The 72,089-nt window shown below is 36.2% G+C and overlaps 2 protein-coding genes and 2 pseudogenes across 4 annotated transcripts; all 4 read left to right on the top strand.

Annotated features, from left to right (window-relative positions):
• Positions 1 to 18,709: 18,709 nt before the first annotated feature.
• Positions 18,710 to 19,651, top strand: LOC308432618 (olfactory receptor 2A1/2A42-like; the record flags this gene model as incomplete). Its single annotated transcript, XM_080932389.1, has 1 exon — positions 18,710 to 19,651. The coding sequence occupies one exon, from the start codon at positions 18,710 to 18,712 to the stop codon at positions 19,649 to 19,651; it is 942 nt and encodes a 313-aa protein (XP_080788515.1).
• An 11,633-nt stretch (positions 19,652 to 31,284) lies between these two features.
• Positions 31,285 to 32,205, top strand: LOC308432551 (olfactory receptor 2A1/2A42-like; the record flags this gene model as incomplete). The annotated part of the gene is made up of 1 exon (XM_080932329.1): positions 31,285 to 32,205. The coding sequence occupies one exon, from the start codon at positions 31,285 to 31,287 to the stop codon at positions 32,203 to 32,205; it is 921 nt and encodes a 306-aa protein (XP_080788455.1).
• Positions 32,206 to 36,906: 4,701 nt separating this feature from the next.
• Positions 36,907 to 37,337, top strand: LOC308432111 (eukaryotic translation initiation factor 1A-like; annotated as a pseudogene). Its single transcript has one exon. The product of its transcript is annotated as a eukaryotic translation initiation factor 1A-like (transcript).
• Positions 37,338 to 67,661: 30,324 nt separating this feature from the next.
• Positions 67,662 to 68,591, top strand: LOC308432617 (olfactory receptor 2A1/2A42-like; annotated as a pseudogene). Its single transcript has one exon. The product of its transcript is annotated as an olfactory receptor 2A1/2A42-like (transcript).
• The last annotated feature ends 3,498 nt before the right edge of the window (positions 68,592 to 72,089 follow it).

Below are 72,089 nucleotides of genomic sequence, written 5' to 3'. Positions count from 1 at the left end.
TAACATACTTCCAGTCCCCGAGATCATTTTTCAGTCTAACCTGAGATATAATGTACTCTAATGTCTCCAGTCTTTCTCAATGTCATCATTAAGGCAAATATTAGAAGTATTTTTCATGTGTGATTTTCATTTGGATATTTAGTTCCTATCAAAGATTGAATTATTTTTCCATTCTTGTGCTCATGCTTTTTAACACTGATACTGAATATGCAAGGACTTTCTCTACAAACCAAATAATCTGCTCTCTAGTTATCATCAGTTGCATGTCCTCCAAATGAACTCTAACAGCGACCTGATACGTCATGGCTCATTATGTAATGGCTTTTTCTCACAAGCCTACCCCACTTCAGTTGGTAATAGCATGCTCCAGGTCTGACTTATACTTCTGATTGATTTGATACAACTCAGGGTTCTAATTTCATATCTACCATAGCCTTGGGAGTTGCTCAAAGTTATTCTTATCATATCTCTGTTGGGAAAACCCACACTAAATGTAAACTGGCAGGATGATACAGCTTCGTGTTGGTAGTTATGACCAGCCAAAGCTACATGATATGAAGAGGAACACTTGTCTTTGCCCTATGTCCCAATTAAAGTAACACTGGCAGTCAAGGAAAATAAACCTTAGCACAAACACTGTCCCCTGTTTTCCCAGGATCTATGCATTTCAAATAAACACCTGTCATTTGAAAGTGAAATTCCTCAGGACACACAGTTTAGAACTGCAGCTGTACTCTCTATCCAGAACGCTGCCCTGAAGTGTTACCCTGAAGATGCACCCTTCCACATCTTAGTTTCTCCTCCCATAACAGAAAAAGGTTCCTTTACAAATCTCTCTGATGATGTTTGATGTGGATCCCTGATTATAGCCTCCTGTTTTAGTTAGGTTTTCTGTGTACTACTCTAAAATTCTAGAAGTTCTTTAAGCATAAGAGCTTTGAATGCCCAATAAAAAGCAAATAATGCTAGCCCATCATCTAAATATTTTTATTCCAATTAATACGGACAACACTGTCTGTTTTGTTTGTTCCTATACTCATAAAGCATTCTTATTCTTTAAAACAGTAAATTCTAACCAGAAGTTGAGTAGCTACTTACTTCAAATTGAAATATTTTCTCCTGGAATGAGTGACCATACAACATAGAAAGAAAATTAAATTTATGAAGCTCAGGAAGAAAACAAAATGTACAAGTCTCAAAATGGTCCCGAAACTTAGAAAATACATACTGTCCCTCTTCAGAATTACACAAGCATTAAAGACAGCTATAGAAAGAGACTTACCATCCACCCATGCTGCCTGCAAGTCATATGGCAGCTTCAGAAATGCAGCTTTCATTGAGTTGGCTTTTCAGACATGAAGCTGCGTTTTAATCATCCATACTCCTCCAAAATTCACTGGCTCATTAAGCTAGACTTGGGCAGGTTTATCTTAATTTAATTTGGCTAAATAAATAATATCTATCTCAATTTAATTTGAACAGAATATTTGAGTGATAGTGATAGTTATTGGTATTATGTTTTTCCAATAATTTTAAAGTTTGAGGGATTTTGTTGTATTTTCAAATGTAAAACTTAATTACTATACTTTAATTTTGCAGGTTTCTGTCTTCAGATGTGTGTTGACCATAAAGAAATGCTTTCTATTAGATTCTGTTCATACAGATTTTCAGGCTACTTCTCCTAGAGGCACTTTTATTTCTGTGGTTAAAAATAACACAAGCATTTAAAACATATTTGCTTCAGTTAAACGTTTTTCCTGTGTTTACATTTTTCATGTGTTTATGTTTCACCATGACAGCTTGTTGAAATGGAGGCTACCCCATCTTGTTTATGCATTAAAAGTAATTTGGGTGATATGTTTTCTGAATTTCAGTTTGTTTGCGATCATGAAATTTTATGTTTGACTTGACCTGACTTAAACTTTCAGGCTCAATGACTAGAATGATACTTTATGACTCTTGTTTATATAGTGAAGATTTCTTATGGTTATAATGGGAGTGTTTCAGTACATATTAAAAAATAATTGGCTTATCTCGTTTTTAGCCCCCACAGACTCACTCCGAGGGTACCTCTTCTAGTATGGAACCTGCACAAGGACTCCATTGCTCAGTCAAAGCCGCCCCCATCTCATTCTGTCTGCACAACTGCCTCCATCCCGGGTGGACTTACCACCACCCAGCACACACATGACTCTAAGGCCCGATAGCTTTTCACACAGGTTTATGTATTCAATTATTAATCCACAAACCCTCTATACAACAAGATTACACCAAATGGACAAAGATACAAACTTCCCGTCTATATGAGATAAAAGATCTATAAAAATCTCTAAAATGTTTATAGCTACCTAATGCCAATTAAATCCATCTGGATGCAGTTCATCCTTCTTGATCACCATCTTAGTCCTCCACCTTTGATCCTCTCACTCTCCCTTCCCCTCACTTCTGATTCTCTCGCTCATCCACCCTTCCCATGCCCAATCACTGGCTCTTGCCTTTATTTTACTAATTAAAATGGGAAGGTTCTGATGAAGTCCTGAGTTATGTCACTAGGCAGCACTTCTTGGGGAAGTGAAGTTAACATCAAAATATGAACGATTGTAGGACCATCTACTTGGGAGCTTTATTTACATTAGTTGCTTCTCTCCTGAATAACAAAATGTTTATGGAGCAGTCTGTGTGCATAAAGTTTTTCATGTAAGAAAGGTTTGGTTTTCCTAAAAACAGTATTTTTTCCTCATTATGGATGAATACTAAAAATAGAGGTAGCCATGACTGGCAATGATGGGGAAAATGTGAGAATCTCCCTTCGGTTTATTCTTTGTCTCCAGAAGACTGGGATCGTAATGTAAAAAACTCACTACTTTATAAATCTCAGTGTGGCTTCAACTCCAATTGTCATTTGCCCAGAGTCCAACATCAGAAAGGAACAAAAATTAAAATAAAAGTACTTTTAGTATTGTGCATTTCCCTCATCCTGGGAGAGATGGTAACTCATAAGAGAATCACCTTGTAGATGCTCCTGTCTTCCCAGCAGGGGTCAGTCACTGAAACAAGGAACCCCTTCCCCACCTTCCAGAAAGAATTGAATGAGCAGTAACAAGTAATGATTTACATTTGAGCTTTCTGCCTTAGAAGGTGCTGCCTTAAAACAGGTCCTCCAAACTCTCTCTTAAAATGCTTTAGCTTCTCCTTGGACTCTTCATTCTTTCTTATTTGTTGGAATTTTTGTTTGCTTGCTTATGTCCAAAAAGCTGCCCTTCTCCAGGTGTGTCCCTTATGAAATAGCCTTCACATCACCTTTCCTTCTCCTAGGATATAGGCTGGGGCACCCCTGGGGACCCCCTTACCTTGACAAGTCAAGTTTCTGCAGGATTAGTGAGGCCAGACAAAGCAGCTCTGTTGGAGAGCTAATTCCACAGTCAGGCTGCAGCTTTAGGGACAGCCCTGACACTCTCCAGTTGTTGGGGGACCCACATGGAGACTGAGCTGCATGAACACTATATATGTGCCAGGGACCTTGGTTCATCCTGGGTATGCTCTTTGGTTGGTGGCTCAGTCTCTGAAAGCTCCCAGGGTCTACATTTGTTGACTCAGTTAGTCTTCCTGTGGAAGTCCTATTTCTCTCCTTCCCCAAACTCTTCCAAAACAGTCCCCAGCTACATTTACTGTTTGTCTGTGAGTATCTGCATTTGTTTCAGTCAGCAGCTAGGTAGAGCCTCTCAGAAGGAAGTTATGCTATGCTCCTGTCTGCAAGTATAGCAGAGTACCATTAATATTTGCAGGGATTGGTGCTTTCCCCTGGGATGAGTCAAATTGAGCCAGACATTGGTTGACCACTCCCTCTGTCTCTGCTCATCTTTGTCCCTACACGTCTTTCAGGCAAGACACATTTTAGGTCAAAGATTTCATAGCTGAGTCTTTATTCCTCCAGTACTGTTCCTCCCTGGATACAGATTCCATATCCCCACTGTTAGGCATCTCAACTAAGGTGATCCTCATTGATACTTAGAAATACCCTGCCAAAAAACAAATCCCTGATCTTTGGGACTTTCTAGAGGTTCCTCCCACCCCTTATCCCTGGCACTTGGAGCTTTTCATTCATTCTCCTGGCCCTCTCTCCTGTCTCCACACACTATTCTAATCCCCCCAATCTCCTTCCCATTCCCTTTCCACCCAGTTGCCTCCATCTACTTCCCTCCTATGACTGTTTTATTCCCCCTTCTAAGTAAGATTCAGACATCCTCACTTGGGTCTTTTATCTTGTTTAACTTTTTGGCTCTATGGGGTATATTGTGGGTATTCTGTACCTTATGGCTAACATCAACTTATCGGTGAGTGCATAACGTGCATGCATGTCCTATAAAAAAAAAATGGAGTACAGAGCTGAATGAAGAATTCTTAAGAGAGGGATCTTGAGTGGCTGAGAAACAGTTAAAAAATATTAAACACCCTTAGTCATCAAAGAAATGCAAATCCAAGAAAACCCTGAGAGTCCACCTTACTCCTGTCAGATGATTGAGATTAAAAAAAAAAAAAAAAAAAAAAAAAAACTCAAGTGACAGCACATGCTGGTAAGAATGTGATGAAAGAGGAACAAACAGTCCTCCATTGCTGGTGGGATCACAAACTTGTACAGCCACTCTGGACATCAACTTGACAGTTTCTCAGAAAACTGGAAATAGTTCTACCTGAAGACCCAGCTATACCTCCTGGGTATGTACCCAGAGATGCTTCACCATATCACAAGGATACATGCTCCACTATGTTCATAGCAGTTTTATCCAGTTTATTCCAGAAACTGGAAACAACTGAGATGCTTCTCAACCAAAGAATGGATACAGAAAATGTGATTCATTTACTCAACAAAATACTATTCTACTATCCAGCTATTAAAAACATCATTAATTCTGCATGCAATGAATGGAACTAGAAACTATCATTAACAATGTTTCTTTTTTTTCATTTTTATTGGTTCTTTTATTTATTGATATTTCAAAACCCTTCTGAGTTTGACCTCGACAAACCTACTATCCCCTTTCTTCTCCACCTACCTTTATAAGCTTCCCTACCAATCTACCTGCTCCTTCCTTAGTGCCCTACTGTTCCATTGCCCTGGGTCATTGAGCCTCCACAGAACCAAGGGGCTCCCCTCCGAGTCATGCCCAATGTATCTCTGCTACATATCCAACTGGAGCCATGGGTCCCTCCATATGTACTCTTTGGTTGGTGGATTATTCCCTTTGGTTACAGCTTTGGGAGGCCTGGTTGGTTAATACTGTTGTTCTTGCTATGGGGTTGCAAACCCCTTCAGCTCCTTCAGTTCTTGCCCTAACTCTACCATTGAGGTCCTGCTCTTAGTCCAATGTTTGGCTGTGTGCATCCTAATCTGGACTGCTCAGGTTCTGGCAAAGTCTCTCAGAGGACAGCTATATCAGCTCCTGTCAAGAAGCATATTTTGGCATCAACAATATTGTTTGGGTTTGGTGTCTACAGATGGGGTAAATCCTTAGATGGGGCAGTTTCTGGATTGCCTTTCCTTCAGTCTCTCCTCCACTCTTTGTCCCTACATTTTCCTTGGACAGGAGGAATTCTGAATTAATATTTTTGAGGTGTGTGGGTGGCATATCAATCAACCAGGGGCAATGCCTATCCACTAGATATGGTCTCTACAGGTTCTCTCTCCCCATTCTTGGGTATTTCAGGGAAGACTAATGTCTTCCCTGTTAGTTCTGGGAACCTCTTGGGTCCCTGGCATCTGGGACTTTCTAGTGGCTACCCACAGTTCCCCTTCCCCCACTACTACATGCCTCCTTTCAAATTCATGACTGGCTGGACTTATCCCCTGGCCCTTCTCACACCTGATTCTGACCCTATTTTCTTGTTTTCTCCCTCCCAGATACCTACCTTCATCTACCTTTTGTGATTATTTTCTTTCCTCTTCTGAGTAGGACTCTGGCATCCGCACTTTGGTGTAGTCCTCTTTTTTGGGGGGTGGGGGGAGTTCATATGGTCTATGAGTTATATTTTGGGTATTCCAAGCTTCATTTTGCACTAATATCTACCTATCAGCGAGTACATACCATGTGAGGGTTTTTTGTTTGGTTTTTGTTTTGTTTTGTTGTGTTGTGTTGTGTTGTGTTGTGCTGTGATTAAGCTATCTCTCTCAAGATGATATTTTCTAGTTCCATTCATTTGCCTGTGAACTTTGTGAAGTCATTGTTTTTAATACCTGAGTAATACTCCATAGTGTAAATGCATAGTTTTGCTTAGTCAATCACTGGCTCTCACCTTTATTTTACTAGTTAGAATGGGAAGGCTCTGATGAAGTCCTAAGTAAGTGACAAGGCAGCACTTTTTGAGGAAGTAGAATTTACATTAAAATACAAAAAGCTTCAGGACAATCTACAATCTCTAACCAATCCCATCTCTTTATTCAAAACCAAACAGAGTATGTGTCTTCATTATATTTCTGAGCACCTTTGAGTATATGCCCAGTAGTGGTAGAGATGGGTCTTCAGACAGAACTATTTCTAATTTGCTGAAGAATCACCAGACTGATTTCCAAAGTGTTTGAACCATCTTGCAATCCATCCGGCAAGAAAGGACTGTTCCTCTTTCTTGACATCCTCACTAGTATCTACTACTACCTAAGTTTTTGATCTTATACATTCTGATTGGAGTAAGGTGAAATCTCAGCTTAATTTTTATTTACATTTCTTTGAGGACTAAGGATGTTGACCTTTTCTTTAAGTGATTCTTAAATTCAAGATTCCTGAGTTGAGAATTCTCTGTTTAGCTATTGTAGCACATTTTAAAAATAGGATTACTTGTTTCTCTGGAGTCTAACTTCTTGAGATGTTCATATATTTTGGATGTTAGCTCTCTATCAAACCTAGACTGGGTAGAATCATTTCCCAATATGAAGGTTGACATTTTATCCTATTGGCAGTGTCCATCACCTTATCAAGCTTTTCAATTTTATGAGGTCCCATCAATCATTTTTTCCATTTTTATTGGATATTCTTTGTATTTACATTTCAAATGTTATCTCCTTTACCCCCACTTTCATATCCTCTACCCTTCCCCTTGCTTTCATGAAGGTGCTCTCTCCCAAAATCACTCTCTACAATCTCAGTGCCTTGGCATTCTTCTACACTGGAAAAGCAAGTTTTTACTGGACCAAAGAGCTCTCTTTCCATTGATGCCAGACAATGCTATCCTCTCCTACATACAAATGGGGCCATAGGGGTTTATTTTTTTTGTTTTGTTTTGTTTTTTTGGTTTTTTTGTTTGTTTGTTTGTTTTTTTATGTGTACTCATTTCTTGGTATTTTAGTCCCTGAAAGATCTGGAGTGTTTCCTTGGTTGATAATGTTGTTCTTCCCAAGGCATTTTAAAACCTTTAAGCTTCTTCAGTTTTTTCTCTAGCTCCTCATTGGGATTTCGATGTTCATTCCGATGGTTAGCTGCAAGTATTTTCATCTGTATGAGTATGGCTCTGGCAGAAGCTCTGAGAAGGCATTTATATCTGGCTCCTGCAAGTAAGCTTTTCTTGGTATCAACAATAGTGCTTGGGTTTGATGGCTGCTTATAGGGTAGAACCCCAAGTGAGGCAGTCTTTGAATAACATTTTTTTCAATCCCTGCTTCTCTATTTGTTCCTGTTTATCCACCTGTGAGTGTTTTTTTCTCCCTTCTAAGAAAAACTGAGGCATCCACATTATGGTCATTCTTTTTCTTCACATTCATAAGTTCTGCTAATTGTTTCTTGGGGTTTCAAGCTTTGGCTAGTATTCTCTTATCAGTCAGTGCACAGCATGTGTGTTCTTTTGTGACTGGGTTGCCTCACTCAAGATGATATTTTCTAGACCCATCCATTTGCCTAGGAATTTCATGAACTCATTGTTTGTAATAGCTGAGTAGTACTTGATTGTGTAAATGTACCACCATTTCTATACCCATTCCTCTGTTGAAGAAAATGTGGGTCCTTTCCAGCTTCTGATTATTATAAATAAAGCTGCTATTAACATGGTGGAGCATGTGTCCTTGTTAGATGTTGGAGCATTTTTAGGTATATGCCCAAGAGTGGTATAGCAGGGTCCTTAGGTAGTACTATGTCCAATTTTCTGAGAAACCACCAGATTTATTTCCAGAGTGGTTGTACCAGCTTTCAATTCTACCAACAATGGACTAGTGTTCCTCTTTTTTTACATCCTTACCAGCATCTGCTGTCACCTGAGTTTTTGATCTTAGTCATTTTGACTGGTATGATGTAAGATCTTAGGGTTGTCTTGATTTGTATTTCCCTGATGACTAGAAATATTGAGCATTTTTAGGTGCTTCTCAGCATTTAATATTCCTCAGTTCAGAATTCTTTGATGAGCTCTTTACCACATTTTTAAGAGTATTATTTAATTCTCTTTTTTTTTTTAGCTGAAAGCTAACAGCTACTTTTTTTTATTTTTTAAACGACTTTATTTTGCAAAACAAAGATAAATGTACAGATTTTAAACATTTTTGCTTAAAATTATATATTTTTGTCAGTACTGTTTTTTCAGACATTAAAATAAATTTTACATAAAACCATGTGAATATATTTTTTAGTCAGTACTTGATTTTTTTCAAGGGCTTGACAGTATGCATTGAAAACCTACTAGTTGCAATAAGCGTAAAGTACATGCAAAACAAAACGCAACATGGAAATAGTCAAAGTCTTCTTGTTTTGTGAATATATATATGTTTAATTCTCTTAAGTCTAGCTTCTTGAGTTCTTTGTATATACTGGATACCTGCTCTCTATCAGATCTAGGATTGGTACAGACCTTTTCCCAATCTGTTGGTTATCATTTTTGACCTTTGAACAGCACCTTTACAAAAGCATTGCAATTTCATTAGGCCCCATTTGTAGATTCTTGATCTTAGTGCATAAGCCATTGATGTTCAAGAAACATTCCCCTGTGCCTATGTGTTTTAAGCTCTTTCCCAATTTCTGTTCTATTAGTTTCAGTGTACCTGGTTTTATGTGGAGGTCTTTGATCCACATGGAATTGAGCTTTGTACAAAGAGATAAGAAAGTATCGATTTGCATTCTTATGCATGCTGACTGCCAGTTAAACCAGGACCAATTTTTGAAGATACTGTCCTTTTTCCATTGAATACTTTTAGCTCCTTTGTCACAGATCAAGTGACCATGGGTATGTGAGATTATTTCTGGGTCTTCAATTCTATCCCATTGATATACCTGCCTGTATCTCTACCTATACAATACAGTTTCTAACACAGCTGTTCTGAAGTACAGCTTGAGGTCAGGAATGGTGATTCCACTAGAAGTTCTTTTATTGTTGAAAATAGTTTTCATTATCCTGGGTTTTTATTATTCCAAATGGATTGGAAAATTACTTTTTATAACTCTATGAAGAATTGATTTGGTACAGATAACCATCAGACTGAGCATGGGGACCCCAGTGAGGGTGCTCTGGGTAGGGTGAAGGAGCTGAAGAGGTTGGCAGCATCACAGAAAGAACAACATTGTTAACCAACCAAATCCTCCACAGCTCCCATGGACCAGTATACCAACCACTGAGCATGCATTGAGAGGCCCATGCCTCCAGTTACATGTGTAGCCAAGAAAAGCAGTGTGAGAAGAGGCCTTTGGTCCAGTGAGGGCACAGTTTTCTGATGTAGAAAAATGCCAAGGCACTGGGGTGGAGAGAGTGATTGGGAGCTAGTGCACCTTTGTGAAGACAAGTAGAGGGAGAGGGGGGATGGGAGCTGAGTGGGAGAAGGAGACAAAATTTCAAATGTAAATACTTAGCATATCTAATAAAAAATTAAAAAACAATTGATATGTAATTTTGATGGGGACTGCATTGAATCTGTAGAAACATTTGGCATGATGGGCATTTTTATTATATTAATCCTGCCAATCCTTGAGCATGGGAGATGTTTTCATATTCTAAGATCTTCTTCAATTTCTTTCTTCAGGGCCTTGAAGTTCTTGTTATACAGATCTTTCACTTGCTTGGTTAAGGTTACACCGAAGTATTATATGGTATTTGGTATTTAGGACTATTGTAAAGGATGTTGTTTCCCTAATTTTGTTCTCAGTCTATTTATCCTTTGAGTAGAGAGAAATTACTAATTTGTTTGAGTTAATTTTATATCCAGTCAGTTTGCATGACGTAGTTTGTTGGCATTAGGTCTTTATTGAAGATCTGTTGGAATACTACACTAAAACCACATGGTTTGGGAGATTTTTAATGGTTGCTTCTCTTTGTGGGGTTATGAGTCTGTTTAGATGGTTTATCTGATCCGGATTTAGTTTTGGTACCTGGTATCTCTCTAGAAAATCATCCATTTCTGTAGATTCTCTTGAAGCTGTTTGTATTTTAATGTTAATTCCACTTCCCCAAGAAGGGATGGCAAGAGGTGGCTTCATCTGCACCTGCCCATTTTAATTAATAAAATAAAGTGAGTAACTGGGCAGGGTGGGGGAGAGAAGAGAGGTGTGAGGAGGAGGAGAGGTGATGGAAGATAGAATTTTACAAGGACCAGCTAGAGCCAAGTGGGATTGATTGGCGTTAAAAACTATGAACTTTAAAAATTTTATAGGTCTAATATCTTATATAGAAGGCAGTTTGTATCTTTGTCTGTTTGATGCAATCTTGTGTAGAGGGTTTGTGGATTGAGAGTTGAATATATATACCTGAGTGAAAAGCAATCAGATTGTAGAGTTTTGTTTGTGTTGAGTTTTGGGGTAAACGAACACCTGTGTCAGAGGGGAAAGGCAGGCAGAGGAAGAACCCCAAGCGAAGGGAGTACTGTGATCAGGGTTGGGCTGTGGGGCCCATTTGGTTCAGGTGGCTTGGGCTGAGAGACTAAGATGTGCACCACTCCTTATCAAGGCCAGGCCTGAAGAGCGAGACCTCAGGTCTGGTAAAGAGATATACCAATATTTATTGTTTAATATTAACTTTAGACAAATTTTAGAGAACCTGGGGCACAGGCCTGGTGAGGTTTCACTGTGAGTACCCACAGCACAGAGAGTGCTTGGCAGTGCTTGTGGAAAATGGTCTTTTCTGGCCCACAGTAAGGCCCAGGCCCCTATCAGTAGGAACCAGGATCTGCCCAGGAAAGACAATGCTCAAAGATCAGTTCCACAGGTGCTTTTAGACCTGGACCAGAGGTGAGCCTGACACATAGGCCAAGTGAGGGCACACAGGGAGTTGTCAGAGAGTACTGTGCTCTCTGGAAAGGGTCTTTTTGGGTCTAGAGAAAGAGCCAAGTCCAAAGACCCTACAAAGAAAGGGAACTTTAGACTAATTTCCATCATGAACATTGATGTAAAAATACTCAATAAAATTCTTGCAAACCAAATCCAAGAATATATCAAAATGATCATTCACCATGATCAAGTAGGCTTCATTCCTGGGATGCAGAGATGGTTTAATATAAGGAAATTCATCAGTGCAATCCACGATATATACAAACTCAAAGACAAAAACCTCATGGTCATCTCACTATATGCTGAGAAAACATTTGACAGAATTCAACATCCCTTCATGTTAAAAGTCTTGGAAAGAGCAGGAATCCAAGGCCCATACCTAAACATAATAAAAGCAATATACAGCAAACCAACAGCCAACATCAAACTAAATGGTGAGAAACTTGAATCAATCCCACCAAAATCAGGGACTAGACAAGGCTGCCCAGTCTCCCCCTACCTATTCAACATAGTACTGGAAGTCCTGGCCAGAGCAATTAGGCAGCAAAAGGAAATCAAAGGGATACAAATCGGAAATGAAGAAGTAAAAATAATCACTATTTGCAGATGAAATGATAGTATACTTAAGTGACCCCAAAAATTCCATCAGAAAACTTGTACAGCTGAAGAACAACTTCAGCAAAGTGACTGAATGGAAAAATTAACTCAAACAAATCAATAGCCTTCCTCTACTCAAAGGACAAACATGCTGAAAAAGAAATTAGGGAAAAGATAACATTCACAATAGTCACAAACAGTATGAAATAACTTGGTGTGACTCTAACTAAGAAAGTGAAGTGCTATTTGTTGTACAAGTATATGGTCAGTTTTGGAGAAGGTACCATGAGATGCTGAGAATAATGTATATTCTTTTATAATGAAATGTTTTGTAGATGTCTATTAAATCCATTTGGTTCATAATTTCTGTTAGTTTCATTATGTTTCCGTTTAGTTTCTGATTTCATGATCTGTACATGGTTGAGAATATAGTGTTAAAAGCTCCTATGTTAATTATTTGAGTTTCAATGTGCGTAATGAGCTTCAATAATGTTTCATTTACAAGTGTGGGTGCCCTGGCCTTGGGGGCATAGATTTATTCCTGGTGGATTTTTATTTTAATAAGTATGTTGTAGCCTTTTGTTGAAAGTTCATTGCATTATATACTAAAATTGCTACTGCATATTTTTTCTTGGAAATCATTTTCCTGAAAAAAATTTTTTCCAGTCTTTTGAGGTGATGTCTGTCTTTGTCACTAAGGTGTGTTTCCTGTATGCAGCAAAATGCTGGGTCTTGTTTACATATCTAGCCTATTAGACTATGTTTTTTAATTGGGGAATTGAGTCCATTAATTTTCAGAGATATTAAGAAGCAATAATTGCTGCTTTCAGTAATTTTTGTTGTTAGAGGTAGAATTATTCTTTTGTGTTTCTCTTCTTTTGGGATTGTTATAAGATTACTTTTTTTACTTTTCCTTTGGTGTAGTTTCCCACCCTTGTATCGGAGGTTTTTCTATCATATTCAGTGATGTTGAATTGGTATAATGATGTTGTTTAAATTTGGTTTTGCCATGAAATAGCTTGGTTTTTCCCTGCATAGTAATTCAGAATTTTCCTTGGTACAATAAACTTGGCTGGCATTTTTGTTCTCTTAGGGTCTGTATAACATCTGCCCAAGATTTTCTTGTTTTAAGATTCTCTCTTGAGAAGTCTGGTGTAATTCTTATGGTTTTCCTTTATATGTTACTTGACCTTTTTCCCTTACTGCTTTCAATATTATTTCTTTGTTCTGTGCATTTAGTGTTTTAATTATTATGTGATGGGAGAAAATCCTTTTCTGATCCCATCCGTTTGGTGTTCTGTAGTCTTCTTATACTTTTATGGACATCCATATTTTTTAAGTTACAAAAGGTTTCTTCTATAATTTTTTTTTGAAAATGCTGCTGTCCCTTTGTTGTGATTCTTCACTCTATTCTAAATCTACTTCTCTTTGGGTAAGTCTTCTTCTTGTGTCCAGGATATCTTGAATATTATGAGTTAGGAGCTTTGTGCATTTTTTATTTTCTTTGAGTGTTGTGTTAACGTCTTCTACAGTGTTTTCTGTCCCCGATATTCTCTCTGCTATCTCTTTTATTCTATTGGTAGTGGCTACATCTATGACTCCTGATCTCTTTTCTAGGGTTTGTATACCAAGGATTGTCTCTCTTTGTGATTTCTTTATTGATTCTATTTTCACCTTTAGATTCTGGATGGATTTGTTCAATTTGTTCACACTTTTGGTTGTGTTTCCCTGTAATTCTTTAAGGGAATTTTATGTTTCCTCTTAAAGGGCTTTTACTTATTTACTTATATTCTCCCATATTTCCCATATTTTTAAGTGATTTCTTTATGTCCTTCTTAATGTCATCTATCATCATCATGAGGTGAGGTGAGTTTTTAAGTCAGAATCTTACTTTTCCAGTGTCTCAGGGTATCCTGGGCCTACTGTGGCAGAAGAACTGGGTTCTGATGTTGCCCAGTAGCCCTGGTTTTTGTGCTTATGTTCTTGCACTTACCTCTCACCATTTGGTTATCTCTAGTGTTAACTGGTCTTGCTGTCTCTGACTGTAGCTTATCCCTCCTCTGAGTCAGTGAGCCCGTGATCTTATGTGTCTCAGCAATCCTGCCAGACCAGCTTTCTGGGTGGGATGTGGAGACCTGTGGCTCAGGGTCAGCTCTAGGGCACAGATGGAAACTGGAAAGCCCCCAATTTTTATGACTCGCTAAGCAGGTAAGCATTTTCACAGCACCTTCCCTCCTTGAAGTTCAACTTGCAATCAGTTTAGTTATAGAGTCTTTTATTCTCCATCTATGCTTCAGCCAAGGGCAACTAAATTCCTTTTAAAACAAGTTGACTTGCAAACTGGATTCCATAGGCTTTTCCAGAGATTCTGCTTCTTGGCAGGTTTACCAGAATTCTCTGGAGACTGGAGACAATGGTATTCTAAAAATTATGAGCTCATCTAATGAGAAGTACTTAAAAACTCTAGTGAGAGTTGCAGTCTCAAAGGTATGTTTGATAGTTATATATTCTAATTGTGTGCTGAGGATAAGAACAGAAATAGAAAAAACACAATTGCTGCCTTACTTTTTTTTTACTAAAGGTGAGCATGCATAATATTTCATGGCATAGCCCTTCCTATGATTCCCTCAAGACTGCCATCTGAGCTGAGCCCTGAGAGAATATTAACTTTTCCTGAGTATGCATCTGAATTTTAGGCAGGGAGGTTTCTGCAGTTCTATGACATTTGAGTATACAGGATCTGAACTAACCTCCAGCTGCTTCCTTCTTTGAAAGCATTGGGTTTAATGTTCAGGTAAGAAGGGTCCCTGACATTATTTTACTACCTAAGTCCTCCTAGAATTGCTAAAGTTCTAGGTTTTAGTCTACGCTCCCTCTGAGTAATATCCACTCTTTATTAATAAGGAAGAGAAATTAATAGTCTCTTTGGATGCTGAAAATACATGGTCAATATTCTACATAAATAGTAAGTAATTTCTACATTATGAGTTTGAATGAATTATGTAAAATAATTGTCCTACTCAACAACAATTATAATAGAAGAGTAGGTTATGTTACAGAATACTACTCCATTTCAGAACAATTACATTTAATTTTGTCACCACTGTCAAAATGCATTCTAACCTTATGAAAATATTTTTATTTCAATGAAATATGAAGCCAAATGAATGTCAAGTCTATGTCTTAAACACAACTCCCTTTAAAAATGTATTAAAAGAAGGAGGATGTGCTAAAAAAAAAAGTACATTTTAATCATCTGAAGCCTGGAGAATGCATATTTGGAGTATGTATGTAAATGGACAAAAGTGTCTAACTCAATTTCTGTTCTTTCTTATTACATACAAGTAACCAGGCTCCTATTTGAGCTACACAACTGGTAAACAGGAATTTGTATTACAAATTCTGCCTGCCCCATGTCTAGAACAACAGAGAAGAGACAGATGTCCATCAAACTTTGAGATTTGCTTTCCTCAATAAGGAGTGTTTAAGTGTTAAAGCTTTGCTATACAGAAAAAAATCATGCCTCTTACTTAAACATTTACTCTAGAAGTTTAAACCAACAGATGACATTGTAACTGGATTAAAATTTGTCAACTTATAAATATTTAAAACCATTCGTTACATGCATACACATATACATGTAATATACATTAATGTATACATGTTTCCTAAAGTTTACATTTGCAACTGAAACATGTATCAGTGGGAAGTCTTAGTAATTAGCTTCCATTGATTAATTCTAATTATTATTAGATATATTAAAATTTTATCTAATAAAAATATGAGAAATAAATTTTAAACTCAAGTCCTTAACACATTGTAAACTTGTTAGTTGATATTTTCAAATGTTAAGAATTTTATTTTAACACAGATCATAAGAAAGACATTTGGGGTGGGTAGAGTTTAGGACTTTCTTCCAAAAGAATGAACTGATATAGAAAAATTGTTAGAGACTGTGTTGTTAAATGAATTAGAGCTCATATGAAAATAAAAGTTAGTTATTTACTCCTTTATTTGTGCTTTTGTCACATGACAAATATCAGGAATACAAAAATAAGCAATTATTTTTCACTGGTGTAAAACATGTGTGTTTCAAGACTAAAACAATAGTGCTAACAAGGTGCTAATATATCTGACTTCTCCATCTTTCTGGGTCTGGGGCTATTAAAACACACACAGAAAGACAGAGGGAGGGATGGAGAAAGACTAAATCCAATATTTTCTATGCCTTATATATGTACTTATCACTTAAATTTACAGTGTCATTCTAAAAAATTTAACATTAAACTTACACTGATTTAGTTTGACATGCATAAAATTTTAGTATATATATAATTTAGATTATTTTCATTGGGTGTAAGTTGGTCATGTAGCAATAATGCATCTATGAAGTTAGATACAGCATCTACTGTCATTAGCGAAACCATTTTCTTTGCATGGTATGGTACTGAAGGGGTTTTATTGGTCTAGAGTCTGTTCCCTGCTTTGTAGTTCTAGCTTTGGAAATTTTCCCGAGTGGGGGGAAAATCATGTTCCATCAAAGCACATGTACATAGGGAGAAAGCTATAATATCTAAATACTTTTTATTCCAAATTCAAGATGTAACTGAAACACAGAGACATTTGTTAATCATGTTCCTTCTTTGTTAACTATGTAGGGTCATCTGTTCAAGAAAAGAGACCATCACTGAGGGCTGAAAATAACGTGAAATGACAGCTAGGAAAATGAGTCACCAACCCATCCAAGTGCAGTGCAGACATCATTTATTCTTGCTTCACCTGGTGCCCTTGTCCCATCTTCTAATGGTCGTTTTGCATAAACTTTCGAATGCTACTTTGTAGGCATAGGATCTACACACCACATCTGTCTTCTACATCTTTGTACCTATTCTTCGGACAGGTATGTTATGAAAGTAGGTACATCTGAACTCACTGGTTGGCCAAATCCTCCAGCTCTGCCTCTACGAGATGACTTTCAACAACTGGAATGAGCTTACCTTTTTTAGGTTATTATTGTCATCAGTTATATATGATTAGGTGATTTTACATTTAAAAAAAAAAAAACTCTCTCTCAGGCTGGAGAAATGGCTCAGTGATTAAGAGCACTGAATTAACTTCCAGAGGTCCTGGGTTCAAATCCCAACAACCACATGGTGGCTCACAACCATCTCTAATGAGATCTGATGCCCTCCTCTGGTGTGTCAGAAAACAGCTACAGTGTACAAATATGTAATAAATAGATAAATCTTTTTTTAAAAAAAAATAAAAGGCTTTAAAAAACAAGCTGTGTCTCTGATAAAAATTCTTCAGCAAAACTTAATATCCCTTGAGCTAGATGACAGCTAAACCAGGGACGAGCCTAACACAGTGCCATTCCTTGCACTATTATTTTGTCCAAGAGACGGCACTAGCAAAGCACTCTTTAGAAGCCATGTTATGTTTCACTAAACTTAGAGAAGAAATTGTGGTCCAAAATCAAAATCACAGTACCAATTTTGTAGACTATTTTATCCCTGCTTTATCCATTAAGCTTTCTATAAATTGACCCACTAATTATCAACTTGCCAATACTTTTGCAATTGCCTACTTACAGAGACTATGATAATCCTTGATACTGAGGTCTTCTTGTTCTTTTGTTGTTGTTGTGTCTCTAAATAGCAAAGTATTTTATTTTGGGTTTCACAATAGAATGGAGTGAACTAAAGTGAGTAGGAAAGCAAGACGATGGGGCAGGTAAAGGAGCTTGCTGCCAGGCCTGTCAGCCCAGGATCATTCCCTGGAACCCACAAGGTGAAAGGGTAGAGCCAGCTTCTAAAAGCTGTCCTTTGACCTATGCACACAGACATGATTCAGAATAAATGAACAAATAGGAACCACTTTTACAAGTTTTGAAAAGAAGAATAAGATAATAATCCCTCTTCTCTACTTTCATATAAGACTAATTTTATCCAGATAAAAACATGACAGGGAAATCAAAACAAGCTAGAAAATTCCAAATCATGATCACTTTTCAAATCCACAAGAGATTAGAGGAACATAATTTTTGCCTAATTTACATAACGCTAAACTTATAACACTGTACAACCCAACAAAAACTGCTCTACTTTGCCTGTGTAAAAATGTGAGTATAGAGAATCAATAACTGTTTTAGTGACCCAATTGTTAAATTATTAAACATTGATGCATGCTCAGTTATCAAAACAAGAATACACAATTTGATTCATCTATACATAGCTGTATAATCTTTGTTTTAAAATAAAAATACATTTCTACATAGAACTATAATTAAATATTATTTCTAACTATTTCTTCATAGCATCACAAGTCATGTGTATGTATTAAATATCGTCTGATATATGGCACCAGTGACTTTTGTCCATCAAGAACTAGCATTGTACTCCAGTGACAATTTAAATTTTTGTAAATAACTATATGAAAAATTTTAAGAACAACCTGATTTCTACCAAAACAATTTACATTCCCAGTTTTTTCCCTGACAATAGTCTACTGAAGCTCCAGTATAGTTGTGATAACATTGTAACTCTCTAAAAAAAGTATCAAACATGAAACTAAAAACCATTTTATGATACTTTTGTTCATATAGATTTGGTTGTCCTTAATTACATCAGTGCCGGTGGTTCCAGGTCAGTAACTGCTGATATATTTTCCCTCTGAAAACTGGAAACCAACATTAAAATGTGTGTAGATGGACAGGCAATTTTACTATTTGATAACTAGTATTTAATTCATTAATTAACTTGATTATGTTTCTAAGAGTATATTTTTAAAGTATTTTACACCAACACAAATCTGTCTTACTAAACAAAAGATGTTTTAAGATAATTGTGTCTCCTAGTACTTTCTATCTCTCCTTCATAGAAAAAAAAATGGAAGAAAATCAGACATTGATCACGGAGTTCATCCTGCTGGGATTCTGTCTTGGCCCGAAGGTTCACCTAGTTCTTTTTGTATTGTTCTCTCTCTGCTACATCTTTACATTGTTGGGAAATGGGTTTACCCTTGGATTAATCTGCCGAGAGCCAAGACTTCATTCTCCTATGTACTTCTTCCTCTCCAATCTGGCCACTGTTGATATGGCCTATGCCTGCAACACAGTGCCACAAACACTGGTAAACCTCTTGGATGAGACCAGGCCCATCTCCTTTGCTGGATGCATGATGCAGACTTATCTATTTTTGACATTTTCTAGCACAGAATGTGTTCTCCTTGTGGTGATGTCCTATGATAGATTTGTGGCCATCTGTCACCCCCTACACTACACTGTCATCATGAACTGGAGAGTGTGTACCATCCTGACTGCTGTTTCCTGGATATTTAGCTTCCTCTTGGCTCTGGTCCATTTAGTTCTCATCCTGAAGCTGCCTTTCTGTGGGCCTCATGAAATCAATCACTTCTTCTGTGAAATCCTGTCTGTCCTCAAGCTGGCCTGTGCTGACACAACACTCAATCAAGTTGTTATCTTTGCAGGCTGTGTATTTGCCTTAGTTGGACCCCTATTCTTTGTAACAGTCTCCTATACATGCATCCTGGTGACCATCCTGAGGATCCAGTCAGGGGAGGGCCGCAGAAAGGCCTTCTCCACCTGTTCCTCCCACCTCTGTGTGGTAGGGCTCTTCTTTGGCAGTGCCATTGTCATGTACATGGCCCCCAGATCCCAGCACCCAGAAGAGCTGCAGAAGATCCTTTTTCTCTTTTACAGTTTTTTCAACCCCATGCTGAACCCCCTGATCTATACCCTGAGGAATGCTGAAGTCAAGAGCACATTCAGGAGGGCACTGTGCAGTGAAAATCATTCTCAATTGTTATGATATTTGGACCACAAGTCTTGGTAACTTCCTCCAATTTTAATCCCTAATTATTTTCTAAATATGAAAAGTCACTATTTTATTCTTATCTTTGTTTAATAGCACAACAACACACCCTTTCTATTACTTTGAGGATAAATACTAAATATGAAGCATCCATTGGCTTTCTGTGAAATGACGTTTTATCAAATGTAATTATTTTGATTTTGTTGAAGTTATTAGCTATAAAATTAAATAATATTTTAATTTATTTTCTGGGTCCAAAAATTTAAACACATTTTATCACAATTCTAATTACATAACATCACAAAATACATGTATCATAAGAATAAGAAAATAAGCTACATACAAAGGCTGTGATTATCAGAGCTCTGATGTAGAACTCTCTCAGTGTCCTACAGTTGCACTTGTCCATTCTACAAATAATGCAGTCTTATTTTCAAATCCCACATTACTGAAAAAGCTTTAATATCATTTATAGATTTGGTAGTCCATGCTTCATTAGTCGCTAATAAAGGGGTAAGCATGAGCATTGTCTCTTTGAATAAGCTAAAAATGAAAAACAGATTAAACAATTTTGGGGAGTTTAAGGATTCTGCAGATGATGAACTATGATTCATTTAATGGTACACACTTTATTTGTATGCAGTTTTCTAGCATTGATCCATCAGCACCTCTACCTCTGTTTTTTCCAGATGCCGTGGACCACTGTCCTCCTAGAGCATCTCTTACCCAAACAGTAAGCTTTACAAGAAGATGCCAGGATCTAACTATCTCTCCAGCTGGGTAGTGGGTTGATTTTTTGGCTGATGTGACCTAGACAACTAATGCCTGAGGACTAGAAATCAGTCCCAGAAATTTCAAGTGTATTTTTAAAGAGTTTCATATGATTTTTTTCCTGATTTGAAATAAAAAGTAATTTCATGATCAGTCTTGCCCAATGTCATTAAAATGACAAATGTCTAACGTATTGAAAAGACTGTTCTTTATTTGATTGATAATTAATACTTCATCCACTTTTAATAAAGGTGTATAAGTGAAGGCACACAGGGTTTATCACTTACTGCGTGGGAAATATTACACATTGATAGAACTTTACCTGGTTCATTTTATTTACTCATCATATAAAAACAATGAGAAAGATAATATCATCATTTTTCTTGGATGAATGCATTTCACACAGTAGCACAGTTTGGGCTTTTTCTTAAAAAGTCTGACTTCCAGGACTTTTCTACTTAACCACACATGTCTATCAATATATCAGTCTTTTTAATATACAAGGCTAAATATCCAAAGATAGAACATTGTTAGTAAAGGCAGATTTTTCACAGCTGAATATGTTTCACTGTGAGCTTATCTGAGATCCCAAGTCTGCTAGACTCTGAGACATAAGAGTCTAGTTGTCCTGTATATACTGATCGTCATAGAATCATTATATTTTTAGAGAATCAGGAAACACAAAGAAGTTGAGAACACAGATGATTCTCATTGAGCATGCAGATTTAGTCCAATTATGTATGACCTGGAACCAGAATATCTTGATTCATAGTCAGCCTCATTCTATCTTCCATCCCCTTCTCCCTCTCCCTCTTCTCTACTTCCTCCTCTCTCTCCTTCCACTCTCTTCCTACTTTCTTTCCTGTTTCTTTTCCATTTTTGATTTAAATTGTTCATGAAAGCATTTTGACTCTACACTGAAATGTGAAAAGAAGCCAGCACATTAAGAATTACTCTAAAGCCAAGAACCAGAACTCAGAAGCATATCTCCAACTGATAAAGACTTGCAAATTAAAATTTAGGTTTCTCTAAGGAGTCTCACTGGGGATACAAAGGATTCCTATGGCAATTCCCAGCTGTAGATGCAAACACGAAACAGAATCCTGTGGACTAATTGGAGGTTCCTTGTCTCATAATATTATATTAGGACTTTCTTCGTTTTGACATGTTGTCTTTTTATTATTTACTTATTTGTTTGTTTTTGTTTCTGTTTTTGCTTTTGATTTTTCCTCTCTTTTAATCATTGAGGTTCTTACAGCTTCTAGTTTTGTATTTTAATGGGATTCCTGACTGTATAAATGAGTAGTTCTTTCTAACTATCTCTGTCACTTCTTCCTTTTCTTACCCTCTTTTTCTTTTGTTTGTTTGTTTTGTTCTATTTGATGCGTCAGTTTTTGTACTATGTTACTATATTTCAATATATTATATTATCATATTATATGATATTGTTATCACTTAGAAGCCTGTATGATTTCTAGTGAAAGAAAAAAGGGTGTGGATCCAGATGAGAGAGGAGATGGATAGAAATCTACGAGAAGGAGAGGGTTAAGAAAACATAATCCTTTTTTTTTTTTTTAAAGGATTGATACTCTGCATTAAGGTCTTACTAGTTACAATGAGCAAAAAGAACATGTAAAACAGGATGTAACCTGGAATTAGTCAACGTTTTCTTGGTGTGTAAGGATTGAGCATGACTTTTTTTTTTTTGTTTTGAGAAAACATAATCCTAATGTAGTATATAAAAATATAGTTTAAATAAAATAAAATAAAAATCCTCATTATTCTTATTTATGTATCTATCTATCTATCGATTTATCTATCTATCTATCTATCTATCTATCTGTCTATCTATCTATTTATCTATCTGTCAGAAGAGAGTTATTTTAACCGGAAAGACAAAAACATTTGAAGCAAAGCAAGGCAAACTAAAAATTTCATAATTCTAAGAGTTTCAAGAAATAGAAAACATTAACTACTTCTTTTCTAGTATACAAGTAAGTAGTTTCAAGACTCATGCTTACTGTAGCAACCATGCAACCCCTTTTTCCCAACTCTCCTGGAACTGTTGCTCCCCAGCCAGGTGCCATGTTGTTCTGTGACTTTTACTAAGAAGAAATGAACTATGTTGCTCTACCCTACACATGGCACCTAAGTCTACCTTAGAGAACCAAGGAATTATTGCAGTTGCTTACATGATTCAAAGGTTACTCACAGGCACTTGGGTTATTCAAACGTAATTGTATTTCTAAAAGGTCACAGCAACATGAGTAGAAACTCATGTTGTTTCCCTGAGTTCTCTGTACAATTTCCTGGAAGCTTTTGACTTTGGAATGTACACACAGAAATTGTCAATACCTAGAAAATTTTAACAAAGGTTCTGTGAATCTTCTTAAGTCTCAGAAATTTCCTGAGACTTGTGAGTTTTGTGTACTTCCTGAGTCTTTTTAGTTTCATTTACTTTCTGAGTCTTCCTCTAGAGGCAAACATTTGAATTCTGAGTATCCACATTCATCTTGATGATGTTGACTCTCTGGAGAGAGAAAAGGAAGCACATAAATATTTGAATATACAAAACCAAGAGTGCAGTCAGAATTAATTTAAGTAAAATTATTTATGTTATTTGACAACACTGATAATTTTATTACCATAAACATTTAAAATTTTCATGCATAAAGTACATTGAGACGTTAACCTACAATTTTATTGAAAGTAACAAGACTCATAAAACCTTAATATAAAATGTTAACCTATAATATAAAACATAAAATGAGAGGGTGTAACCACTGCTCAAAAAATTATTGTTGAAGCTTTTTGAAATATTTTGAGCATTTTATTCAATATATTTTGATAATATTCTTTTCTTTCCAGGACTAGACAAGGCTACCAACTCTCCAGCTACATATTCAACATAGTACTGGAAGTCCTGGCAGGAGCAATTAGACAGCAAATGGAAATCAAAGGGATACAAATCAGAAAAAAAGAAGTAAAAATATCACTATTTGCAGGTGACATGATAGTATACTTAATTGATCCCCAAAAATTCCACCAGAGAACTTTTATAGCCGATGAACAACTTCAGCAAAGCAGCTGGATATAAAATTAAACAAATCAGTAGCCTTCCTCTCCTCAAAGGACAAACATGCTGAGAAAGAAATTAGAGAAGAGATACCCTTCACAATAGTCATAAACAATATTAAATACCTTGGTGTGACCTTAACTAAGCAAGTGAAGAACCTATATGACAACAACTTCAAATCTCTGAAGAACAAAATTTCAGAAGATCTCATAAGATGGAAAATCTCCTATACACTTGGATTGGAAGGATCGACATTGTAAAAATGGCCATCTTACCAAAAGCAATCAACAGATTCAATGCAATTCCCATGACAACTCCAACTCAATTCTTCATAGAGTTGGAAAGAGCAATTTGCAGATTCATCTGGAATAACAAAAAGTCTAGAATAGTAAAATTTATCCTCAACAACAAGAAAACTTCTGTGGGAATCACCACCCCTGTTCTCAAGCTATATACTTACAAATTATTTGTGTTAAAAACAACATGGTAATGGTACAAAGATAGGCAGATAGATCAATAAAACAGAATAAAAGATGCAGAAATAAACTCACATATGGTCACTTGATTTTTTTACAAAGGATTTGAAAATATTCAATGGAAAAAGGACAGCCTCTTCAACAAGTGGTGTTGGCTCAACCTGCAGTCAGTCATTATACAGAAGAATGAAAATAGATTCTTACTTATCTCCTTGTACAAAGCTCAAGTGCAAGTGGATCAAAGATCTCTACATGAAACCAGGTACACTGAAACTATCCGAAGAGAAATTAGGGAAATCCGTAGAACACATAGGCACAGGGGAAATTTTCCTGAACAGAACACTAATGGCTTGTGCTCTAAAATCAAGGATCGAGAAATGGAACTTAATGAGATTGCAAAGTTTCTGTAAGACTAAGGACACTGTCAAGAAAACAAAATGGTAACCAACAGATTAGGAAAAGGTCTTTACCAACCCCACATCTGATAGATGTCTAATATCCAAGATATACAAAGAACTCAAGAAATTAGACTCCAGAGAATCAAACAATCCTATTAAAAAATGGGGTTCAGAGCTAAACAAAGAATTCTCAGTTGATGACTATCAAATGGCTGAGAAGCACCTAAGGAAATGCTGGACATCCCTAGTCATCAGTGAAATGTAAATCAAAACAACCCTGAGATTTCACCACACACCAGTCAGAATGGCTAAGACCAAAATCTCAGATGATAAAAGATGCTGGCGAGGATGCAGAGAAAGAGCAACACTCCTCTACTCTTGGTGAGGTTGGGAGCTGGTCGGACCACTCTGAAAATTAGTCTGGCGGTTTTTCAGAAAATTGGACATAGTATTTATTACCTGACAACCCAGATATTCTACTTCTGGGCATATACCCCATAGGTGCTCCAACATCCACTAAAGACACATGCTCTACCATGTTCATAGCAGCCTTATTTATAATAACCAGAAGGTTGGAAGAACCCAGATGTTCTTCAGTAGATGGATGGATAAAAAACTGTGGTACACTTACTACTCAGCTATTAGAAACAATGACTTAATGAAATTCCTAGGAAAATGGATGAATGTAGAGAATATCATGTTGAGTGAGATAACCTAGTCACAAAAGAACAGACATAATATGCAGTCACTGAAAAATGGGTAGTAGCCCCAGTAAAAAAATCTATCAATACTAACAATGTTCTACCAGAAACAACTCACAGACTGTATGAAGTCCAAGAAATAAAGAAAACAAAACAAAACAAAAAAAATATTTACAAAACAAGAAAACTTTAACTATTTCCATGTTACATTTTGTTTTACATGTACTTTAGCTCATTGTAACTATTAAGTTTTCAAGGCATACAATCAAACCTTGAAAAAAATCAAGTACTGACTAAAAAATATATTCATATAGTTTTTTGTAAAAATTGTTAAAATCTGAAAAAAGTACTGACAAAAAATGTATAATTTTAAGCAAAAAATGTTTAAAATCTGTACATTTATCTTTGTTTTGTAAAATAAAGTTGTTTAAAAAAACAATGTTCTATCTTTGGATATTTAGCCTTGTATATTAAAAAGACTGATATGTTGATAGACATGTGTGGTTAAGTAGAAAAGTCCTGGAAGTCAGACTTTTAAAGAAAAAGCCCAAACTGTGCTACTGTGTGAAATGCATCCATTCAAGAAAAATGATGATATTATCTTTCTCATGGTTTTTATATGATGAGTAAATAAAATGAACCAGGTAAAGTTCTATCAATGTGTAGTATTTCCCATGCAGTAAGTGATAAACCCTGTGTGCCTTCACTTATACACCTTTATTAAAAATGGATGAAGTATTAATTATCAATCCAATAAAGAATGTATAGTCTTTTCAATACACACAATGTGTTTCATAAAAGTAATAGTATATTTTGGACTTTCTTTTTAAAATGTGTTTATTTTCATCCAGGCTGTAATGGCACATGCTTTTACTTCTAGCATTTATGAGGCAGAAACTGGCAGATCTCTGAGTTCAAAGTTAGCCGGGTTTACGAAATGAGTCACAAGAGAACCAGGGCCACACAGGGAACTCCGTCTTAGAAAACAAACAAAAATTATTATTCTAAATCACGAATACATTCATAGCAGATGTGAATATGCTTTGCAAATATGGGAACCACAAATGTTCTCTCTTTTGTTTATGCTTTAACTCCAGACACCTAGGATTACAATGTAACAAATTTTTTGATTTATAAATTTTGGAGTGGCTTTAATGGAATTTCTCTCTCTCTCCCTCTACATCTCCCTCCTTCTCTCTCTCTCTCTCTCTCTCTCTCTCTCTCTCTCTCTCTCTCTCTCTCTCTCTCTCTCTCTCTCTCTCTCTCTCTCCTCTCATGTCTATCAAGTCTAATATTGAAAGAAATAGATATAAAAGTGGTAAATGTTGTTTTAGATAACAACTCATGAGGGAAGTCACATTGTAGAGACTGCAGTCTTCTCAGAAAGTGCTGAACCACTGTGTAACCCTGGCTGTCCTGGAACTCACTTTGTACAACAAACTGCCCTCAAACTCAGAGATCTTCCCGCCTCTGCTTCCCACACCCTGAGATTAAAGTTATGCAGCATCACCACCTGGCCGTTAGAGTACTTCTAGTCAATGACCTACATTCATACCCTAAAAGGCACTGCTTGGGCTGGAGAGATGCTCAATGATTAAGAGCACTGACTGCTCTTCCAGGGGTCCTGAGTTCAAATTGCAGCTACCACATAGTAGCTCACAACCATCTGTAGTGAAATCAGATTCCCCATGCTGGTGCATCTGGAGACAGCTACAGTGTACTTATATAAATTTTAATAAATCAATCAATCAATTAATAAAAGGCACTTCTTAATGTAGGTCTCAAAAGGACATTCTGGGATACCTTGGCCTATCTTTGAACTCCCCATTCCTCTTCTGCCTTCCTGTGCAGCTTCCACAGTATTACAATTTGGAGTGTGACTGTCAATCATAAGAGTTTTTAAGGCTTAACTTCTCATTTCTTCTACAGACCAGAGGATCCAGAGTCCATCAAGGAGAGACTGAGCTTCAGAACAGATTCCAAAAGTTCACTCACTGGTTCTACTTCTTATGAAGTTGCCTAGAAGCATTCTAAAATGAAGATAATGAAGTAGTGGTTATGACATAAAAAATATCAATCAGTATTCATAGATTCTGATGGGCATTGTTTCAGAGTTGTCTCTTAATCTGTGATTCTTTCTTCTTGTACTGTTTCCGTTGGTAACAGCAATAAAAATATAATTTCTTTTTTCTTTGCTTCCCACAGAGGTAGTCATGCATGATGTCTCATGGCCCTGCCCCTCCAAGGAGTCTCAAGAGCAGCTAACCAGGCTGAGCCCTCAGAGAATAAAATCTGCTTTCCTGAGGATTCTGCTGCATTTCAAGCCAGTTGCCTTTCAATCTGGAGCAGAGCTGAGTGTTCTATAGTTCCCCAGAAATTCTGCAGGATTGGGACCCTGTGTCAGCCTCCAGCTGTTTCCTCTTCTGATAATCTTGGGTGTTAATGTGTGAGTCAACAAGGTTGTATGAATTTAGTACACAACAAATTCCTCCCAGACAGCTTGAAGCATCTTGTCTTTGCTTTCCTCTTCCACTGTTATTGTCACTCCTTATTTCTATATCGTGATGAGAAATTGTCTCTACAAATGCTAAATATTGATGCTTACTCACATTCTGTGCAAATAGTAATTTCCATATCATGGGTTTAGATAAAATATATAGAATAACTTTCCTACTTAAAAAAATTATAGTAGAATATATTACAGGGTGATGTATTCTTTCATTGAAATTAACACATACTGATTGTCTTATGAAGGTTCTATTTAATTCCTGTCAGGACTGTAAAAATACATTGTTTTATTGTATTGGACTATAAAAGCCAAAGGCATATTAAGTTTATTTTTTATAATTATCTGTCATATGACTTTCAAGACATATCCTGGTACTTAGAATGTTGTCAATAAGTAAGCATATATGTTATATTTTCTGGAATCTAGAAGATGAATTTCAGCAAAAGGAGAGAACCAAGGTGTCAGTGGGTATAGAAAATGAAAAAAGAATGAGATTCTCAATAATTATTTAAGTCTTCTGTTTAGTAAACTTTCATATTTAATATTTACATTCTTGTTTCTTCTCTTGCCTCTGAAATACATTTACAACACCCTTATAACATTAAAACTCTCAGTCTGTTTTACCCTGTACCACTACAGTGCTGGGTACACACAGCGCATGAACCAGAAGATTATCTAGTACTCAAAGTTTAGTGAAGACATGATCCTGTAAGAGTTACCTTCAGCTCTTCCTGGACTATAAAAAAAATCATTTATTTCATCAATTCTCACTCCATACAGTAACTTAGCAAAGTGTCTCATCAATATGTAAGAAAGAAAAGTAACGGCTTCCTCCTTGAAGTTACAAATAAGCAGCCTTTAGTTGAAATGAGCAACTGTGCAACAATGGGAAGGCTGTATGAATGTTGCTTTGCTTATGCCTGCTACCCATAGGATAAAAATGAATAGTTTATCAAACTTGAGATTTACTTTTTGAAATATGATATATTCCAACTGATGATATTTTATTCAAGTAAAAATAAATGCCTTTCTTCTGAAATACTTCCTTTAGTGCCTTAGAGTAACTAGATAACTTATTAACCATACCAGTTGAACAACTTTTAATTTCTGAAGTCATATATACAAAGATGAATGTATATAATAATAATTCTTTAAATTTACACTTATAACTGGAACATACTTCAAGTTGAAATTCCTGTGGTCCCTGGGAATGTAATATTCAGTTTCTAATTGATTGTTTTAATTAACTTTAGATACATTGTATTGAAATCATATGAAAAGGATTATAAAGATTAACATATACTAAATTCAAGTGCTTACCATTTTGTGAATCCTTCAAGTGCTCTTATCTTAAAGATGTTACTTTTATATGGATCACAGCAATGATTTTTTTTCTATATTGAAAAACCATTTCCTCTGGCAGAAGTACTGAACTTAGAATAATTAGAGAAGATTTTATTGTAAAAAAAAATCAAAAGACTTCTTAAGACAATAATAGCTAGTAGTTTATTTGAGTTTGTTTGTTTACATTTATTCACTTATTTGTCATTTAACAAACATGTATCAATTGGCAGATATAGAAAGCAAACAAACCTGCTCCCCAGCTTTATAATAAACAATAAGCAACTGTACAAAAATGGTTTCTAATGTATCAAACATGTTATCTATATTTCTTTTTTGCTATGAAAAAATTTTGCAACCTACTGGCTTTTTTATTCATCATGTGTAAAATTTAACTTTGTGCCACATTCAAATAGGCTGGTCCTCATCTATTAGACCAAACTGTAGAAATTTCCTTCAACAACAGTATCATGATATTCCAAGTCAAAGAAAAACAAGGTATACACAATAATATTGAAATCTTATTTATTTGAAATGTTAAATATAACTGAAAGGTTTGCAAAATTTTGGTAATTGTATATTCCATCTCTCCAGATATATTTGCTCAAGAAATAGAATTATACCCTGAAAGTTGCTGAAGAACCTGAAATGAGAGTAAGAATAGCTGGTTAGAGATCATTGTCAGTTACGTTACTGATAAGCAGCCACTCAAACCATGCGCAATATAGAAATTCATTAGATGGCTAAGATTTTTCTTTCTACTGGTTCCCTTGTCTCTTCTCCAGATGTAATTTCTTAAGCACAACCAATACTGCTTTTCTTTTCAAAATATTACACACCAAACACATTTTCTACCTTGATTTTATCCCGTGTTTACACATAATATCTCAAGAAACTGACTCCATATGAACTTTTGAGTTGTTTAAATCTGTCTTCCACACAACTAGAAGAGTACATAACACACGCTCCAGTCCCATTTATGCTGATATAGTTTTATTTCCTTGTTATTCTTATCAGTTGCATGTGTATTTTATGAAAGTCTTTCCCAGGTAAAATTCTGTCCTTAATGCTAATTTCCTTTGGAAACACTCTTTAACATCTCCCTTGGTACGATGTTAATTAAACTAGAGATTGTTTCTAAGAAATGCCATTCCTCTTGCTATTTATGAAGCAGTAAAAACATGTATAATTATTTATGCCAAGATCAGCCAAGGTTTTTCTACTTTAAATTGCAAATCAACATGCTTTGGATTTCAAATATATTATTACAAACATAAGGAATTGGATGAACAACAGAACCAACCCAATTCTTCTTCCTTATTTTTTCTATACTAATATCTTCAGAGAAAAGATAGAAAGAGTAATCTACATAAATAGTATATGGGAAATTTGCATGTTAGTGTATTTATATAGGCACTTATCAAGCACCCTTCCAAATCTTTGAATGTTCATAGAAACTTCTATGCACTGAGTCTGGATGGTAATATGTTTGGTGAAACAAAACACTAATACATTTTCCTAGAACATATTAATAATTCTGTGAATGTTCCACTTGACTAGCCAGAAAATAACCAAAGAGTGGCTATTGTCTAACTTTCAAGGCAATGATACATATTCTGGACGGATATACACAAATAGGAAAGCACACAACATCATGCATTATGTCAATAAATATAATGTCCATCACCTCCTTCTTTATCACCAACAATGTTTCAAACTCTATGCATACATCTATGCATTGCCTTGTGTTCCACAAGGGCCCTGAATTTTCTTACCCATCAAATGTCTAGTTGCTGAGCATACAACCCAATAATACAAAAGAAAAGTTGTTTTAGGATTTTCTTTGAGTGAAGTTATGTAGGCATTCTCTAGATGTTAGCTATGACTTAGAAACTTAAAGTAACAAATGTAAATTATATCAAATTTTTTTCTATTCTGGTATTATTCCCATATTAAAAGTCTTTTCACTACTTGATGTTTGTTCATTCCATGTTGCTGTGATGTTTAAATCAAAGGCCTTAGTAATTCCTTTATATCCTCGTATGCATAAAACTCTGAGACAAATTGTTTCAAAATTGTTTTGTGTATAGGGTTTGCTACAGTTCATAATTGCTCCTGTGCTAATTATTCTAAGCACATAAGCATTGAAAATTTATTATTCTTCCAAAGTGGATGTCAGTTAAAACTATAGTTTGTGCACAACTTTTTAATAGTGCATCATTCATTTATTAGTGAATTGAATACATTCTATTGATGTTTACTAATAGTTTTCTCATGTTGCTAAAATCTGTGATAAATAATAAAACCATATTATGCAAGAATTGAGTCTCAGTTCTCTATATCCTCTTTCCTAGTAAAATGGAGGAAAATCAAACCATGGTCACAGAGTTCGTCCTTCTAGGATTCTGCCTTGGCCAAAGGATTCACCTAGTTCTTTTTCTACTTTTCTCTCTCTTCTATACTTTCACTATACTGGGGAATGGGACTATCCTTGCAATGACCTGCCTGGACTCCAGACTCCATACTCCTATGTACTTCTTCCTGTCTCACCTGGCCATTGTAGATATGGCCTATGCCTGCAACACAGTGCCACAGACACTGGTAAACCTCTTGGATGAGACCAGGCCCATCTCCTTTGCTGGATGTATGACACAGACCTTTCTCTTCTTGACTTTTGCACACACAGAATGTGTGCTACTTGTAGTGATGTCCTATGACCGTTATGTAGCTATCTGCCACCCACTACACTACACTGTCATCATGAGCTGGAGAGTGTGTACCATCCTGGCTGCTGTTTCCTGGGTATTTAGCTTCCTCTTGGCTATGGTCCATTTACTTCTTATCCTGAGGCTGCCATTCTGTGGGCCTCATGAAATCAATCACTTCTTCTGTGAAATCCTGTCTGTCCTCAAGCTGGCCTGTGCTGACACAACACTCAATCAAGTCGTCATTTTTGCAGCCTGTGTGTTCATATTAGTGGGGCCCTTGTGCTTTGTTCTAATCTCCTATACACGCATCCTGGTGGCCATCCTGAGGATCCAGTCAGGGGAGGGCCGCAGAAAGGCCTTCTCCACCTGTTCCTCCCACCTCTGTGTGGTAGGGCTCTTCTTTGGTAGTGCCATTGTCATGTACATGGCCCCCAAATCCCAGCACCCAGAGGAGCAGCAGAAGATTCTTTTCCTCTTTTACAGTTTTTTCAACCCCATGCTGAACCCCCTGATCTACAGCCTGAGGAATGCTGAAGTCAAGAGCGCTCTCAGGAGATCACTGTGCAAATAAAGTCACTCCTGGTTGGTATGTTGTTCAGACCACAAATCTCAATAATTTCTTATAATCTAATCTTTAATTATTTCTTAAATCCAGGGGAGTTCACTGTCTTTTATTATAATGTTGATTTACATAGGATCAAACTTCCTAAGCTGCAGGATTTATAAAGTCATATTCCTTAACTTCAGAAGAGATAAAGTTTTTTCAGATGTATTTTTTCCTTCTAGATACATTAATTAGCTAGCTGTGAAATTAAATAATATGTTAATCATGCTCTGGGTGTTTTCAGTTGAGTCTGTTCATCAGTTTCTTTAGTTACATAACCAGACCAAAAAAAAAAAACATAAGATGAAGAAAGCCAAACCATATCCAAACACATATGTCCTGCCTCCCATGATACACATGACAGTTCCTAAAACTACACTTGACCAATCTAGGAATTATTTAGAAGGTTCTAGCCATTATCTATGGCAAGTATTACTTCAAATGAACATCACTGACATGTTATGGAGTTAATTTGTTGGCAAAGTGAAGAAACAGAGTAGAACAAGAGGTTTAAGAATAAAAAGGGAGGAAAATATTAAAACCCCATAGACAGCTGAAACATGCCTTTCATTCTAGAACCCGGAAGGCATAGGCAGAAGAGTCTATGATCTTGAGGCCAACAAGATTTTCATTAAGAGTTCCAGGACAGCCAGAGTCTCTTAGAGGAACTCTGTCTCATAAGAAATCAACCAGCCAAACATGTAAACAGATGTAGACATGGAAGCCCCTATGGAATCATTCACACCTTAAGTGTGTCGCCTGATTATTTTTGTAACTAGTGTAGGAGTATAATAGAGCACTGGTCCCTTAAATGAACTGACAATAGGCATCAGATATTGGGCTGTTTGCAGAGCATTCAGAAAGATCTGGAATAATGAGTTATCATATATTTGTTAATTTGAGAACAGATAGAATAGATTATCATGTTTAAAACAATGCTCAATGCCACCACGCTGGTGAATGTCAAACTTGTTCAAAAGAATGTGTGTGTTCTTTATTTTGACATCAACAGATAAAAATTACAGTGTATAAGTGGAGAAAAAATAGGTGACCTTCTTATTTAATTACTTAGTAGCTGGTCTTTACTACATAGTGGTAGAACTGTATATAGATCATTTTGCTTAATCATCATAAAAAATGAAGACCATCCTATTATTGGTCTTTCTTGGAAAGGTATATTTTAGAAAGCAGTACATTCTTGACTTCCTCAAAAATTTTGTCTCCAAGCCCTTTTATCTTAACAATAATATAGTAGCATAATCTCATAGGGCTATATCGGTATCATTGATACCAAATAAACTGACTACATATCCTAAGTTAGGACATGCCAGTGAAAGACAGTATCTTCGTAGATTAGTGTGTATAAAAATGAGCAAAACTGGTTCTACAGACCTGATGGAAAAGGTCTCAATTCAGGAGATGGTCACCTTGAGTGATGACTCCTCTGCACAGTTTGCTTTAAAAGTACTGGGCTTTTAGAGGAATAGGGCCATCATAAAGTAAAAAATAAATTTGGTTCTCATTGAACATAGAAAATTATGTTCAACCAATATCTAAGAATTAAGATACCCCTAAGAAATCTCTCCTTCTAAAAAAGACTACAAAGACCTTAATTGACTAGTAAAAGTATTTTGTCTCTAGCCAAAATGTGAAAACAATGACTGTCTAATAATAAGAGCTCCAGTAATACAGGGAGCACTGGCAGAGCACAGGGGCAGTGAGCGGGAAATAGAAACAGAGACTGAGGAAAAGTTGAGTGGAGTCACCACTGAGTGGAGTGAGAAAGGCTATCTCACAGAATGTGCAAATGCTATCTACTACCAAGCCAAGGGCATTCATATTCTCTTTCATTTTCAAAAATGTCAATTGTAGAACAATGATGATAATTGTAGAAGAAACACCACCTGGAAGATTTGTGTCTTCCATTCGATTTAAAAACAGCAGCACCTGAACACTGCATTGAATATTTCTCATTTCTACCTCTAAATTGACATAGTTCTTGCAAATGGTTCCTCTGAAGTGAATAATGTGTATCTGATTTACAGTGACTGCAGAGCAACTTCACAACTATTGGGAAAAGAGTTCATAGTCCTTGCTAGATGTACAGCTGCAAGATGCTGTAATGGTGTTTCTGTACAAGGTGGCCATGTGGTGGTGTGGATTCTCTCATCTCCTGCAAGAGAGTGCAATATCAGAGGCTGTAACTACTGAAAATGACAGGCATGTCACTCTGGGGGTGAAGCTGGTTCTTGAGCCACATGACAGTGTCTCCACAGTATCTCTGGAATGTGAAATGGAGACCTCATTACTGATGTGTAGGATACTTGTTTACTCTTTCCTAGGGACTGTAGAGTCCAGTGTTTCTCACTGAATGATGTTTTATTCTTTCAGATAACCTGGAGAACCTGCAAATTATATGTTCTGATTTGGCAGATTTTAACAGGATGGCCAGGTATTCAAATACTTAATTATTTCTCACCTCTTGTTGACTGGATAGCCCAAAGATCATACTATAAGAAAAACTGTTAAATGTAGTATAGGAAATACTGTAGTTCACGGGGAAATAGAAGACCAATGAGAATTAGGAGGGGTTACCACAGGACCTGACAGACATGATATCATATCAGACAACAGGAAAGGCTTATTTGCTTTGCATTCATAATAAATTTTGGTACCAATGGCTCAGTTTGATTTATGATTCACTGAAGTTTGTTTGTAGCCATTACATTCATTCATTCATTCATGCAGCCATTTTTTATTTGGTTCTTCCTGTTATCTCAAATATGCTGCTCTTTTTACTATAGCAGATTATGCTATTATCATAATCTGCCTTGTTCTTTACAGAACTCTCTGACAGCTACTTGTTCAAATTTACTGTGGACTGGAGAAAACCAAGGTAGATTTTATGCTCCTATTTTTCTATTAATCGCTTAACCACTGATACTGAATAAGTGATGGTTTCTCTCATAAACCAAACAATATAATCTTCAGTGGACGCCAGCTGGATATCATTTGATCAATTCTAACAGCTTTCAGCAGAACATAGAATCAAACCTCATGAGTTCAAGCATCAGTTCACAAGCCTTTCCAACTTCAGTATGTGATGTCAAGCATGCCTTGTGATCTGGCATCTGAGTGATCACATACAATTCAAGATTCTAATCTAATACCAATGCCTCAGCCTGTATATGTTGCTCATGGTTCTTCACGTCATACCTCCTTGGTGAAAATGTGACTTCTGTTAAATTATATAGAACTAAAAATAGCTTCATGTTGGCCTCATTGTGTAACTGCAACTCAAGACCACATCTCCAGACACAGACAGACATTCATCCACACGTGGTGACTTTAATCATTTGGAAACATGCTAGTTTCAGTTAAGATGTATTTGCTTTCTGTTTTATCTCTTTTATACAATTACATTTTGTATAATTTTATGGCTCCTTCTGACAATGTTTATGAACTGACATTGTTTCATCTTGCTTATGAAATAGAAAACTCAAAATGTAGATGATACATTTCCTAAAACTTAATTTATTTATTGTGACATCTTATACTCATATCTTAATTTGATCCAAAAGTCTCTGTTTACCATACAAACTTTAATGTATGTATGGTGAAAATCTTTTGTTGCTCCCATATTACACCTTTCATATAATTTCACAAGATTTTTACTTCCATTGGTAGCAGAGCACCTGATCTTGGAAGATGAAGTATCTATTAACGACCTTGTATACACTATGCTTTGATAAGACTGTTTGGCTTCTTTAAAATAATGTGTTTCTTACTATGATTACAGAGATGAATATGTTCTTCAAACCTGATGTGAATTTCAGAGTTTCCCTCAGATTTACTTGATGACCCCAGAAGACTAGAATCACTGTGAAATAAACACAGTAGTATATAAATTTTACTCTGTCTAGAAATAGATTTTCGAACTCTCTCATGCCCAATATAAAAATAAATACAATTGAAAATTGACAATGTCTTCCGCAGCATATGTGTCCATCTTACGTGAGGAGGAAGTAACTGTAAGAGGAGTCACCTTGTAGACGCTCCCATTCTCCGAGAAAAGAATGGTTTGTAGGTTTAGCAACCATCACATTCCAGAGTGAAAACCAGAAAGACTACCTACATGGGTGCTTTTAGCCCTAGAAAACACTTTCCTAAGAAGATATTTCTTCAAAAATATCTAAAACACTCTGGCTCCTCCCTGTGCTCCCCAAATCTTTCCTATGCGTCCTTAGCTGAGCAGCTATAGTTTTGTTGCACCTTGAACTATAACGTGCTGTGTGTGTTTACTAACTGTGTGTCCTAGTGGGAGTGAAAACAAAAGTAAAAATAATCATTTTTTCTCTTCCCTACAAAAGTGGGCATGTATGTTGAAGGACTTCTGCTACATTTTGTCACCACTGGAGAGACTACACCTTCCTGAGAACCAGGCCAGAAACAGACGTATTATTTTGTAGCTGTCAGGAGCCAGGACTCTGGAACGCTGTTTGCTGCCGTGGATCTTCTGTACTGACAGGGCAGCCTCACAGTCGCTTCAGATCCACCGTTAGTTACTTCCTGCCGCCCACCCTAGTAGTGTAGTAGCTCCTGGAAAGGAGTCACAGCCACTGTCAGCAGGAATCCTCACCCCACTCCTGTGGTTGTCCCCTCTCCATGATGCCAAAGTATAAAGGCAAAGGAGGCAAAAACAGGCGCAGAGGTAAGAATGAGAACGAGTCTGAGAAGAGAGAGTCGGTGTTTAAAGAGGATGGGCAGGAATTTGCTCAGGTTCAAGATGCTGGGAAACGGTCGGTTGGAAACAATGTGTTTTGACGGCGTGAGGAGGCTGTGCCACATAAGAGGAAAGCTGAGAAAAAAGGTTTGGATAAATACCTCAGACATTATACTGATTGGTCTGCGAGACTATCAAGATAACAAAGCTGACGTAATCTTAAAGTATAAAGCAGATGAAGCAAGAACTCAAGGCATATGGAGAGCTTCCAGAACACGCTATAATCAATGAAATGGACACATTTGGTCCTGGGGATGATGATGAAATCTAGTTTGATGATACTGGAGATGATGATGAATACATTGACAATATCTAACCTGACCTAAGGATGATAAATTCCAAGTTCTCTGAAGATAACTCTACACATTTGGGATTTTACCTTCAGCTGTTAAGTAAAGCTTCATTTGGCATGTGTATGACTTATTAATGCAAATTGATGAATTTTATTTTTGAAGTATTACATTTCTTTGAAAACCAAAGATGTTGAGTTATCTTAAAGTGACATGTTGACACTTTGTGCTTATGGATATCACTGAACTTAGGGCACAGCAGTATGCACCGTTCAGAGACTGCCTTTCCATTTGTGATGCTTCATTTATGACCCAGGAGTGTTTTTGTCAGCAGGTGACCATTGGGGGCTGAAGTGAGTCCTAGTTCAGCACACACCTTTATAGTAATCATTTGGCTGCATTTGAGATTTCTCATCCGACTTACAGATATATAAGTCTGCATGTGGAGTCAAACAGAATATGGCTATTTTTGTATTTGTGGAGCCATGCAATTTTATACTTCCATGTTCTATACTTTCATTTTATCCTTCAAGTTGTTGCCACCCATAAAAAGGCATCTTACAGTGCAGTTTTCAAATTTCATGGATAGCAATTTTGAGTTTTAAAAATTAGTCATTGCAGAAATTACTTAGAGATAATCCATTATCTTGACTTTAGACAAAATAGTTGACAATGCTTATGTATAGTTTTACTGTTCTAAGGCATACCCAAAATATAGAAAATGAAAATAAAAAGAGAAGTAAGTCTGTTCTGATACTCGCATAGAGAAATTTTCAAAGAAGATAATTATTCACACAAAATATTCTTTACTTTGCAAAGTAGGTTGTTTGTGTTAAGTCATTTCCCAAAGGTTAGCTACTGTACTGAGGCTTTGGATAATTAATTACCACGTATTGATTAAAGTTAATTATATAATTGTACAAGCGAAGTTTTTATCAAAATAAGCTTAGGTTAAAAGATAAAGATCCATAGCTTAATGAAAAGATGGTTCCTGTTTTCTAAATGGAGGAGTCTAGAAACAATAAAAATATGTTGCTATAAAAGCATTTTTCTTTTTAATACATTCATTACATCTCTGGTATATAACCAATAAATGACTGGATGATTTCTAGTATACTATGAGAGGCTTTTTTTTTTTTTTGTAAATTAGACTCTGGGATTTAAGATAAAACTTAACTATATTTCCATTTAAGTGATGCTGGTATTAGGGTTCTGCAGTTTAATTAGCCCTTGCTGCTTAGGAAGAAAGTATAAACTTTGTCAGTCCTCAGATGTCTTTTTAAAGAATTCCTCAGGTTTTATTCTAGACACATTCAAATGGTGCCTGACCATGAAAACATGTGTTCACCTTCACTTTAATTTTGTTTTCCAGTTAGCCCATGATAATTAATGTAGCTTAAGACAATTCTCCAGTCAGGAAGAAAGAAGAGCAAATACAATTTTCCTAATCACTGATTGGTGGATCTCTTCTAGATGTTGATGTAGATCTTTGTAAAGGCTAATTTTATAAAATGAAACTAGACTTGGTGCCAGATTAGAGGCATATCCCATTGCCCAAGAAGGACAGTGTGTATTTAGAAAAAGAACACATCACTGGACCTTTTTATTGCTCTACACAGTGTACCTGAATATACTGTTACTTAAGATTTATCCCATTGCTGCTGTAAAATTTTAGTACAGAATGAAAGGTTGACCACAGGCCAGCTAGCTTGATGCATTCAGCAGCAAACAAGAGACTGTCCCAAGTTAGGAGGTGAGGACCAGTGCCTAAAGATGTCTTCTCGGTCCACACCATGTACTCAACATATACATGTCAGACATGTACAAAGTTGCACTTGGATATAGTATCATGTCTGTCACTGCAAACTATCAAAGGCAAACACTGAGGTATTTACAGTTCATGTTTCCTGCTTACCAATATCTATATTTTCTCTCACATTCTAGTTGAAGGAATGATTCTTATAACATGAGTGATTTACACTGTCTAAGTATAGGTTGACAGAAGTATTAGAATTGAAATGACTTGTAGTGAAAAATAAATAAATTAAAAATAAAGTGGGCATGCACAGTATCTCATAGTCTAGCCCTTTCGTTAAGTCCTCAGTAGCTGCCAACTATGCTGAGCTCTTAGAAAATACAGCCTCTTATTTTGAGGATCCTGTTGCATGTCAGTCAGGAGCAAATGGCACAATTTGGCAAAACCACAGAAGCTAAAAGGAGACTTTTTAGTTTTTGTTAATGCGCTTACATCACATGGGCTGCTATATGTGGGAAAGTTAATGATGACTTGATAAAAGATACGCTTCACAATCATCTAAGTGATTGATTCTTTTCTTACTTTTTAAATTTTGTTTATTTTTGTTCTGTTTGTTTTGCTTGAGACACGGTTTTTTTTTTTCTTTTTTAATTTTCCTGGCTGTCCTGGAACTTCCTATTTAGTTCAGGATGGCATAGATTTCAGGATTTACCTGCCTCTGCCTCTGCCTCCTAAGTGCTTTTATTGAAGGTGACTGACACCATCACCCACCTTCAAATGAAGTGTGAGCTTCATTTCTTCAAATCCATATTGTTTGATCCCAGAGTCCTCTTAATATACAAACTCTATGGATACTCTAGTACCCTATATAAAATGGTTGTTTACTTTTATGTAACCTCTGCACATCCTTCCATATTTTTAAAATAAGCACTAGATATTCATAATAGCTAATAGCTAATGTGTTGTAAATGATGTGTATAATCATTCAGGCTATATTTGTGTATGTGTGTGTGTGTGTGTGTGTGTGTGTATGTGTGTGTGTGTGTGTGTGGAGAGAGAGAGGGGGGGGGACCTGTGTTTAAAGAAAGAGATCCAAAGAAAAACAAATTACATCTAGATCAGCGGTTTTCAACCTGTGAGTTGAAGGCAAACCTGTGTCTCCAAAACTATTTACATTATGAGTCATGACAGTAACAAAATTATAGTTATGAAGTGCCCACAAAAATAATTTTATTGTTGGGACTCATCACACAAGAAACGTGTATTAACAGGTGACAGCATTAAGAAGCTTGGGAACCACTGCTCTAGTTAAAGAGAGAGATATGGGAGAGGAGGTGCGCAAGTGAAGCTGTAACAGTAAACTGCCTTTGAAAGAGACAGAGGGGCCCTTACGTAGTGTATAAGATATAACAAACATTTATTACTGTGAGGAAGTGAACCATTCCACACTTCAGCTGAACAAAAGATTTAAAAATAGATGTCACTCTATTAACAGTGAATGACTCACTCCCCACATGTTAAAACTGAGTAAGTACATCAGCCCATCACACTCAAGGTTTGCTTCTTAAAACAGGCTCCATCTAGTACTGATGAGTGTAATCAGGCATAAAAAGTCTGTTCCAGTCTCAGCTAATTCGTTAGGAACTGTGGAGGCCCCGCCTCACCTATCACTCCTCAGGCAACCAGGGTCTTAAACATCAGACTTGAGCATATATACATAACGCGTAGAATTTTGAGTATAATAGGTCTGCATGCTGTATTCTGGAACTACTCATGCATTTATTCTTTAGTTTCACCTTTCTATTTTTTATTTCTGTCCATTCCTCACCAAACTTGAGTCATTTGCAATCAGGTAAGATAGTTTGAGTATCATGTAAAATGAAATGAAATGGTGAAAAGCAATTGTCTTTCAAGTATTCAGTGGTTAAATACTTCCTTGGAGTTCTCTATCATTTCTTCTATAGAACTTCAGAAAGTCTATGCCTTGTTGTTTGAGAAGAATGGCTTTGATGCAAATATAGCAGGCAAGGTATAAGCAACACAGTGATTCCAGACTCAGTCCAAGCACAGCCTGGTGCAACTGTTATCTATTAAGGATGTACTTTTGACCATGTCAATGTTGTGAAATAATTCTTTACTTATGAATATCCTTTAGAGTGACTGTTGATTGTTTTGTTTCCTTGTTTTTATCATCATATTTTCAGCAATTTATTCATCCATCTCATCACAGCTCCTTTCCTAACAGAGGCTGGTCAGTCTTTGGCTGTCTTAGTCAATCTAATAAATCTTTTTTATAATATATGTATTATTATATTATATATTGTTATCATTACATAAGATATTATGTATGTATATTATAATTACCTTTTACATATATATTATATATAATCAGCTTTTACACATACACACACATATATATACATATATATGTATATATATATATATATATATATATATATATCAGCTTTTATGTCTCCAAAGAAATTAGATAACATCTGATAAAGATGAAAAGACCCAATGAGAGGTTATAGATGAATAAAGTGGCTTAAGAAAAATACTAAGAGACCCAGCACAGTTTATTCAGGACAGGTGGCCTGCCCGCCGACATGTCCCTGAGAGCTCGGCAGAGCTGCAGGAATTATTTCCATCTTAAGTGGAAGGATGAGTCAACTTCTTCCGCCAGTGTTCTACCCCAGGAGAGGCTACAGAAAACTCTCATGGCACAAACAGTGGCACTTCCTGGAAGTGCACACTTCCAGCCCAAGTCCAGACCTGGCCCAGATATATAAGGACTGGGCTCTGCAATCAGAATTCACAACCCACCCTGAGAGAGGAACACGCAGAAAAAATGTTCCTCTGGAGACCATGGGCCCACAGACCCACAAGAGAGACAAGCTCCAGTAAGAGACAAGAAGATCACCTATAACAAGACTGTAAGAGGCAAGCACAAGACTCTAAGAAATGGAAACCAACACAACCTGGCAACATCAGAACCTAGTTTTCCACCACCACAAATAATGGATATCCCAACTCATCAGAAAAACAATATTTAGACTTAAAATCATACTTCACAATGGTGATGGAGATCTTTGAGAAGCAATTAAATAACACATTAAAGAAATACAGAAAAACCTGGATAATAACCAAAAACAAGTTGAAGACCTTGAAGAGGAAGCACAACAATCATTTAAAGAGCTAAAGAAAAGCACAGACAGGTGAGGTAAAGGAACTAAAAACAGAAACAATGAAGAAAAACCTATAATAAACAATCCTGGAAATGGCAAATCTAGAAAAGACATCAAGAGGCAATGCTAGGATCACCAACAGAATACAAGAGATAGAGGAGAAAATCTCAGGAGCAGACAATAGCATGAAAATCATTGACACAACAGTCTGAGAAAATATAAAAATCAAAAAGATTCTAAGACAAAATATCCAGGAAATCCGGTACACAATCAGAAGAGCAAACTTAAGGATAATAGGTGCAGAAGAGGAAGAAGAATATCAACCAAAAAGCACGGTAAATATCTTCAAGAAAATTATAGAAGTAACCTACCCTAGACTAAAAAAGGGAAGACAATGAACATATTAGAAGCCTACAGAACCGCAAATAGACTGGACCAGAAAAGAAATTCATCCCAACACATAGTAGTCAAAACAACAAATGCTTAAAACAAAGAAAGAATACTAAAATCAGTAAGAGAAAAAGGACAGGTAACATATAAAGGCAGACCAATCAGAATTACACCAGACTTTTCAACAGAGATGAAGAAAGCTAGAAGATACTGGACTGACATCATACAGACTCTAAAGCAAAAAAAGTTTCAGCCCAGGTTACTATATGCAGCAAAAATCTCAATCACCATAGGTGAAAAAACCAAGATGTTCCAGGACAAAAACAAATTTACACAATATCTGTCCACAAATCTAGCCCAACAAAGGACACTAGATGGAAAACATTGCCACAAAAAAGAAAACTTTACCCTAGGAAAATCAAGAAACAAATCCTTTTGCAACAAACACCAAAGAAGAAAAGCACACAAACATAACTCTACCTGTAACAACAACAACAGCATGAAATACCAATCACTATTCCTTAATATCCCTTAACATCAATGGAATTAATTCTCCAATAAAAAAAACATAGATTATTAGACTGGATACACAAACGGGATCCAGTATTTTGCTGCATGCAGGATCACTTTCATCAATGAACAAATCATGGATGCAGAAACTGAACAGAGACACAGTGAAACTAACACAAGTTATGATCCAAATGAATTTAATGGACATCTATAGAATATTTCATTTTAAAACAAAAGGATATACCTTCTTCTCAGCACCTCATGGCACCTTCTCCAAAACCCTAACCCTAACCCTAACCCATATACATGTTCACAAAACAGGCCTCTCAGCAACAAAAAAGGCACTTCCTCAGAGTAAAAGGTTGGGAAAATTGCTTTCCAAGCAAGTGGTCCCAAAAAACAAGCTGGAGTAGCCATCCTAATATCGAATAAAACTGATTTTTAAACAGAAGTCATTAAAAAAGACAAGGAAGGACATTTAATAATCATCAAAAAAATTATCAAGAGGAATTCTCAGTTCTGAACATCTATGCTCAAAATACAAGAGCACCCACATTCATAAAAGAAACTCTACTAAAACTCAGAGCCTATATTATAGCACACACAATAATCATGGAGGACTTCAGCACACCACTCTCATCAATGAACAACTCATGGATGCAGAAACTGAACAGAGACACAGTGAAATTATCAGAAGTTATGAACCAAATGAATTTAACAGACATCTATGGAATATTTCATTCTAAAACAAAAGGATGAACCTTCTTCTCAGCACCTCATGGCACCTTCTCCAAAATTGACCAAATACTTGGTCACAAAATAGGCCTCAACAGATACAAGAAGATTGAAAAATTCCATGCATTCTATCAGATCACCATGGAGTTAGGTAGGTCTTCAAAAACAACAACAACAACAAAAAGTCCACATACACAAGAAAGAAAGTTAAACAATGCTCTACAAAATGACAACTTGGTCAAGGAAAAAAGAAAAAAATCAAAGACTTCTTAGAATTTAATGAAAATGAAAAGACAACATACCAAAATTTATGGGATACAGTGAAAACTGTGGTAAGAGAAAAACTCATACCACTGAGCAACTCCAAGAAACAAAAAAAAAAAAAAAACCGGAGAGAACATACACTAACAACTTGATAGAACAACTTACAGCTTTAGAACAAAAAGAAGCAGATACAGAAAAGAGGAGTAGATGGCAGGAAATAATCACACTCAGAGCTGAAATCAACCAAAGAGAGAAAAAAAAAACCTATACATAAAAATCAACAAAACAAAGAGGTAGTTCTTTGAGAAAACACACAAGGTTGATAAACCCTTAGCCAGACTAAACAAAGGGCACAGAGAAATTATCCAAATTGACAAAATCAGAAATGGAAAAGGAGACAAAACAACAGAAACTGAGGAAATTTCAAGAAATCAACAGATTCTATTACAAAAGCCTATACTCAACAAAACTAGAAAATCTATAGGAAATGGACAATTTTCTAGACAGATATCACAAACCAAAGTTAACTCAGGATCAGATAGACCATCTAAACAGCCCCATAATGCCTAAGGAAATAAAAGCAGTCATCACAAAGCTTCCAACCACAAAAAGCCCAGGACCTGATGGGTTTAGTGCAGAATTCCATCAGGGCTTCATAGAAGACCTAATACCAATATTCTCCAAATTATTCCACAATATAGAAACAGCAGGAATGCTACTCAACTCATTCTTTGAAGCCACAAATACACTCATTCCTAAACCACACAAAGATCCTACAAAGAAAGAGAACTTTAGAACAATTTTCCTCATGAATATTGATGCAAAAAAAACTCAACAAAATTTTTGCACACTGAATCCAAGAACACATCAAAGCAATCATTCACCATGATCAGGTTGGCTTCATCCAAGAGATGCAAGGATGGTTCAATATATGCAAATCCATCAATGACATCTACTATATAAACAAACTAAAAGAAAAAAAATCACATAGTTATTTCTCTAGATACTGAGAAAGCATTTGACAAAATATAACTCTCCTTCATCTTAAAAGTCTTGCAAAGGTTAGGTATTCAAGAAACATACTTAAACATAGTAAAAGCAATATACAGCAAATAGTATCCAGTATCAAAGTAAATAGTGAGAAACTTGAAGCAATTCCACTAAAATCAGGGACTAGACAAGGCTGTCCACTCTATCCATACCTATTCAATATATTACTTGAAGTGCTAGTCAGAGCATTACAATAACAAAAAGAGGTCAAAGAGATGCAAATTGGAAAGGAAGAAGTCAAAATATCACTATTTGAAGATGATATGATAGTATACATAAGTGACCCTAAAAATTCCTCCAGGGAACTATTGCAGCTGATAAACAACTTTAGCAAAGTGGCTGGATATAAAATTAATTCAAGCAAATCATTAGCTTTCTCTACTCAAAGGACAAACAGGCTGAGAAAGAACTTGGAGAATCAACACCCTTCCCAATAGCCACAAAGAATATGAAACACCTTGGTTTGACCCTAACCAATCAAGTGAAGGATCTATATAACAAGAACTTCAAGCCTCTGAAGAAGGAAATTGAAGACCTCAGAAGATGGAAAGACCTCCATGCTTATGAATTGGAAGGATCAACATTGTAAAAATGGTCATCTTGCCAAAGGCAATCTACAAATTCAATGCAATCTCCCAACAAAATAATAACTCAACTCTTTATAGAGTTTGAAAGAGCAATTTGCAAATACATTTGGAATAATAAAAAAACCCAGGGTACCAAAAACCATTGTCAATAATAAAAAAGAACTTCCCTTCTGGGAGAATCACCAACCTGACCTCAAGCTCAGATCAATTGTCATAAAAACTGCCTATCATTGGTACAGAAACAGGTAGATAGAACAGTGGAATAGAATTAAACACCCAGAAATGAAAGCACACACCTGTGGTCACCTGACATTTGACAAAGACGCTAAAACCATTCAATGGAAAAAGCATCTTCAACAAAGGTGCTGGTTCAACTGGCAGTCAGTATGCAGAAGAATGCAAATCAAGTTTTTCTTATCTCCTTGCACAAAGCTCAAGTCTAAGTGGATCAAAAACCTCCACATAAAACCAGGTACACTGCTTTTTTAGGTTGAATTGTGCTCAATGCTTACACACCAAGAAAACTTTGACTAATTACAGGTTAAACCCTGTTTTACGTGTACTTTATGCTCATTGTAACTAGTAAGACCATAATGCACACTAATAAACCTTTGAGAAAAAAAAGAAGCCAAGCACCGACAAAAATGTATTTGTATACTTTAATGCAAAAATGCTTAAAATTTGTTCATTTATCTTTGTTTATTAAAATAAAGTCGTTCAAATAATAATAATAATTCCTCTGATGTACTAAAATGTAATACATGTGAGATGTATTGTGTATAAAACATTACCTGAAACATAAGATAATATTAAATAATACACATATTTATGTGTAGACTTCTGTAACAATTAGAATAAAATTCATGATGAACTCCATTGTAGAAAATTTTAAATTTTAATATTAATATTTATTATATATTAAAAAAACGGGTACACTAAAACTATTAGACCATAAAGTGAGGAAGAGTTTAGAACACATAGGCACAGGGGAAATTTTTCTGAACAGAACACCAATTCTTTTTTTAAAAAAACTTTATTTTAAAAAACAAAGATAAAAGAAAAAAATTTAAACTTTTTGCATAAATGTATACAAATATATTTTTGTCGGTGCTTGGCTTTTTTTTTTTTTTTCTTTCTTTTTTTTTTTTTTTTAAAGGTTTGATACTCTGCATTAAGGTCTTACTAGTTACAATGAGCAAAAAGTACATGTAAAACAGGATGTAACCTGGAATTAGTCAACGTTTTCTTGGTGTGTAAGGATTGAGCATAATGGTTTTTTTTTTGTTTTTGTTGTTGTTTCTTTTGTTTTGTTTTGTTTTGTTTTTTTATTGAACTTCACACAGGCTGTGAGTTGTTTCTGGGGCAGTCTGAGCCTCTGGGGTTAGCATCCCTCTATCAGTGACTGCATATTATGTCTGTTCTTTTGTGACTGGGTTATCTCACTCAGGATGATATTCTCTAGATGCAGCCATTTTCTTAAGAATTTGGTTCAGTCATTGTTTCTGATGGCTGAGTAGTATTCCATTGTGCAAATGTACCACAATTTTTGTATCCATTCATCTACTGAAGGACATCTGGATTCTTTCCAGCTTCTGGCTCTTATAAATAGAGCTGCTATGAACATTGTGGTGCATGTATCTTTGTTGTATATTGGAGTGCATCTGGGTTATATGCCCAGAAGTGGAATAGCTGGATCTTCAGGTGGTACTATGCCCAATTTTCTGAGGAATCGCCAAACTGATTTCCAGAGTGGTTGTATCAGTTTACAACCCCACCAACAGTGGAGAAGTGTTCTTCTTTCTCCACAACCTCGCCACCATCTGCTGTCATCTGAGTTTTGGATCCTGACCAATCTGACTGGTGTGAGGTGGAATCTCAGGGTTGTTTTGATTTGCATTTCCCTGATGGCTAAGGATGTCAAGCACTTCCTTAGATGGTTCTCAGCCATTCCACATTCCTCAATTGAGAATGTTTTGGTTAGCTCTGTACCCCATTTTTAAATAGGGTTGTTTGATTCTCTGGTGTCTAGCTTTTTGAGTTCTTTGTATACCTTGGATATTAGGCCTCTATCTGATATGGAGTTGGTAAAGATCTTTTCCCATTCTGTTGGCTGCCATTTTGTTTTCTTGACAATATCCTTAGCCTTACAGAAACTTTGTAATCTCATTAAGTCCCATTTGTTAATCTTTGACCTTAGAGCTTGAGCCATTGGTGTTTTGTTCTTCTTATGATCTAAGATCAAGAATCAACAAATGGGACCTCATGAAATTACAAAATTTCTGTAAGGCTAAGAACACTATCAAAAAGACAAAATGGCAACCAACAGAATGGGAAAATATACCAATCCAATATCTGATAGAGAGCTAGTATCCAATATATTCAAGGAACTCAAAAAGCAATACCCTAGAGAATCAAAGAATCCTATTAGAAAATGAGGTACAGAGCTACACAGAGACTTCTCAACTGAGGAATATCAAATGGCTGAGAAGCACTTAAGGAAATGCTCAACATTCCTACTTATCATGAAATTTCAAATCAAAATGACCCTAAGATTCCACCTCACACCAGTCAGAATGGCTAAGATCAAAACCTCAGGTGACAGCAGATGTTAGTGAGGATGTGGACAAAGAGGAGCACTCCTCCTCTGGCAGTGGGACTGTAAACTGGTAAAACCACTCTGGAAATCAGTCTGGCAGTTCCTCACAAAATTGGACATAGTGCTACCTGAGGACTCAGCTATCCCACTCCTGAGCATATGCCCAAAAGTAGCTCCAATATCTAACAAGGACACCTGCTCAACAATGTTCATAGCAGCCTCATTTATAATAGCCAGAAGCTGGAAAGAATTTAGATGTCCCTCAAAAAAGGAATGGATACAGAAATTAAAAATTTCTAGAATTTAATGAAAATGAAAGTACAACAGACCCAAAACTATGGGGCGCAATGAAAGCAGTGCTAAGAGGAAAACTCATAGATGAGTGCTTCCAAAAAGAAACTGGAGAGAGCATACACTAACAACTTGACAGCACAGCTGAAAGCTCTAGGAAAAAAAAGAAGCAGATACACCCAAGAGGAGTAGATGGCAGAAAATAATCTATCCCAGAGCAGAAACCAATAAAGTAAAAATCATACAAAGAATCAACAAAACCAGAAGCTGATTCTTTGAGAAAATTAACAAAATTGAAGTTATCTTTTTTGTTGTTGAGTCTTGTTTCATTTAGACATCTGTGTAACTGTTTTCTTAGAATGTATTGGGGAGTGGTCTTTCTGTTTCTACATTGTGAAATTATTTGAGAATTGTTGGTATTAGGTTGTCTTTGAAGATCTATTGGAATTCTGCACTAAGACCACCTGGTTTGGAGAATTTGGGGGTGGGTGGAGACTTTTAAGGACTGCTTCTACCTTTTTAGGGATTATGGGTCTGTTTAGTTGCTTTATCTGATTCTGATTTAGCTTTGGTACCTGGTGTCTGTCTAGAAAATTGTCCATTTCTTCAAGATTTTCCAATTTTGTTGAGTATAGGCTTTCATAATAGGATCTGATAATGTTTGGAACATCTTCAGTCTTTGTTATGTCTCCATTTTCATTTCTGATTTTGTTAATTTGGGTACTGTCTCTGTGCCCTCTGTTTAGTGGGGCTAAGGGTATATTTATCTTCTTAATTTTTCTCAAATGACCAGCAAGTCAACAAAATGACTTTTTGATTCTTTGTATAGTTCTCTTTGTTTCTACTTGGTTGATTTAAGCCCTGAATTTGCTTATTTCCTACCATCCACTCTTCTTCAGTGTATGTGCTTATTTTTGTTCAAAACCTTTCAGATGGGCTGTTAAGTTGCTAGTGTATGCTATCTCTAATGTCTTTATTGAATAACTTGAAAGTAGTGGTTTTCTTCTTAGCACTGCTTTCATTGTGTTTCATGAGTTTGGGTATGGTAGGCCTTCATTTTTGTTAAATTATAAACAGTCTTTAATTTCTTTATTTCTTCCTTCACCAGGTTATCATTGAGAAGATAGTTGTTCATGAGTATGTGGGCTTCATGTAGTTTTTGTTGTTGTTAAAGATCAGCCTTACTCCATGTTTCTGATAAAATGCAAGAGATTATTTCAGTCTTTTTGTACCTGTTGAGGGCTATATGCTGTCCACATATATGCTCAGTTTTGGAGAAGGTACCATGAGGTGCTGAGAAGAATGTACATTCTTTTATTTTAGAGTGAAAGGATCTCTAGATGTCTGTTAAAACCATTTGGTTCATAACTTTCATTATGTTTCTCTTTAGTTTCTGATTCCATGATATGTAAATTGGTGTGAATATAGTATTCAAGTCTCCTGCTGTTATTATTTCAGTTTCCATGTGTGTTTTGAGCTTTAGCATTGTTTGTTTTACAAATGTATGTATTCTTGCATTGAGGGCATAAATGTTCAGAATTTAGAATTCCTCTTGGTGGGTTTTTCTTTTGATAAGGATGTAGTAGCCTTCCCTATCTTTGCTGATAACTTTTTCTGATAATCTACCTTATTGGATACAAGAATTTTTACTCCAGTTTGTTTCTTGGGAACCATTTTCCTTAAAAAAATAAAATCCATCCTTTTACTTTGAGGTGGTTTCTGTCTTTGTCACTAAGGTGTGTTTCCTGTATGCAGCCAAATGCTGGGCCTTGTTTACATACACAGTCTGTTAGACTATGTCTTCTTATTGGTAAATTGAGTCCATTAATGTTCAGAGATATTAAGGACCAATAATTGTTTCTTTCAGTTATTTTTGTTGATAGAGGTGGAATTATGCTAGTGTGATTCTTGTTTTTGTTGGGGGCAGGCTGTTGTGAGAAGATTAGGTTTCTTTTTTTTACTTTTATTGGATATTCTCTGTGTTTACATTTCAAATATTATACTCTTTTACTCCACTTGCCTTCCTCCTCTCCCTCAACATGTCTCCATGAAGATGCTCCCTCTTCCAATCACCCTCTACACTTCAGTGCCTTGGTTTTGATGATATTGTTCTTCCCATGAGAGTGCAAATCTTTCAGCTATTTCAGTACTTTCTCTAGCTTTTTCATTGGGTTCTCTGTGTTCAATCTGCAAGCATCCTCATCTCTATCTATATGACTCTGGGAGAGCCTCTGAGGAAACATCCATATCTGGTTCCTGCTAGTAAACACTTCTTGGCATCAGCAATAGTTCTTGGGTTTGGTGAGTGCATATGGGGTTGTTCTCATGGTGAGGCAGTCTCTGAAGGTCTTTTCTTCAATCTCTGCTCCTCTATTTCACCTTGTGCTTCCTCGCCTCTTTTGTTTACCCTTATAAAAAAGACTAAAGCATCCACATTCTGGTTTTCCTTTTATTTTGAGCTTCATAAGTTCTGTGGGTGATTTCTTGAGTATTCCGAGCTCTTTTATTGGGGGGGGGGGCTAGTATCCACTTATAAGTGAGTACAGACCATGAGAGAACATTAGTTTCTTTCTTTTTCTTTGGTATAGATTCCCTTCTTGTATTAAGGGTTATTTTTTATTATTTTCGGTGATGTTGAACTGGTGGAAAAATATTGTTCAAATTCAGTTTTGTCCTGGAATAGCTTGGTTTCTTTCTCCATAGTAATTCAGTGTTTTCTTTATTATAATAGCCTTGCCTGGCATTTTTTTGTTCTATTAGGATCGGTATGACAGCTGCCCAAGATCTTCCAGTTTTAAGAGTCTCTCTTGAAAAGACTGGTGTAATCTGATGGGTTTCCCTTTATATGTTACTTGACCTTTTCCCCTTACTGCTTTCAATATTATTGTTTTGGTTCTGTGCATTTGGTGTTTTAATTGTTATGTGATGGGAGAAAATCCTTTTCTGGACTCATATGTTTGATGTTCATAGGCTTCATATATTTTTGTGGACATCCCTTTTTTAAGTTAGAAAAGTTTTCTTATCTAATTTAAAAGGATTGCTGGCCCTTTGTTGTGAATTTTCACTCTCTTCTATATCTATTCCTCTTTGGGTTGGTCTTTATCTTATGTCCAGGATATCTTGAATATTTTGAGTTAGGAGCTTTGTGCATTATTTATTTTCTTTGACTGTTGTGTTAATGTCTTCTACAGAATTTTCTGTCTCTGATATTCTCTCTTCTGTCTATTATATTCTGTTGGTGATGCTTGCATCTATGACTCCTGATCTCTTTCCTAGGTTTTGTATCTCCAGAATTGTCTCTCTTTGTAATTTCTTTATTGATTCATTTTTCAGTTTTAGAACCTGGATAGTTTGTTCAATTTCTTCATATATTAGGTTGTGCTTTCCTGTAATTCTTTAAGAGATTTTTGTGTTTCCTCTGTAATGGCTTCTACCTATTTCCTATGTTCTCCCATATTTCTTTAGGTGATTGGTTTATGCCCTTCTTAAAGTTTTCTATCATTATCGTAAGATGGGATTTAAGTCAAAATCTTGCTTTTCCAATGTGTTGGGTTATCCAAGGCATGCTGTAGGTAAAGAACTGGGTTCTGATGAAAACATTACCTCTCATTATCTGGTTATCTCTGGGATAGCTGGTTGTGCTGTCTCTGACTGTAGCTTGTCCCTCCTCTGAACCAGTGAGCCTGTGATCTTATGTGTGTCAGAACAACTGACAGACAAGCTCTCTGGGTGGAATTTGGTTGTAGACACCTGTAACTCAGGGTCAGCTCTAGGGAAAAGAGGGAAACTAGAAAGCTCCCAACATATTAATGACTCTCTATGCAGCTATGCATCCTTCACAACACCTTCCCTCCTTGGAGAACAATTTGAAATCCGTTTAGGTTTAGAGGGTTTTTGTTTTGTTTTGTTTTGTTTTTGTTTTTTTGGGTTTTTTTTTCCCATTTATGTTTCAGCCCAGGGCATCTAAATTCCATTGAAAACAAGCCTACTTGAAAACTGGATGCCATAAGCTTATCCAGTGGTCCTACTTCTTGGAAGGCTTACCAGAATCCTCTAGAGACTAGAAGCAATGCTATTCTGAAAATTATGCGATCATATAATGAGAAGTACTTCAGAACTCTAATGAGAGTTGCAGTCTCAGAGGTATGTTCCACAGTTATATTTTCTAATTGTGTGCTGAGGATAAGAACAGAAATAGAAAAACATAATTGCTTCCTCACTGCTATTTAGCAAATGTGGGCATGCACAATATTTCATGGCTTAGCCCCTCCTATGATTCCCTCAAAACCGCCATCTAGGCTGGGCCTTGCATTTCAGGCAGGGAGGTTTCTGCAGTTCTATGATTATTTGAGTATACAGGATCTGAACTAAGCTCCAGCTGCTTCCTTTTTTGAAAGCCTTAAGTTTAATGTTTAGATAACAAGGGTGCCAGGCATAATTTTACTACATTAGTCCTTTCAGATTGCCAAAGCTTCAAGGTTTTGGTCTGCTATTCCTCTGAGTAATAACCACTTTTTTTTAATAAGAAAGAGAAGTTAACAGTCTCTATGGATGCTGAAATGACATGGTCACTATTCTACATGAATAGTAAGTAATTTCTATATTATGAGTTTAAATGAAATATGTAAAATAATTGTCATTCTCAACAATAATTATGGTAGAAGAGTAGGTTATATCAGAGAATACTGTTCCATTTCAGAACAATTAGTATATGTTGGTAGTGTCATAAAAGTTACATTTAATTCTGTCACCACTGTCGAAATACATTATAACCTTATGAAAATAATTTTATTTCAATGAAATATGAAGCCAAGGAGAATGCACTCCCAGGAGCTGGGGAGCAGAGAGATCTCTGCTGAACACTCGGAAAGTGCACCCCCCCCCACTTGGTTCAGGGAACCAGGAACCCTGCATCGGGCCTTGGATGGGTGCAGAACAAGCGTCACCCACCAGCAGGAACAGTGTCATGTAACATATAAAGACTGACCAATCAGAATCACACCCAACTGCTCAACAGAGACTATGAAAGCTAGAAGATCCTGGACAGATATCCTGAATGCTAAGAGAGCACAAGTATCTGCCCAAGCTGCTATACCCAGAAAAACTCTCAATCACCATACATGGAGAGATTAAGATATTCCAAGACAAAACAAAATTTATACAATATATGACCAAAAATCCAGCACTACAACGAATTATAGATGGAAAACCCAATACAAGGAGGGAAACTACATCCTAGTAAAAACAAGAAAATACCTAAGCAAGAAAATGGAAAGACAAAAGAAACACAGGCACAATTCTACCTCTGTAAGCAAAAAAAGCAGAAAACAGCAACCACTAATCCTTAATATCTGTTAACATAAATGGACTCAATTCCCCAATAAAAAGATATAGGCTATCAGAATAGATACTTATAGAGAATCCAGCATTTTGCTGAATATAGGAAACTCATTTCAGAGACAAGACAGACACTATCAGGGAGTAAAAGAATGGAAAAAATCCTTCCAAGCAAATGGCCACAAGAAGCAATCTAGAGTGGCCATTCTAATATCAAATAAGATAGATTTTTCAACCAAAAGTTATCAAAAAAGATAAGGAAGAACACTTTTTACTCATTACAGGGGAAATTTGTCAGGAGGAACTCTCAATCATTAACATATATGCTCCAAATACAAAAACACTCATATTCATAAAAAAAACCCTGATAAAGATCAAAAAATACATTGCACCCCACACAATAATAGTGGGAGAACTCAATACACCACTCTCACCAACAGACAGATCATGGAAACAGAAACTGAACAAGGACACAGTAAAACTAACAGAGATTATGAACCAACTGGAATTAATAGATATCTATAGAATATATCATTCTAAAACAAAAGAATACACCTTCTTCTCAGCACCCCATATCACCTTGAAAACTGACCACATAATTGGTCACAAAACTAGCCTCAATAGATATAAGAAGACTGAAAAACTCCCAAGCATCCTTTCAGATCACCATGGTCTAAGACTGGTCTTCAATAACAACAAAAAAAAAAAAAAAAAAAACAAAAGGCGTGTATGCATATGAAAACTAAACAATGCTCTATTAAATGATAGCAGGGTCAAAGAAGAAATAAAGAAGAGAATTAATGATTTACTAAAATTCAATGAAAATGAAAACACAACATACCCAAACCTATAAGATGCAATGAAAGCAGTACTGACAGGAAAAGTCATATTGCTGAGTGCTTCAAAAAAGGAAACTAGAGAGAACATACATCAGTAACTTGACATCACAGTAGAAAGATCAAGAACAAAAGGAAGCTGATACACCCAAGAGGAGTAGAAGGCAAGAAATAATCAAACATAGGGAAGAAATAGACCAAATAGAAACAAAAAGAACCATTAAAGAATAAACAAAATCAAGAGCAGGTACTTTGAGAAAATTAACAAAACTGATAAACCCTTAGCCAAATTAACTAGAGGGCAAAGAGAGAGTATCCTAATTAACATTATCAGAAATGAAAGTGGAGACATAATAATGAAACTGAGGAAATTCAAGATATCATAAGATCCTACTATAAAAGCCTAAACTCAAAAAAGCTGAAAAATCTGGAGGAAATGGATGAATTCCTAGACAGATACCAAATACTAAAATTAAAGCAGGACCAGGAAAACCATCTAAATGATCCCATAACACCTAAAGAAATAGAAGAATAGAAGCAGTCATCAAAAGCCTCCCAACCAAAAAAAAAAAAAAAAAAAAAAAAAAGCCCAGGTCCAGATGGGTTCAGTGCAGAATTTTATCAGACATTTATTGATGATATAATACCAATATTCTTCAAATATATTTCACAAAATAGAATCAAATGGAATACTACCTAAATCATTGTTCGAGGCTAAAATAACCCTAAACCATACAAAGACCCTACAAGGAAAGAAGACTCCAGACGAATCTCATTTATGAACATTGATGCAAAAATACTCAACAAAATCCATGCAAACCGAATCCAAGAACACATCAAAACGATCATTCATCATGACCAAGTAGGCTTCATCCCTGGGATGCAGGGATGGTTTAACATAAGGAAATCCATCAACGTAATCCACCATATAAACAAACTCAAAGACCAAAATCACATGGTCATATCACTAGCTGCTGAGAAAGCATTCGACAAAATCCAACACCCCTTCATGTTAAAAGTCCTGGAAAGAACAGGAATCCAAGGCCCATACATAAACAAAATTAAAGCAATAAACAGCAAGCCAACAGCCAAAAACAAACTTGATGGTGGGAAACTTGAAGCAAATACCAAATACTAAAATCAGGGACTTGACAAGGCTGCCCACTCTCCCCCTACCTATTCAACATAGTTCTGGAAGTCCTGGCCAGAGCGATTAGAAAGCAAAAGGAAATCAAAAGAATACAAATAGGAAAGGAAGAAGTAAAATCATCACTATTTGCACGTGACATGATAGTGTACTTAAGTGACCCCATAAAATTTACGAGAACTTCTACAGCTGATAAACAAGTTCAGCAAAGTGGCTGGCTATAAAATTAACTCAAACAAATCAGTAGCCTTCCTCTACTCAAAGGACAAACATGGAGATAGAAATTAGGAAAAAGATACCCTTAACAATAGTCACAAAAAATATAAAATACCTTGGTGTAAATCTAACTAAGCAAGTGAAGTACCTGTATAACAAGAACTTCAAACCTCTACAGAAAAAATTCGAGGGAGAACTCAGAAAATGGAAAGAGCTCAGATGCTCATGGATTTGAAGGGTCAACATTGTAAAAATGGCCATCCTACTAAAAGAAATCTACTGATTCAATGCAATCCCCATCAAACTACCAACCCAGTTCTTCATAAAGTTGGAAAGAGCAATGTGCAATTTCATTTGGAATAACAAAAGACCTAGAATAGCAAAATTTATCCTCAACAACAAGAAAACATCTGCAGGAATCACTAGTCCTGACCTCAAGCTATATTACAAGGCAATTGTGCTGAAAACTGCATGATACTGGTACAGAGATAGGCACGTGGAACAATGGAATAGAATAGAAGATCCAGAAATGAGCCCGCATGTATATGGTCACCTGACTTTTGACAAAGGAGCTGTAAACATTCAATAGAAAAAGGACAGCCTATTCAACAAATGGTGTTGGTCAAACTGGCACTCACCATGCAGAGAATGAAAATAGACCCTTTCTTATCTTTTTGTACAAAGTTCAAGTGCAAGTGGATCAAAAATCTCCACATTAAACCAGGTAACTGAAACTACTAGCTGAGAAAGTAGGAAAAATATTCGAACACATAGGCACAGAAGAAATTTTCCTGAACAGAACACCAATGGCTCGAGCTCAAAGGTCAAAGATTGCCAAATGGGACTTAATGAGATTGCAAAGTTTCTCTAAGGCTAAGGACACTGTCAAGAAAACAAAACAGCAACCAACAGAGTGGGAAAAGATCTTTACCAACCCCACATCAGATAGAGGCCTAATATCCAAGGTATACAAAGAACTCAAGAAGCTAGACACCAGAGTACAAAACAACCCTATATAAAATGGTGTACAGAGCTAAACAAAAAGTTCTCTATTTAGGAATATCGAATGGCTGAGAAACATCTAAGGAAGTGCTCGCCATCCTTAGCCATCAGAGAAATGCAAATCAAAACAACCCTGAGATTCCACCTCACACCAGTCAGATTGCTCAAGATTAAAAATTCAGATGACAGCAGATGTTTGCAAGGATATGGAGAAAGAGGAACACTTCTCCACTGTTGGTGGGGTTGTAAACTGGTACAACCACTCTGGAAATCAGTCTGCTGATTCCACAGAAAATTGGACATAAACTTCCTGAAGACCCAGTTATTCCACTTCTGGGCATATACCTCAGAGAAGCTCCAACATACAACAAAGACACATATACCACCATGTTCATAGCAGCTCTATTTATAATAGCCAGAAGCTTAAAAGAATCCAGATGTCCTTCAGTTGATGAGTGGATTCAAAGATTTTGGTACATTTACACAATGGAGTACCACTCAGCTACCAGAAACAATGACTTTATGAAATTATTAAGAAAATGGATGCATCTAGAGAATATCATCCTAAGTGAGGTAACCCAGTCACAAAAGAACAGACATAATATGCAATCACTGATAATGGGATAATAACTCCAGAAAACTCTGAACACCCCAGGAGCAGCTGACAGAGTATATGAAGTTCAAGAAAAACAAAGCCCCCCCCCAAAAAAAAGAAAAGAAAAGAAAATGAAAAACCATTATGCTTAATCTTTACACACAAAGAACACTTTGACTAATTCTAGGTTACATCCTGTCTTACATGTACTTTATACTCATTTTAATGAGTGAAATCTTAATGTACACTATCAAACATTTAAAAAACAAACCAAGCACTGACAAAAATATATTCATATACTTTTATGCAAAAGTGCTTAATGTTTGCAGTTTTATCTTTGTTTTTTAAAATAAAGTAGTTAAAAAAAGAAATATGAGACCAAATGAATGGCAAGTCTATGTCTTAAACACACCTCTCTTTGAACGCAGATTTAAAAATGTATTAAAAGAAGGAGGATGTGCTAAAATAATTAAGTATACATTAAATCATTTGAAGCCTGGAGAATGCATTTATAGAGTTTGTATGAAAATTGACAGAGGTGTCTAACTCACTTCCTGTTCTTTCTCATTACATGCAAGTAACCAGGCTTCTATTGGAACTGTACAATTGGTAAACAACAGGAAGTCATATTACAAATTCTTTCTGACACATGTCTAGAATGACAGAGAAGAGACAGATGTCCATCAAACTTTTAGATTTGCTTTTCGCAATATGGAATGTTTAAGTGTTGAAACTTTGCTACACAGAAAAACTTCATGGATTTTACTTAAACATTTACTCTAGAATGTTTAAGTCACAAGATGATATTTTAACTGGATGAAAGTTTGTTAACTTATACATTATTAAATCCATTCATTACATGCATACATACATACATGTAACATACATTAATGTAAACATGTTACCTGAATTTTACATTTGCAACTGAAATATTTATCAGTGGGAAATCTTAGTAATTAGCTTCCATTGATTGATTCTAATTATTATTAGATATACTTAAAAGTTATCTAATAAAAATGTGAAAAATAAATATTAAACTCAATTCCTTAACACATTGTAAACTCTTTAGTTGATATTTTCAGGTGTTAAGGATTTTATTTTAACACAGATGGTACAAAAGACATTTTGGGTTGGGGTAATTTGGGGCTTTCTTCCGACAGAAAGAACTGTTCAACAAAAATTGTTAGAGACTGTATTGTTAAATGAATTAAAACTCATAAGAAACTAAAAGTTAGTTATTTGGTCTTTTATTTATGTTTTTGTCACATGACAAATATCTGGAATACAAAAATAAGCACTTATTTTCAACTGGTGTGGAAAATGTGTGTTTCAATACTGAAACAATAGTGCTAACAAGTTGCTAATACATCTGACTTCTCCATCTTTCTGTGTCTGGGTCTATTAAAAAACAAACACACACACACACACACAGAGAGAGAGAGAGAGAGAGAGAGAGAGAGAGAGAGAGAGAGAGAGAGAGAGAGAGAGAGAGAATCCAGTATTTTCTATGCCTTAGGTACATACTTAGTACTTATATTTAGACAGTCTTCCATTCTAAAAAATTTAACATTGAACTTACACTAAATCATCCTGACCTGCATGAAATTTTAAAATATGTATATTATTTAAATTGTTTTCAGTGAATGCAAGTTGGTCGTATATCAATAATGTATCTATGAAGTTAGATGCAGCATCTCCTGTCATTAAGGGAATTATTTCCATTTCATGGTGTGGTATTAATGGGTTGTATTGGTCAAGAGTCTGTTCCTTATTCTTAGTTCTAGCTTTGTAAATTTTCCACAAGAAAAAAAAATCATGTTCCATCAAAGCACATGTACATAGGGCATAAGCTATAATATCTAAATACTCTTTATTTCAAATTCAAGATGTAACTGAAACACAGAGACACTTGTTAATCATGTTCATCTTTCCTAACCTTGTAGGGTCATCTGTTCAAGAAGAGAGACCAACACTGAAGGCTGAAAATAATGTGAAATAACAGCTAGAAGAAATACACACCAACCCATCCAAGTGCAGTGCAGACATCTTTTATTCTTGATTCACCTGGTTCCCTTGTCCCATCTTCTAACAGTCGTTTTGAATAAACTTTCCAGTGCTACTTCATATGCATAGAATCTACACACCACATCTGTCTTACACATCTTTTTACCCATTGTCTAGATAGGTATGTTATGAAAGTAGCTATATTTAAGCTCACTGGTTTGCCAAATCCTCAAACTCTGCCTCCAGGAGACAACATTCAACAACTGAAATGAGCTTTCCAATTCTAGATCATTATCGTCATTAGTTACATATGTGATTTTTTTTTTACTTTATTTTAAAAAACAAAGTTAAATGTACAAATTTTCATCATTTTTGCATAAAAGTATACAAACACATTTTAAGATTGTAATTAAGTATTTGTGGGTACATATACATACACATATGTATGTATGTAACAATAATATAGAAAAAGAGGCTATTAATTTGAGGTGATAGGAGAGAAACTAGGAGGGGCTGTAGGAAGCAAAGGGGGATGTGATACAGTTTTATTTTAATTAAAATATATTCTTTTTTGTTGAACTTCACACAGTCTGTGAGTCATTTCTGGGGTGTTCAGAACTTTATGGGGTTAGTATCCCATTATCACTGACTACATATTATGTCTGATCTTTTGTGACTGGGTTAGCTCACTCAGGATGATATTCTCTAGATGTATCCATTTTCTTAAGAATTTTGTTAAGTCATTATTTCTGATAGCTGAGTAGTACTCCATTGTGTAGATGTACCACAATTTTGGTATCCATTCATCTACTGAAGGACATTTGGGTGCTGTCCAGCTTCTGGCTATTATGACTAGAGCTGCAATGAACATTGTAGTGCATGTATCTTTGTAATATGTTGGAGCTTCTCTGGAGTAAATGCCCAGAAGTGGAATAACTAAGTCTTCAGGTAGTACTATGTCCATTTTTCTGAGGAACCATCAGACTAATTTCCAGAGTGTTTGTATCAGTTTATAACCCACCAACAGTGGAGATGTGTTCCTCTTTCTCCACATCCATGCCAGTATCTGTTGTCATCTCAGTTTTGGATCTTGGCCAATTTAACTGGTGTGAGTTGGAATCTCAGGGTTGTTTTGATTTGCATTTCCCTGATGGCTAAGGATGTTGAGCAATTCCTTAAATGTTTCTCAGTCATTTGATATTCCTCGATTGAGAACTTTTTGTTTAATTCTGTACCCCATTTTTTAATAAGGTTATTTGATTCTCTGGTGTCTAGCTTTTTGAGTTCCTTGTATACTTGGATATTAGACCTCTATCTGATGTGGGGTTGGTAAAGATCATTTCCCACTCGGTTGGCTGCCATTATGTTTTCTTGACAGTGTCTTTAGCCTTAGAGAAACTTTGCAATCTCATTAAGTCCAATTTGGAAATCTTTGACCTTTGAGCTCGAGCCATTGGTGTTCTGTTCAGGAAATTATCTCCTGTGCCTATGAGTTCTAGGGTTTTTCCTACTTTCTCATCAAATAGTTTCAGTGTATCTGGTTTAATGTGGAGATCTTTGATCCACTTGCACTTGAGCTTTGTACAAGGAGATAAGAAAGGGTGTGTTTTCATTCTTCTGCATGCCGCATGCCAGTTGGACCAACACTATTTTGTTGAATAGGCTGTCCTTTTTCCATTGAATGTTTACAGCTCTTTTGTCAAAAATCAGGTGACCATATATGTGAGGTTTCATTTCTGAATCTTCTCTTCTATTCCATTGATCCACCTGCCTATTTCTGTACCAGTACCGTACAGTTTTTAACACAATTGCCTTGTAATATAGCTTGAGGTCAGGAATAGTGATTCCCACAGATGTTTTCTTGTTGTTGAGGATGAATTTAGCTATTCTAAGACTTTTGTTATTCCAGATGAAATTGCACATTGATCTTTCCAACTCAATGAAGCAATGGGTTGGTATTTTGATGGGGATTGCATTGAATCTATAGATTGCTTTTGGTTAGATGCACATTTTTAAAATGTTGATTTTTTCCAATCCATGAGCATGGGAGATTTTTCCTTTTTTTTTGAGATCTTTCTCGATTTCCTTCTGTAGAGTTTTGAAGTTCTTGTCATACAGGTTCTTCACTTGCTTAGTTAGAGTCACACCAAGGTATTTCATAGTTTTTGTGACTATTGTGAAGGGTATCTTTTCCCTAATTTCTTTCTCCACGTTTGTCCTTTGAATATAGGAAGGCTACTGATTTGTTTGAGTTAATTTTATACCCAGCCACTTTGCTGAACTTGTTTATCAGCTGTAAGAGTTCTCTGGTGGAAGTTGTGGGGTCGGTTAAGTACACTAGCATGTCATCTGCAAAGAGTGATGTTTTTCCTTCTTCCTTTCCAATTTGTATCCCTTTGATTTCCTTTTGCTTTCTAATCGCTAAGAACAGGACTTCCAGTACTATGTTAAATAGGTAGGGGCAGAGTGGGCAGCCTTTCGAATCCCTGATTTTAGTGGGATTTCTTCAAGTTTCCCACCATTAAGTTTGATATTGTCTGTTTGTTTGCTGTATATTGCTTTTATTATGTTTAGGTATGGGCCTTGGATTCCTGTTCTTTTCAAGACTTTTAACATGAAGTGGTATTGGATTTTCTCTAATGATTTCTCAGCAACTAGTGAGATAACCATATGGATATTTTCCTTGAGTTTGTTTATATGGTTGATTACATTGATGTATTTCCTTATATTAAATGATTCCTGCATCCCAGGGATGAAGCCGACTTGATCATGGTGAATAATCGTTTTGATGTGTTCTTGGATTTGATTTGCAAGGATTTTGTTGAGTATTTTTGCATCAATGTTCATAAGTGAGATTGGTCTGAAGTTCTATATTCTTGTAGGGTTTCTGTGTGGTTTAGGAACGAGGGTTATTGTAGCCTCAAAAAATGAGTTAGGTAGTGTTCCATTGAATTCTATTTTGTGGAATACTTTGAAGAGTATTGGTACTGTGTCATCAATAAATATCTGATAGAACTCTGCACTGAACCCATTTGGACCTGTGCTTTTTTTGGTTGGGAGGCTTTTGATGACTGCTTCTATTTCTTTAGGTGTTATGGGATTATTTAGATATTTACCTGGTATGGGTTTAACTTTGGTATCTTGTATCTGTCTAGGAATTCATCTATTTCCTCCAGATTTTCCAGCTTTGTTGAGTATAATCTTTTGTAGTAGGATTTGATGCTTTCTTGAATATCCTTAGTTTCAGTTGTTATTTCTTCACTTTCTGTTCTGATTTTGTGAATTTGGATACTCTCTCTTTGCCCTCTAGTTAGTCTGGCTAAGGGTTTATCAATCTTGTTAATTGTCTCAAAGAACCAGCTTTTGGTTTTGAGATTCTTTCAGTGGTTCTTTTTTTTATATTTGGTCTATTTCTTCCCTAAGTTTGATTATTTCTTGCCATCTACTCCTCTTGGGTATATCGGCTTTTTTTGGTTCTACAGCTTTCAACTGTGGTGTCAGGTTGCTACTATATGCTCTCTCCGGTTTCTTTTTGGAAGCACTCAGAGCTATGAGTTTTCCTCTCAGTACTGCTTTCATTTCATCCCATAGGTTTAGATATGTCATGTTTTCATTTTCATTGAATTTTAGAAAATCCTTAATTTCTTTCTTTATTTCTTCTTTGACCCTGCCATCGTTTAATAGAGCACTGTTTAGTTTCCATGTGTATATGGGCTTTTTGTTGTCTTTGTTGTTATTAAAGACCAGCCTTTTACCATGGTGATCTGAAAGGATGCATGGAAGTATTTTGATCTTCTTGTATCGACTGAGGCTCATATTGTGTCCAATTATGTGGTCAGTTTTCAAGAAGGTTCCATGAGGTGCCGAGAAGATGGTGTATTCTTTTGTTTTGGAATGATATGTTCTATAGATATCTATTAATTTCAGTTGGTTCATAGGCTCTGCTAGTTTTGTAGTGTCCTTGTTTAGTTTCTGTTTCCATGATCTGTCCATTGGTAAGAGTGGGATATTAAATTCTACTACTATTATTGTGTGGGGTGCAATGTATTTTTTGAGCTTTATTAGGGTTTCTTTTATGAATATGGATGTTTTTGTATTTGGAGCATATATGTTGAGGATTGAGAATTCCTCCTGATGGATTTCCCCTGTAATGATAAAAAGAGTCTTTCCTTATCTTTTTTGATAACTTTTGGTTGAAAATCTACTTTATTCAATATTAGAATGTCCACTCCAGTTTGTTTCTTGGGGCCATTTGCATGGAAGGTTTTTTTTCCCAACCTTTTATTCTGAGATAGTGTCTGTCTTTGTCTCTGAGTTTCCTGTATGCAGCAAAATGCTGGGTTTTGTTTATTTATTTAGTCTGATACCCTATATCTTTTTATTGGGGAGTTGAGTCCATTTATGTTAATAGATATCAAGGAATAATGGTTGCTGTTTCCTGCTATTGTTGCTTTGGTAGGTTGAATTGTGCCTGTGTGTCTTTCTTCCTTTAGTTTTCTTGCTTAGAAGTTTTCTTGTTTTTACTATGAGGTGGTTCCCCTCATTGTATTGGGTTTTCCACCTATAATTCGCTGTAGTGCTAGGTTTGTGGTCACATATTGTGTGAATTTAGTTTTGCCTTAGAATATCATCATCTCTCCATCTATGGTGACTGATAGTTTAGCTGGGTATAACAATTGGGCTGGCACTTGTGCTCTCTTAGGTTCTGGGTGATGTCTGTCCAGGCTCTTCTAGCTTTCATAGTCTCTGTTGAGAAATCGGGTGAGATTCTGATTGGTCTGCCTTTATATGTTACATGACCTTTCGCCCTTACAGCTTTTAGTATTCTCTCTTTGCTTTGGGCACTTGGTGTTTTGACTATTATGTGATGGGAGGAATTTCTTTTCTGGTCCAACCTATTTGGAGTTCTGTAGGCTTCTTTTATGCTCGTGATCATCTCATTTTTAAGGATAGGAAGTTTTCTCCCAGGATTTTGTTGAAGATATTTACTGTGCCTCTTAGTTGATATTCTTTGCCCTCTTCTATTTGTATTATCCTTAGGTTTGGTCTTTGCATTGTGTCCTGAATCATCTGCACATTTTGGGTTAGAAGCTTTTTGGTTTTTGCATCTTCTCTGACTGTATTGTCTATGTTTTCAATGTTGTCTTCGGCCCCCGAGATTCTCTCTTCCATCTCTTGTAGTCTGTTGGAAATGCTTGAATCTGTGACTCCTGATTTCTTTTGTAAGATTTCTATCCCTAGGGTTATCTCTTTTAGTGTTTTCTTTATTGTTTCCATTTCCGTTTTAAATACTTTCTTCCATTCCTTCATCTCTTTGGTTCTCTTTTCTTCTAATTCTTTGAATTCTTTGAGTGTTTTTCTTATTTCTTTTTTAAAAGCTTCTGATTCTTTATGCTTTTCCTCCTGTTATTTTAAGGATCTCTATCATCATCTTGAGGTAGGATTTCGTGTCTGAGTCTTCATTTCTGGAGTGTTTGGCATTCTGCTGTTTGTTGTGTTGGGAGAGCTGGGTTCTTGTGTTGCCAGGTTGTCTTTGTTTCCCTAGGGTACATTCTTTTGCTTTCCTCTTGCCATCTTCTTGTCAGTGATTGGTACTCGCCTTTCCCTTGTACCTGGCCTGTGTCCCTGGATCAACCCAATGCCACTGGTTCCCTGGGTCCCTGGATCAAGCCGGCAAGGCACACACATTCTGCGTGCTCTGCTGAGATCTCTCTGCCCCCCTGGCTAGTCAGAATCCATTCTCACCCGGTTCTTGCCAGTCCTGTGTCTCTGAGTCTCTGCTCTTCCTGGTGGTAGATGTTCCGTGCGACTGTTGTATACCCCAGAAGCCGCCGGCTAGGAACAGAGGGCCCAATGCTGCTGGGTTCCTGGATCCCTGGTTCAAGCCAGGTAGGCACACACTTTCAGAGTGCTCTGCTGAGATCTCTCTTCCCCCTGGCTAGTCGGAATCCATTCTCACCCTATTATCGCCAGTCCTGTGTATCTGGGTCTCCCCCCCCCCTTTTTTTAACACTCTCTCAGGCTGAAGAGATGGCTCAGCAGTTTAGACCACTGACTGATCTTCCAGAGGACCTGGGTTCAAATCCCAACAACCACATGGTGGCTCACAACCATCTCTAATGAGATTTGATGTCCTCTTGTGGTATGTCTGAAGACAGCTACATTGTCAAATATGCAATAAATAAATGAGTCATTTTTAAAAGGTATAAATAAATAAATAAATTTGTCTCTGAGAACAATACTTCAGCAAACACATAACATCCCTTGCTGCAGATGACAACTAAACCAGGTACTAGCCTAACCTAGTGTCAGTCCTAGTAATGATTATTGGAAAAAGAAAGTAAGTGTCAAATTATTTTGCCCAAGAAATGGCACTAACAAAACATTCATTGGAAACCATATTATATATCACTAAGTTTAGAGAAGAAATTGTGGTCCAAAATCAAAATCACAGAACCAATTTTGTAGACTATTTTATCCCTAATTTATCCAAAAAGCTTTCTATAAAATAACCCACTAGTTATCAACTTGCCAATATTTTGCAATTACCTACTTACAGAGACTATGATAATCCTTGATACTGAGGTCTTCTTGTTCTTTTGTTGTTGTTGTGTCTCTAAATAGCAAAGTATTTTATTTTGGGTTTCACAATAGAATGGATTGAATTGCAGTGAGTAGGAAAGCAAGATGATGGGGCAGGTTAAGGTGCTTGCTGCGAGGCCTGTCAGCCTAAGATCATTCTTTGAAACCCACAAGGTGAAAAGGACAGAGCCAACTTCTAAAAGCTGTCCTTTGACCTCTGCACACAGACATGATTCAGAATAAATTAACAAAATGAAACCACTTTTACAAGGTTTGAATAAAAGAATAAGATGATAATCTCTCGGCTCTACTTTCATATAAGACTAATTTTATCCAGATAATAACATGACAGGGAAGTCAAATCAAGCTAAAAAAAAATCCAAATCATGATCACTTTTCAAATCCACAAGAGATTATACAAACACAAAACTTGTTTATGTTACATAATGCTAGGCTTGTAACACTGTTTGACCTAACACAAGTTGCTCTACTTTGTCTGCGTAGAAACGTTGAGTATAGAGAATCAATAACTGTTTCAGTGACCCAGTTGCCAAAAATTGATGCATGCTCAGTTATCAAAACAAGAATATACATTTTGATTCATGTATACATATGTGTATAATCTATTTTTTAAAATGAAAATATCATTTTACATAGAACTATAATTAAATATTATTTCTAACTTCTTCCTCATAGCATCACAAGTCATGTGCATGTGTTAAACATCTTCTTCCATATGGCACCAGTGACTTTTGTCCATCAAGAACTAGCTTTGTACTCCAGTGACAATTTAAATTTTTGTAAATAACTATATGAAAACTGGTAAGAACAACCTGATTTCCTCCAAAACAATCTACATTCTCTGTTTTTTCTCTGAAAATAGTCTACTGAAGCTCCAGTATAATTTTGATGACCTTCTCACTGTCTAAAAAAGTAGCAAACATGAAACTAAAAACCATTTTATGATACTTTTGTTCATATAGGTTTGGTTGTCCTTAATTACATCAGTGCCGGTGGTTCCAGTTCAGTAACTGCTGATATATTTTCCCTCTGAAAACTGGAAACCAACATTAAAATGTGTGTAGATGGACAGGCAATTTTACTATTTGATAACTAGTATTTAATTCATTGATTAACTTGATTATGTTTCTAAGAGTATATTTTTAAAGTATTTTACACCAAAACAAATTTGTCTTACAAAACAAAAGACGTTTTAACATAATTGTATCTCTTAGTACTTTCTATCTCTCCTTCATAGAAAAAAAAAATGGAAGAAAATCAGACATTGATCACCGAGTTCATCCTGCTGGGATTCTGTCTTGGCCCGAAGGTTCGCCTAGTTCTTTTTGTATTGTTCTCTCTCTGCTACATCTTTACATTGTTGGGAAATGGGTTTACCCTTGGATTAATCTGCCGAGAGCCAAGACTTCATTCTCCTATGTACTTCTTCCTCTCCAATCTGGCCACTGTTGATATTGCCTATGCCTGCAATACTGATAAACACTGATAAACCTCTTGGATGAGACCAGATCCATCTCCTTTGCTGGATGCATGATGCAGACTTACCTTTTTTGGACTCTTGGGAACACAGAATGTGTTCTCCTTGTGGTGATGTCCTATGATAGATTTGTGGCCATCTGTCACCCCCTACACTACACTGTCATTATGAACTGGAGAGTGTGTACCATCTTGGCTGCAATTTCCTAGATTGTTAGCTTTCTTCTGGCTCTGGTCCATTTAGTTCTTATCCTGAAGCTGCACTTCTGTGGGCCTCATGAAATCAATCACTTCTTTTGTGTAATCCAGTCGGTCCTCAAGCTGGCTTGTGCGGACACAAAGCTCCATTAACTCGTCATCTTTGCAACCTGCCACATTAGTGGCACCCCTATGCTTTGTAACAGTCTCCTATACATGTATCCTGATGACCATCCTGAGGATCCAGTCAGGGTAGGGCCGCAGAAAGGTCTTCTCCACCTGTTCTTCCCACCTCTGTGTGGTAGGGCTTTTCTTTGGCAGTGCCATTGTCATGTTTATAGCTCCCAAGTCTCAGCACCCAGAGCAGCAGAAAATCCTTTTCCTCTTTTATAGTTTTTTCAACCCCATGCTGAACCCCCTGATCTATAGCCTGAGGAATGCTGAAGTCAAAAGCACCCTCAGGAGGTCACTGTGCAGTGAAATTCATTCCCAGCTGCTGTGATATTTGGATCACAAGTCTTGGTAACTTCTTCTATTTTTGATCCTCAATTATTTCCTAAGTATAGAAAAGTCACTATTTTATTCTTATCTTTGTTTAATAACACAACAACACACCGGTTTTCTTAATTTGGAAGCTAAATACTACATATGAATCATCCACTGGCTTTCTGTGAAATGATATTTTATCAAACATAATTGTTTTTGTTTTATTGAACTTATTAAGTATAAAATTAAGTAATATTTTAAATAATTTTGGGTCCTGAAATTTAAAGACATTTTATCACAATTCTAATTATGTGTTAATAATTATTAATTAATAATTTGATACAAAATACATGTATCAAAAGATTAATAAAATAAGCTACATTCAAAGACCATGATTCTCAGAGCTCTGATGTAGAACTCTCTGTCTCCTCCAGTAGCACTTGTCTATTCTACAAATTATGCAGTTTTTGTCAAATCCTGCATTACTGAAAGAGCTTTAATATCATTTATAGATTTGGTAGTCCATGCTTCTTTAGGGGTAAGCATGAGCATTGTCTCTTTGAATAAGCTGAATGTAAAAATCAGATTAAACAATTTTGGGTAGTTTAAAGATTCTTCAGATGATGAACTATGATTTATACATGGCTACAGACTTTCTCTATGTGTGGTTTCCTAGCATCTCTCCATCAGTACTACTATCTCTGTTGTTCCAGATGCCTTGGACCAATGTCCTCCTAGAGCATCTCTCATCCCAACAATAAAGTTTACAGGAAGATGCCAGTATCTAACTGGCTTTCCAGCCAGGTAGTGGTTTAATTTTGACTGATGTGACCAAGATAGCTATGTCTGAAGACTAGAAATCAGTCCCCAGAAATTTCAAGTGTATTCTTTAAGAGCTTTATATGATTTTTTCCTATCTTGAAAAAGAATGGACGTTTTGTCCAGTCTTGCCCAATGTCATCATGATGGCAAACGTCTAACATATTAAAACGACTATGTGTTCTCTATTTGGCTGGTAATTAATACTTGATCCACTTTTAATAAAGGTGTATAAGTGAAGGCACACAGAGTTTATTACTTACTGAGTGGGAAATACTACACATTGATAAAATTTTACTTGGTTCACTTTATTTACTCATCATATAAAAACCATGAGAAAGATAATATCAACATAGTTCCTGGATCAATGAATTCCACACAGTAGCACAGTTTGCGCTCTTTCTTAGGAAGTCTGACTTCCAAAAACTCTCTACTTAACCACACATGTCTCTCAGTATATCAGTCTTTTAAATATACAAGACTAAATATCCAAAGAAAGAACATTGTTAGTAAAGGCAGATTTTTCACAGCTGAATATGTTTCATGGTGATTTTATCTGAGTTCCCAAGTCTGCTGGACTTTGTGTCAGGCATAAGAGGCTAGTTGTCCTCTATCTACTGATAGTCATAGAATCATTTTATTTCTAGAGAATCATGAAAAACAAAGAAGTTGAGAATACAGATGATTCTCATTCATCATGCAGATTTAGTCCAGCTATGTATGACCTGGAACCAGAATATCTTGATTAATAGTCAGCCTCATTCTATCTTCCATTGCCTTCTCCCTCTCCCTCTCCCTCTCCCTCTCCCTCTCCTTCTCCCTCTCTCTCTCTTTCTACTTCTCCCTCTCCTTCTACCTTCTCCTTTCTACTTCCTCCTCTCTCTCTCCTCCCTCTCTCTTCCTCCTTCCCTCCCTTTTTCTCCTCTCATTTGATTTAAAATTGTTCATGAAAGCATTTTGACTCTACACTGAAATGTGAAAAGTGGACACATTTAGAAGTACTCTATTGCCAAGGACCAGCCATGGCTTGGTCAGAGGGTCCTGTAAAAGGGATGTTTGAAAGCAGTTAACAAAACAATTTAAGCCAAATCTTGGGTCCAAGCTCTCAACCTGTACTCTGCTCAAGACAGTCTTCTCTGTAAATGTCCAGATAGCTCAGCTCCCATAGACCAAGTCTCATTCTATAATTTATTTATCAATTCAGCCATTTACTCCAGGTTCCCCTTTGATTAACCCATGAATTAGCATCCCATGACTCTGGATTTCAGAATTTTAGAAAAAGTCAGCAAACACATTTTTTTAAACATTGCAAATGAATTAAGAGATTTGTCTTCCTTTGTAATTTTCTTGTTTCTCTGTGAGTTTTAATAACAATAGCTATGTTTAATTTACCATTTTCTTTGTTTTATGTGGTTGTTTCATTTTCATGGGTGAATTATTTGTTTTGTCTGTAGTCTTCATGTACTGGCCTTGCTCACCCCAGAAGAACATTTATGAGTACACTCTATCTGTGTCTCAGAACACTCTGAGAGACAGATACTGAAATCCGATGGAACAATAGAGAAAAATAAAGGTGGTTTTTTTTTTTTTTTTTGTATTTTTATGTTACTATGTTCAGTACTTGATACTGAGACATGGGCATGTTTTGAGGGGATCCCCAGAAATTAAGCAATCTGTTCTCTGGTGAACTTCAAAAGGCTGTTGTCTGACTAAATTCTGACAGTATATACTGGGAGTATCTGATTGCATGAGCTGAATGTTCAGTCTCAGTAGATGCCTCCATTTCATGGGACTAAACTAAGTCCCAATTGTGCGATCTCTACCACATACTGAATAATTATAACACCATATTCTAGTTATTACTAGAATCTAGCCTTAATATGTTGCCCACATCTCTTCTGTTTGTACCCCTAGGGTAAAAACATGATGCTTGGTAAACATAAGATGTCTAGGCTAGGCAAGGCATCACCTAACAACTCTGTTCATATTCCACACTAATAGAAGAAGCTGTCTTTGCCCTGTGCATTGCTTAAGACAACACTAACAGCTTAACCAAATAAACCCTATCATAAACACGGCCTTCTTTGTTCCCCTATTCTATACATTTCTAATGAACATCTTCCCTTTGAAATCAAAATCACTCAGCTATATAGTGAAGAACTGTACCATAATTCTCTACCCAGAAGAGTTCTCTAATGATATCCTAAAAAAACACCCCCAATACCTTAGGTGGTCCTCCCACAATGCAAAGGTTTCTTTACAAATCTCTCTGGTTGAGAGAAAGAACATAAAGTTGAGTGAATAGAGATTAGGGCAGGTCTCAAATCCTGAGGGAACAGTTAAGATAGAAAAGAATATTATCAAAATATATTGAAAAAGATACTCAAAATATTTCAAAAATATCTCAACAATAATTTATTTTGAGCAGTTGTCACACCCTCTCATTTTGTTTTTATATTATAGATTAATATTTTATATTATAATTTTATGAGTCTTGTTACTTTCAATGAAACTGTAGGTCAACTTTTAGATGTACTTTATGAATGAAATTTTAAAATGTTCATGGAAATCAAATAATCAGTGTTGTCAAATAATATAAATACTTTTACTAAAATTAATGCTGACTGCACTATTTGCTTTGTATATTCAAATATTTATGTGCCTCCTTTTCTCTCTCCAGATAATCAACACCATC

Source organism: Micromys minutus, assembly GCF_963924665.1.
Source record: "Micromys minutus genome assembly, chromosome: 18".
Classification (NCBI taxonomy): Eukaryota; Metazoa; Chordata; class Mammalia; order Rodentia; family Muridae; genus Micromys; species Micromys minutus.
The sequence above is the reverse complement of the archived record's forward strand: the minus strand, read 5'-3'. Positions and strand labels throughout refer to the sequence as shown.